General features: G+C 32.3%; 1 protein-coding gene across 1 annotated transcript; it reads left to right on the forward strand.

Moving 5' to 3' along the window:
• The first annotated feature begins 14,941 nt into the window (after positions 1-14,941).
• On the forward strand, positions 14,942-37,114 carry LOC127721899 (D-aspartate oxidase-like). The gene is made up of 11 exons (XM_052228715.1): positions 14,942-15,094; positions 22,069-22,263; positions 24,524-24,638; positions 24,918-25,003; positions 25,546-25,611; positions 25,840-25,894; positions 29,461-29,562; positions 31,906-31,967; positions 32,945-33,062; positions 36,200-36,298; positions 36,917-37,114. Exons 2-11 carry the CDS (start codon positions 22,070-22,072, stop codon positions 37,025-37,027), a joined length of 1,008 nt encoding a protein of 335 aa, XP_052084675.1. The 5' UTR covers positions 14,942-15,094; position 22,069; the 3' UTR covers positions 37,028-37,114.
• The last annotated feature ends 17,886 nt before the right edge of the window (positions 37,115-55,000 follow it).

Consider the following 55,000-nt stretch of genomic DNA (forward strand, 5'->3'; position numbering starts at 1 on the left):
GTTTCTAGTTTACATTTACTGCAAGAAATATGAAGCCCTATACATGCTATAGCCAATATGCGATCTACAATGCAACAATGTATAAATACTGATGACTGACAAACTAATTTCCTCTGAAAAGCTGAATGGCGTTATATATTTGATAGATTTATAATACTTTTTTACATTTTAAAACGACCTGATGGTATTATGGTTCTGTATATTCATCGTAATGACATTAACGGTACAAATGTACCAGCATCAGATTCGCATTTCGACATTTAATGTCTCTTCAGTGATTGAGATCTTCTAAGTTAACATTAGATATCATTGATAATTTTTCTGTAGAACTGTTTATAAAATGCTAAATAATTCGGAAAACTAAGGATTTTCTATTCTAAGGAACAGCTAACTGCTTTAGCTGTAATTGACACCACCTTTTTGCAAAATCATATACGGGGTAAGGACTCGATTCAGTTGTAGATACTCATAGAATAAATCAAAATGCGGTCAGTTTGACAGTTACTATTTCACACTGAGTGCAAGAAATTTCAAGCCATATAGCCATGCGATCCACAATGCAAAAACATAAATATTGATATCTGACATACTAATTACCACTGAAAAGCTGAACGGCGTTTTTTGATAGATTTATTATACTTTTTACATACTACAATGACCTGATGGTATTCTTGTTCTGTAAATTCGCGGTAAATAATGAATTGTTCTTTTACTAATCACATTTCGAAGTATCAGAAAAAACAATTTCTGAAAATATATATATATTCATGATATAAGTCAAGACTTTATGACACAATCGGACTTTGAAGTCATTAAACATGTTAAATTTGTGTCCAAGTAGATAATTCAAAGGTTTATTTGCAAATAAACAAGCTTATTTACAAAACATCCTGTCTAAATAAATGTAGAACACGAACGTCGTCTAAATATTTTACCAGTAAATATATTAACACGAAGTACTTTCGGTCGACGTTCAACAAATTATGTACTTTTACTGTGTTACTGAATTAATTTCATTTCAGGGCTTTATTTCCCATGAAAAAGTGAATACTTTAAGTCAAAACGTAATATAAATTTTGATTGAAGATTTCGAGATATCTGAATATGGGTCAAATCAGTTGCATAGCATTCTTTCTCCTTTATTGATCATTAGTTCATGACCACATCGGCACACCAGGTTTTGATTTCCCAGGTTTTTGTTATCTTGTTTAATATAAGTTTTGAAAATTGATTTACTACTGTTACCTCTAAGTCAATGACAATGATTGAAAGATATTGACACAAGTATATGGCATCATATCACTTAAATCGAAACACATTTCTAAGTTAAGTTATTACAGAAAAAAATTATTCACAACTATCATGAAATAAATAATATAATCAGTACTTCAAAACAATTCCTTTTTATTAATAAAAATTCATTGTCGAGTACATGGAAACACTTTTTAGATTTAACCATACATTCTTTACAAACATTTTACCATAATTTTTCGCCTAAAACCCTGAACAAAAAATGATCAGAATACATTACAAAAAGATAATACAAACAGTAACTGTATCTTTTCCTACACATATTTGGTCATGATTGTTATTGTTAATGGTAGCAAACTAGCTACTTAAATGTTTTCATTGATTACGGAATCAGAATTTCACACAGATATTTTTTTTTAAGCCGCAGGTTACAGCTTTCGTCTTTCAATGAAATTTGAGCTTTGTACCGAAGTAATCCACAATGTTGCTCAGAGTCAGAGATGTACCCCTTGTCATAGTTGTTTAATTGTGTGGTAGTTCCGTATAGGTTAGAAAAGGGTTCACCTGTTAGCCACTTTCTTGCCTTTAAACCTATCCACATTTCCCACACACCTAAAAAAAAATCTACAAAAAAATATCGTTTGCTTAAATACACAAGTGAAACTGCGAGCTACTGCTCACTGATGGTACTCCCGCCCAAATATTTCGGTAAACAGGAAGTTGTTGAGTAATGAATCTGAAAACGCATCACACGGTATAGCTGAATTATATAAACCCTGAAACCAAATTTCAGTAATCCTTATGATATAGTTCCTGAGAAAGCTGCGACAAAAAATATTCATGCGACGGATGGAAGGACTGACGGATGGACGGATGGACGGATGGATGGACAGACAGACAGAGGTAAAACAGTATATCCCACTTTTTTAAAGCGGGGGTATAATTATACAGGACCATACTTCTGGTTTACAGGTTATTTGGTTCGTGTGTCCTGTTCTAAATTGATTGATCAGTGAGGTCAAAATGACAAGAATCATGTGTCATTTTGGTCCCTAAAAATGCAATGTTTAAATCATTTAAACCCATATTCATTTTATTGTTTATATTAATTAAAGTAGAGTTACAATATCTTTCATACAAAGATTGTCAGTTTTTGTCATTCAGTATTTGTGCATCACATTATTCGGTATTTGGTTTTGGGCGTTTCTGGTGCGGGTGGGCCCAGAGGTTCGATTCGGATGCAAGGAATTTGATTGAGGTTCTTTCAGTGTTGTTTTCATTTTGCTTATCCTTGTATTTATTTTTGACCCATTGTGTACTGAAAACTAGTGCGACATTATGTTTTAATATACCTTTTGTACTTTCAACTTAACATTTTTGGCTGCTGGATCCTAAGTGTTATCCCTTAATCAATTATGTTTATTTGGGTTGCTCACCCAATTTTGTCAACAAAACGGAACTTTAAACAATGGTCGTAGAGGTTGGAGATTTAGCTAGCTATAAAACAAGGTTTGACCCACCGTTTACTTCTGAAAATGCCTGTACAAAGTAAGGAATATGTCATTCTTTTTCTATTCGTTCCGTTTGTTGATATAGTCTTACTGATTATGTAAGTTTTAGTGGACTTCCTCCTTTTCTAATTACCCTTTAGGGTCGGTATTTTTGTTAATACTTTTTGTCGGTACATATTGGCCACCAATCATTTCAAGAAAGTAATATGAAAACGAATAAGAGCTACAATCGTACTGACCTCAACTTTTATGTTCCTAATAATTAATATGAATGACACCTTTTGCTTTTAGGGTCCCTTCGTTTTTGTTTATATTCGTTTTGCTCATTCTTTGTATGTTTGTGTAGTGTTCTTAGTATTTTTCCTTTTTTATCGGCAAATTTGCTTTGAATTAGGAATTGTGGATATCAGCAGATTTCAAACCATCTTTATATATTATTTAATTTTAATTCCTTAAAAAGAAATAGTTGCACTTCGCAGAGCTAGCCATACACACATCACCGCGATCGCACCACATAGCCTGTGAAACATTTTGACTGTGCGTGGGGCAGGTGTGTCCGTTTGTAGCAGACAAATCTATTATTCAAAAGGCTTAGTCTCAAGAGATCTCAGTGAGGTGGCTTATCTGCCAAGTATGACAGATTGATCTCTCTAGAATGTAGTATATTGTATTTTGAGATATTAGAATCGGTGATTAAAGCACTTACAGTAGGTAAATTTAACAGTAAAATTCCATTTTGCTTGTGTTGTTATGCTGATTAAATCCCCGCCGTTTTGTTGACAAAGAGTTCTTGCTTCCTTCCATGTTTTCCCAATGTTATCCTCATAAATCTTCAGACATGTATTCGAGGAAGAGTCATAGTAATATCCAAACTCTGTGCAACCTGAAACGAGATGCAAAATTATCAATCACTCCACTCGAGTAGGTTTGAAACAAGAAAACGCATTTCCTAAAATCGCTGCTCGTTTTGACCGTTTATAGTATGGTTACATCCAAATGAATTGTTGATAAATTTGGTGCCTCCGAAGCGCTTTTTACCTTCATCAGGAAACATCAAACTCTCATATGTTTAAACTAAGGATGCTTAACAACTTCATTAGTTGTATAACCAAAAAGGGGTCAAAAAATAATATCCAACTTCATTTAAAGTCAACTTTGTATTAGGGAATTGAAACCTTATTTAAGAAAAAATTGTCAACATAAATGATAAGATCGGAATGTTTCAAATAATATTATTGCGAAGCGCTAATCACAGAGCTGATAATATCATCGGGAATATTATAAAACAATCAGCGGTATCGAAAAAACAAAATTACGCTTTATAAAGATTGTGCGCCCGAAGCGCTTTTGTAAATTTATCTTTATCAGAACGCTTAAAATCAGAAATTAAAAAAAGTAATTGATAGATAACATGGTGATCTATACAACCGAGAGTGGCCTACACATAGAAGATAAAAGCTCCGTTTCTGTTCCATTATATAGAGGAGTGCACTATATACATTTTCTTAGCAATAGAAAATCTTTAATACACAAAAAGTTTTAACAGAAAAAATTATCATAACAAATCAACATACATTTGTGTATTATTTTCACAATTATTGTGTGACCAAACTTGTTAATATATAGTTTTGTCTTCAAAAAATATAAATACCTTCTTTGTAAACATAGTATATCAGAGAGTCAGTTGTCATGGTAACGGAACTTTCTGCTAAACCGTCTGTACCTTGCCCAATAATGCATGTTCTGTTTACATTATTCCAGATGAAAACATCACATGATGAGAGTGAAAAGGATACGCAAAGAAGTGCACATTCTGTACTTGATAAAACATTTAGTTCTTGAGTATTTGAGTTCAGAAGACAAAAAGTCTCAATCTTATAAAACGTCTGTTTGATCAAGGTCACATTTGCTGATAAGTTGTATGCAAGTAATGAATGAAAAAATAAGATCACTATGGCAGGAAAATGCATGTTGATGTTGGTCTGAACTCTGAATGTGATCAACGTTGTTACAGACAATTCTTATTATACTAAACTTTTAACATGATGCTTACGTAATTTTGATTAAAGGTTTAAAATAGGATCTTATTAATCTTCTTTCTTTTTTATGTCTTCGATTTTAATTAGTTTCTTTGAAAAATCTGAATTTTTTCGAGAGAGTTCGTATTTAATTAAGAAAATTCAATACTAACATAGTCGATCAAAAAGTTCGAATCGGAAAGATATTGGGTATTCGTAAAATTCAATATGATTGAATATAATTATTTCCAGTGTAATAACAAATTGTATCGTAATTACCTATCATCTTAAAGTGAAATATTTATTTTCTCGGTAAAGAAATGTTCAGACATGGCTAATACCGTACAATTCTTTTCAAACTCAAAACAGTTATTTAATCTTTTATATGCATATCATTATTGGTAAGTCTTAACAAATCAAATTGAAATCGTACAAATCATAGAAATGTGAGAGTACCACTTATATACTTTTACATTGATCACGACAGATGAGATTTTAGAAAATTCACAAATATTTTGTCTTCGTATTAACATCAAGACGCACTACAAAATATGTCTTCTTTATACCCGATACCCAAATTTTAAAAAGAAACCATACATCACAGTGATATTCAGCTGCTTTACTAAAAAGTAAAATAACAAAAATACCGAACTCCAAGAATATTCAAACGGAAAGTCCCTTATCTTACTTAACGTCTTCTACGGTTCGTCCAACCATTTTTCATCTTTAAAAGCTCTTCTTCATATCTATTTTGAACTTTTTTATTCAGCCAGCTGTGTAAATAAGACGTTGTACATTTTGGGGGCTTCGGTAGTCTTAGTAGTCGAACACTACTGTATCACTAGCCTGTCAACACTGAGGTTTTGAGTTCGAATCCCGCACTCGACTCCAAACCTAATTGACTAGGATTGTCAATTTTCCGACTGAATGTCGGTAGTTCTCCCCGGGCACTCCGGCTTCCTCTACCAACAAAACCCGAAAGCCACAAAATATCATAATAGTGCTGATAGTGGCGTGAAAAATACAATCAATCAATCTTGTAAATGTAAATGATTAACTCTCGCATATTCCATCACAATCATTATTTCAACAATATTAAAGCTTTTGGTTTCTCGAGAATCTACATTTTTATTCCCTGTGCTCAATTGAAAGATAGAAGGATTTCTCTCTTTTAAGACTGGTTGTTTCTATAAGCATGGGAATCATTGATATAAAATTCCACTAGAATGTCGCGTAAAAAACTTATTTTATAAAGGGCCACATTGTTTCTTAAAATATAAACACAACCGAATATGCCATCAAAATATAAAAACTTTGATCGACAGCATATTAGATGAGTTCAAGAGATTTATGAGACCATGAGCTCGGAGGGCGAATTGATCGTTTTTCATGAATCAACGCTTATCGGTTGTGTCTCTAACTTAAACTATTGTGTTGATGTCTTTTCAAAATTAAAGCCTTTACTTAATTAGAAGGTATTGTAAGTGAGTTTAGATAACCATGTTATCACGTTTAACGATCCATTGATAAATCAAACTAAACAAATTTAAGCATACAAAGGAAACATTTCAATATAATTCGGTGAGTCAATTTCAGCGACAGATTTAGGAGCGTTGATTCTAGAAAAAGAAAAAAAACGGTAAATGAATAGGCTGACGTCACGGCACTGGTTTAACGATTGTTTACATCTCATATGTCCCTGTGCATGGAATGGAATATCCACCATAAGGATACATTTCTTAATTTGTAAAATGTAATTTCTTAATTTGTAAAAAAATAATTTCTTAATTTGTAACATGTATTTTTTCCACCGGTTACATGAATTTCTACATTTCTTGATATGTGAAATATAACTTCTTAACGTGTAAATGCAATTTCTTAATTAAAAAGTTACAAATCAAAAATGTAATGGGTTTCACAATATTCCGCATGAGGTCGTTTAATGTTTCCTCGATAAGGAAAAATTTAGTTTCCCCTATATAGTTTTCCATGATAGAAACAATATAAAATAACCTAAATTTCGTTAATTTCAATGTATTATTACGAAAAAAACAAGGTCCGTGAGCTCCAGTTTTTATATTGAAGCTTGCAATTTCATTGACCCAAAAGTCTTTTACAGAAGTTGAAGAAAAATCTATCGTCGAACATTTAACACCCCAGGTGGATGTATGCAATTATTATAGGCAACTATACGGCCTTCAATAATGAGAACAATCCATACCGCATAGTCGGCTATAAAAGGCCCCGACATTGTAAACATTTTTTCCTCACTCCCCCCCCCCTTCTTCCGCTACCGTATACTCTTATACTCTATTCCATTATAATCTTCAATTGAGACTTGAGAAGAAAACATTGACTTCAAAATTGTATTCACTACTTCTGAATGACACAAAAGCACAACAAAAGAAAAGAAATTTCGTTATCCCTTCGAAATTGGAATTTGATAAAGAAAAAAAATAACACGTTCTATTTTCATCATATGTTTAATTTCATTTTCAACCATGGTTCTAAATTTAGATTATACTTCCCCAAAAATTGCGGACGGAATAGAAGACACTTTTTTATTTACTGCACCTTGAAAACAAAGATTTGGCTGACATAGATTTTACTCATTCTGAGATACATGTTATAGTGCTCAATTCTTAGTTTCTGTGTAATGTTTTGTGGACGGAATTTGATGTATTTGTTTTGCTGTTGGCTTTGTTCTTCGACTTATAAATTTTGCACTAGTGGTCAATTACCCCTAAATATCTTTTATACTTTTTACATTAATATAAATCATGTCCTAAAATTTTTAATTGCATAAAAAACGGACATGCTAACGTCTTTCTACTTCAACACACAAATTCACATGTTTTACGCTACACTGTGAATTTCATTCAAAACTATGGTTTTTCAAAAAATATTGTGGGGTCAATTCTGGTTTAAAAGCAGAATTTTCACTGGTTTATTTGTTTATTGGTTATAATTTTGCTGTTAAGCGTTTGTTAACTTTCTGTTGAAATAAACACGAGTCGTATTGTGTACCTGCTCCTGCGTGTCTAAACAAATCACAGTGGTAATAGAGTCAGACTAACTCGCAATAGAATACTCAGATTTCTAATTGGAGTCATTCTGATAATTTCTTTGAAGTTTTGAGATAGCACAAGAATACTTGTTTGAATTCGTGATAGACCGCACAAAATCATTTCTCTTTCATGTCCCCATTTTTCCTTTCTTGGAGTATGGGAGATAACTCGCGTAACAAACGACGCACGTTTTTTTATCCCAATTCCGCTAGAGGCGTGCAATTACGTATACTTCGCCTAAAAATGTTATTTAATTATTCGATCATGTTTCACTTTGCAATGTTTAACTCTGATTTCTTAAGTGTCCACCACAATGTAAGGTAATGAAGATTGAACCTGCAATGATTAAAAAGTTAATATCATTTATGAATATATAAGGAACAAATATATAAATTCCTGATGTTTACTTACAATCATACACGTTGCAATTCTATAAATATAGACAATGCAATTCCCCAAAGGAATCCTTTTACGGCTAAAACTGTGTCACTTTTACTATGAAGTTTCGTAAATAATTATATCCTAGAATGGAAAGTTCATATATATGCACTCCTTTTTTTTAAAGGTCAAAACATAGGGATGTGCGGCATATTTTCAACAGTTACATGCCTCTCGAACTTAAGAGTTTAAACGTATACTTAAATTCTGTACTAACCATCCTTTCACTTTTGGTATTCTTCAGTAGTCAATTTGGCCGCTATCCATGTTTCTTTATACTGGTAAAATTCCAAAGCTTTGTGTCTATTGGATGAAACAAAGAGTTCATATCTGGGAACCAGTAGGTAAACAAAACAAAATATCTATGAATATTATATATTTCCCTAAAAGAGGCGTGGTTTGTGAAACAACTGTATCTACAAAGTGCAACCTACAATACGGATATCTATTAAAACGGTTGAAATTGAATGTTTATAGATGATGTTGATATTTTGCAATAGTGTATATTTTCTTGATTAACTGAGCTAAGACCACTGTAATCCGGACTTTCTCTGAGTCAAATACATGCATCCTAGTTTGAATTTATACAGTGAAGAAAAACTATCATGTACCTGTAGACATGGTAGATAGTATCTGACAATTCTTCCAATTTGAAAATCATTTGTATTCTGAATTTGCATGTGGCCGTTTAATGTGTACATCCATTATTTTTTTCAGTTCTTGCTGACGGCAAAGGTAGTGAAGACAGCAATAACAATTATGATACTTCATGTCAAAATGCCAGATTATGATTGGTTAATACGAGGGAGACAATTTACTCTATCCTATGGTAAATACTCTATTACCCTTCACGGAGATCAAGTGTTCGCTTTATCAAATACGGATGGTTGTTATGTACAAGACTTCATAGTTTATTACTTTGAATTTGAAATTTAATAGAAAGTAATAACAGAACATTCGTATAATAAATTAAAAAACACATACCTGAGAGGGTGATAGAGCAGATTGTTACCCCTCGAAAAGACATTGTCAACCTTGGCTTCGCCTCAGTTGACAATATTTTCTCGGGGTAACAATCTGCTCTATCACCCTCTCAGCTATGTGTTATTTATATAATAACATCGATTTGCTTAGTACCAATCAAATTCCCGAACAATGGCGACGTCGATACGTTTTTTTTTTTTATGAAGTTAATTTGAAGATAAGTTTCGATTGTAATGTTTGCAACTTGTTTCTTCACAAAAGAGCTTTTATATGTGTAAAAGTCCATGATTCCAGTCCGTATTTTACTCCGTAATTAGATATTCATTAATATGAGTTGTTAACCATAGGAGTGACATATATTTTTATTAACCACATAGAGCTAACGGAAAGAGCAAAGTAATCTCGTAATTGTTTCAACTCATTTAAAAACATTTCATCTTTTGTTTAGCCATCAACTTTTAATATCAATAGTTTTTTTTATTAAATATTGTTTTAATCGCCGATATATCACTTTCAACTTATCCTGTTTACAATTAGGCAACAACTTATGTTAAAGGTGAGTAATCACAAAATCAAGTTAGTAATTGACAACTGTTCTATTTTAGTTAGATGCTTTATATTTGACAATAAATAGTATGTTAACAAATACTTCGTATTTGATTTGCATTTCAATCCACAGGTAATAGGCAAAAGTAGGTCACTTTGGCCATTATTTCATGCTACACTTGCTTTGGTCATATCTTACATACTGTGACGTACACCAGTGCTATCACATTGGAATCAATTATTCATTAATTGTTCTCCACTCTGAAGATTTGAGTAAATTGTTTTTAATATTAGTTAAAATGTCACGGTGTGAAGTTCTTATAATTGGAGATGTAAAACATACCTCCCAAACTACAAATGCAAAAAAAAAAAGTAAATTGTTATCTTTATATCTGTACATAAGCCTTTTATTCATCATGTTCAGAGACCCTTTGAAATATTGAAAACTAGTAATTTCTATTACATAAAATAGTTAAAAGTTGTATAATCAATCTATATCCTGTATATCAAGACAAATACATTTCATATATTTAAGTTTAGACTTGTAATAAGGGATTTCTAAAGTCCCTACCAATTGTTTCATTGATTATTTAACAAAGACTTAACATTTTAATGGATTTTTACTAAAACTGTTAAAGATTTCACAAATTCACTGTAAAATATGAATATATATGTGTCAAAAAATCAAATTGTAGAAAAAATGAAAAAAAAAAACAAAAAACAAAAACATATTAATAAAATAACAGAAAAGAAACAAATGATAAAATACACGTAGTTCTATCAATAGTGGTTTTATGTCATAAGTATGGTACTGTTTGACAGGTCACAGGTTATTGTAGATTACTTGAGCAAAGTAAATCATGTACATGATGACACAGGTAATTGCTGTGATTACCTGAGCAGAGTAAATCGTGTGTATGATGAAGATATGCAATACAAGTTCCTTGGAGCGTACAGTGTTATACATGAATCGGTCTAGGTATCCACCTTATCGATATTTATTCCAATTTGGAAAAGTTTTTAAATTACACAAATCTTTCAAACCAGTTGAAGCTATCTGGGGCCCTGTTTAAACAATGTACTGTGCATAAATGTTTTCAAAGAGTTATGTTTAATCAATTGTAAACACTTTAAACAAAGCATTTTCTTACTTTAATTTGTGTTTAAAAAATTGGATCATAAACTATACAAATTTAAAAATGTTCACTTTCTACACCTTTTTCGCCCTCAGCTCATTACTGATGACCTTTATTCTTGCGTCACTTGACTCAAACAAGAATTTGTCTAAGTGACTGTTTTTTTTCCGGATTGGACTAAATAGCGATAATGTGTATTGAGACCATGGGCATTTCAATGGCTAGAGCTGTTCATTCTTCGATAACGATGGAATTATCTCCAGGTTCAATGTATGTTAGTGTTTTCGAGACATGTGCTTATTTTATTTTTATTTTTTCGTTTTTTTCAATTGAATAATTACTATTTAAAACGTGTATAAACCCTTTTTAAGAATTCGAACATTAAAGGAAAATAAATACATAAGACATGTTTTATTAATTTTATCTATATATTCATTAAATAAAACTTGTATTCCCAGCAACATGTTAAAGATGTCGTTAAATCCGTTTTGATACGATGTGACAGTGTCTAAACGCACTAGCTACATTGTTACGCGGTCTTAAATCGTCTGAGGTATAATTTAACCGATTGTGTCCTAACCCGATGGTGACATTTGTAATGAGTGTGATTCACATAGCGTGCAATACATACATAGCAGGATATACTTATCTGTCGACACACCAGGTCCCTCTCCTTGTTCTAGGCGTTTTTGCGATTCCCTCAGTTTTGGTTTGTGACCTTTATTTGTTTCTTCTAGATCGTTTTACTAGATTTGAACATTGGTAAACTACTGTCGCCTGAATTTAGCAAAATTTGAAATTTTACAGGTTTAGGTAAAATTGTCCATCGAAGGATTTCTTTTTTTCAAATTGAGTTATTGTTTATCCGGAAGACAATAATTGTTTATACTAGTTAAGAAAGAAAGACTTTTGTTGTTTTTCAAAATGGCCCTGATTAAAGATAAATACGCGGTTGATGTCTAGAAAGGAGGCTTCGATGATAGAACCGAATGTCAATTCTAAAAACCTTAAATCCGGTGTATGTATTAGATATAGTCATCTTATCAATGAAAGGACTGTATCATATTTAATCAGAAGTAATACATGATTATTTCATCTTTTCTCTTATTCTTAAAGCAGCAAATAGTTTCAATAAAACAAGATCAGTTACACTTTCAGAAGATGTTTTGTAGTTAACTATTTGGAATAAAATCCTAATTATTTCTATTCTTATGTCATCATATGGAATTTTTGACATTTTTTCCTGTTATGTCTGTTTTGTTTGCCCACACATTGTTGTCAATATAATGGAATTATATATGCGACTGTCATACAAGTGAAAGGTTTAGCTAGCTTTAAAATCAGGTTTAATCCACCATTTCCTATATACGGAGATACCTGTACTAAGTTAGGAATATGACAGTTGTTTTCTATTCGTTTGTGTTGTTTGAGCTTATGACGTTGCCATTTGATAAAGGACTTTCCATTTTGAATTTTTTATAGAGTTCGGTATTTTTTTTTATTTTACTTTTTTTCAGATACCTTATCACTGCTTTTGGATGACAATGTAAAAAGCTGTTCTTTCTTGTCTTTTTCTGGTTTAATTGCCCAAGCCAAATTGTTTTTATGTTGAAAGATAAAACTTCTTTGTAAATATCAAAATTCACGCTAGGTTGGTACAAATGCATTGTGAGACAGGTTTATTGTGTCCTTCACAATTTGGTCTACCATTACACAGTAAGCGAATTCGAGATCACTGGAAAACACAAACGTTTCTTAAATGTACTTCTATCGTTCATTTGATGTTTATCACCTCATGTTACCGATGAGTAAAAATAAATTTTTCAAAGGGGAATTACTGGGTTTTTGTCCGGAAGTGGCAGGTAATAATATATTCTACGTACGAGTTCAGATGTCCCTGTTGTCGATTCGATGCTCTCAAATTTGGATTCTATCAAAAGGATTTTGAATGCAGCTGGATATAAAAACAAACCCATCAACTTGATAAAGTTGACAGCATGTATACAAGAGAGTGTAAGTTTGAAAAATAAATGTTGGTTTGTTTGGTAGGTAGCCATGCAGTCCTATCATATAAGTTTTCGTAGGTCCACATCGTTTGCTTTCAACGTTTTTATCGGCTATATTTTTGTTACCATCAATGCTGAACCACGAAGTCTTATTCGAAGTCACTGTTATCTCGACAAAAGTTTCCAACCAATATGTGAGAGAACTTTAAATGACCATTTGTATATGTTTTCAATAAACTTAAGTTTATTTTTGTCATTATTTTTATAGTTTAACATGTAAAATATTACAAAACGTGTTTTACACTATCAGATGGTGGAGTTTGAATACTAAGTGTGAGGTAAACTGCAATGAAACAACAATCCAACGACAAAACTATCGAAAGAGAGTAACATACAATTTGACATTACACAGTAGTTTTGCAAGTTTCAGATCGTACCAAGTCTTACATACAGCTAACAGATATCAACAACGAAACAAAACCATATTCTCTTCTCTAAATAAAGTGACCATTAAGGAGAAAGTCTAAAAATAGTAATGGTAATAATTTATTTATTAACAATCTTTTTGAAAACGGATTTTTTAGTTATCAAAGTGAAATTCCTCACGAGCAATTAAGCATCAGCATAAAATCAATTGCCAGAGCTGGCAAGAAAACAAGTCTTTCAAAAACGAGTCCATATAACGGGGGATTGGGCGAGCCAATCTTCATTTACCCGTAAACACTTTAAATTTTATTGGTGTTTCCATTATTGAAAACACAGATTATAAGATCACCCGAGGGGTTCGTCTTGCTCAGTCTTTGTTTTCAATGTTGTGTTTTGTGAACTTCTGTCTGCTTTGTCGTCGTTTTTCATTCCTTTGCCATGGGTTTGATAGTTTTGTTTTCGACATGCGAGTTTGATTGTCCCATTGGTATCTTTCGCTTCTCAATTGGTTTTATGGATAAAAATAAATTGAAATCATTTTACGAAAACTACATTTATTGTTTTATTGATGGTGTAAATGTTTAAATGTCGGATAGCTTGTGATTTCCTTTACTGTATTCACAAAAGTGACTGCAGAATAGAATTATGGTCACTTTGAACTTTTTCCCACCGGCAGCACAGTCCTTTCCAAAGTGGGGCGTCCGTTTGGCTGGGTTGTATTAGTAAGCAGTCACATCCGTTCAAAATGTGGATTGAATTAAAACCGATGCATTGTGTAGAGATAAGGCTACGCTCTCTGCACGTTCAGAACCTTTGCAACAACTTTTACCATGATCATTACATTTAATTAAAAAATATGAACAATACATAAATTTATAATCCAATATACTACAATAACCAACACATACTGACACAAACAAATAAAAATTTCATTACCATATTTTGACAAATTACTAACAAAATCCTATACTACATTGAACTAGAATTCTATTAACATTTTCTCTTACATATAAAATCATTATACAACATATTATCACTTCACGATCAATTTCTAAAATTGCTTATATAAATATGAAATTTGATTTAAAACAATAAAATTAAAAACGAATTATTACCCTTTCAGCATTAACCAAAGAAACAATATATTTAAAAACTAGATAATTACCTAATGACAAATAGATGAAAAATAATAACCTCAATAAAAGATTATGGAACTCCATGAAATTGTAACACAAGGTACAGTGTAGCGCCAACCGTTATTGTAAATGGTTTTGGCAGATATTATACAAATATCAATTAAAGTCAAAGTAATAAAATTGTTTTGAAGTCCAAACTTTGGATAATCAAGAAATAAGATTTGTTTAAATAAATAAAAGCAGCTTTATTAAAAGCTAATATCATTAACAATAGTTATTAATAAATCAATTAAATAGAATTGCAGTGTGTGCCAAAATACCTGAATAAATAATTCTGGGTCACTGTCTGAAACTCAGCTGTTCGCCAGCGGCTATAATTTGAAACTGACTATACTTTTCTCTAAACGTTTGAAAGATCAAGTTAATCAATACATCTAAAAATAGTACGCGTGTACACAATTGTGAAAGTAAACCAAAATGGCCTTTAACTTGACAAGTATGATTTTGGATAATTCTAACATTATAAAAGGATAACTATGGATAAAATAGGATGCATTAATAACTTCTGAATAAGGTAATTATGTTGTAACTATAGAAAATCATTCTGCATAACAAGCAAGTGTACAAAAGTGAAAATATGTATGACCTAGTTTCGCGGAAAATATACACCGGGAAATACAAATGAAAAGCAATCAATGAAGGTTATTATTAAAAGAATACTGTAAATAATCGTGGCACAACATACAGTACCACAAAAACTGTATAGGAAATGCAAGAAGTAAGAACTAAAAAAGCACCAAAAACAAGCATTATTTTTTTTAATTCAACATAATAACTCGTGTATAAGTGTATGACTCTCTATGAAATTGTACCTGCAGGTAACATACCTGACAGGAAACTTGTGATTGATTCTGGGAGGTATGGGTCGAACCGTTGAAGAATTCAATACCAAAAAGGGTCCCCAAACCCAAAATTTTCTATATTCAAAACAATAAGTTGAGTATAACTCTATAAATCTCTATGAAATTGAATCACAATCATACATAGCATACCAGAAAAGTTGGAATTGATATAGGAAACAAGGACCCAAAACTACACTTTAATAGTAGTTTATATAAATTGCTTATTGTGTTTTATCAAGTGAACCCTTTAAAAACTTAGCTTATTTTATTCATCAATATATAAATTATTTAAATTCTTGATGTACTGTAATATGCTGAATTAAATTCTGTACTTACATGAATATTGGACCATAATAGATAACAAAAATGTCAGTTCTTTTACCACATTCATTCTGTGTCAGAAACCTATGTTGTGACAAATATTTAATCACAGTCCAAATTCAGAGCTGTATCGAGCTTGAATGTAGTGTCCATACTTGCCACCACCGTTCAGAGTTCGACCTCTGCGGTCGTATCAAGCTGCACCCCAGCGGAGCACTTTTTTTAAAATTTACTCTTGTTTCATTATTAAGTACTGGATGATAAAGTTATGACATTCTGTTTAGGCTATTTTTATCAAGAGTATTAAGCACAGACCATTTTGATAAGCTACATGTTTTTTTTTTTTTGTATATTTGATTCAGTGTATTGTATTGTATCGTCTAACTAATAATGTGTACTTTTCTATGTTTTATTGGTGTATAACTTATATCTATTTATGTACCTGCAGGGTTATTGTTTATACTGTCATAATAAAAGTATTGACATGTAATTTAGTCTGCTCTACCGCCTACTTTACCGTACTACATTCATTATACAAAACTGAATGTTATTGTGAAAAGTTTAAGAAATTTATTTGTATACTGGACTTATTTTTCTGGCAAACTTTATAATATGGACTTTCATAAAATGGAAGCTTGAATTTCATTATTCTCTGAGACATTCATTGTCATCATTGTACGAGGGTTAAATAACATTGTGTGATGATTCCTACTCCTACACAAACGGGTGTAAAATAACATTGTGTGATGACTCTTACTCCTACACAAACGAGTATAAAATACCATTGTGTGATGATTCCTACTCCTACACAAACGATTGTAAAATAACATTGTCTGATGACCCCTACTCCTACACAAACGAGTGTAAAATAACATTGTGTGATGACTCCTTCTCCTACACAAACGAGTGTAAAATAACATTGTGTGATGACTCCTACTCCTACACAAACGAGTGTAAAATAGCATCGTGTGATGACTCCTACGCCTACACAAACGAGTGTAAAATAACATTGTGTGATGACTCTTTCTCCTACAAACGAGTGTAAAATAACATTGTGTGATGACTCCCACTCCTACTAAAACGAGTGTAAAATAACATTGTGTGATGACTCCTACTCCTACACTAACGAGTGTAAAATAACATTGTGTGATGACCCCTACTCCTACACTAACGAGTGTAAAATAACATTGTGTGATGACTCCTACTCCTACACAAACGAGTGTAAAATAATATTGTGTGATGACTCCTTCTCCTACACAAACGAGTGTAAAATAATATTGTGTAATGACTCCTACACCTACACTAACTAGTGTAAAGTAATATTGTGTGATGACTCCTACTCCTTCACAAACAAGTTAAAAATAACATTTTGTGATGACTCCTACTCCTACACAAACGAGTGTAAAGTAACATTGTGTAATGACTCCTACTCCTACACAAAAGAGTGAAAAATAACATTGTGTGATGACTCCTACTCTTACACAAACGAGTGTAAAATAACATTGTGTAATGACTCCTACGCCTACACAAACGAGTGTAAAGTAACATTGTGTGATGACTCCTACTCCTACACAAAAGAGTGTAAAATAACATTGTGTGATGACTCCTACTACTTCACAAATGAGTTTAAAATAACCGCCTACTTTACCGTACTACATTCATTATACAAAACTGAATGTTATTGTGAAAAGTTTAAGAAATTTATTTGTATACTGGACTTATTTTTCTGGCAAACTTTATAATATGGACTTTCATAAAATGGAAGCTTGAATTTCATTATTCTCTGAGACATTCATTGTCATCATTGTACGAGGGTTAAATAACATTGTGTGATGATTCCTACTCCTACACAAACGAGTGTAAAATAACATTGTGTGATGACTCCTACTCCTACACAAACGAGTATAAAATAACATTGTGTGATGATTCCTACTCCTACACAAACGATTGTAAAATAACATTGTGTGATGACCCCTACTCCTACACAAACGAGTGTAAAATAACATTGTGTGATGACTCCTACTCCTACACGAACGAGTGTAAAATAACATTGTGTGATGACTCCTACTCCTACACAAACGAGTGTATAAAAGCATCGTGTGATGACTCCTACGCCTACACAAACGAGTGTAAAATAACATTGTGCGATGACTCTTTCTCCTACAAACGAGTGTAAAATAACATTGTGTGATGACTCCCACTCCTACTGAAACGAGTGTAAAATAACATTGTGTGATGACTCCTACTCCTACACTAACGAGTGTAAAATAACATTGTGTGATGACTCCTACTCCTACACAAACGAGTGTAAAATAATATTGTGTAATGACTCCTACGCCTACACAAACTAGTGTAAAGTAATATTGTGTGATGACTCCTACTCCTTCACAAACGAGTTTAAAATAACATTTTGTGATGACTCCTACTCCTACACAAACAAGTGTAAAGTAACATTGTGTAATGACTCCTACTCCTACACAAAAGAGTGAAAAATAGCATTGTGTGATGACACCTACTCTTACACAAACGAGTGTAAAATAACATTGTGTAATGACTCCTACGCCTACACCAACGAGTGTAAAGTAACATTGTGTGATGACTCCTACTCCTACACAAAAGAGTGTAAAATAACAGTGTGTGATGACTCCTACTACTTCACAAATGAGTTTAAAATAACATTGTGTATTGACTCCTACTCCTATTGATTGTCAGATTTCTTTTGCCAAGAAAATATTTTACACCGATTGATATTTGTAGCTACAAAATTTGAATTCCATTTCTGTTGCAATTTATTTGATTTTTTTTTCCATTTTCAGCAAAAATCTCCGAAAATGATCCATATTCTATATTTAAGAAGAAAAGTAAATATCTGAAAAACAATTTCCTAGACATTTCAAACTTTGGGCTCATTTTCCATTTTTTTCTATTAATACTCCTTAAAAGTAAAACAACAAAAATACCGAACTCCAAGGAAATTCAAAACAGAAAGTCCCTTAACAATTGGCAAAATAAAAAGCTCAAACACATCAAACGTATGGAAAACATCTGTCATATTCCTGACTTGGTACAGGCATTTTCTAAAGTAGAAAATCGTAGATTCAAAACTGGTTTCAAAGCTAGCTTAACCTCTCACTTGTATGACAGCCTAACAAAGACTTAAATACTTACGAAAGGATGTAGTTATGTCAGGTGTAGGAAGTTTTATCAGACGTTCGGACTCCTTGGTTTTTTTCCTACGTCAAATGCTGAAATATTTTGCCCCATATCGACCACTTTTCTCTTCATAAAAGACTTCACTTGCTCATAAAAGCTCATTTAGCAAATTTTTTGCAGACTCTAAATCTCTTTTTCTTACAATTTGATAAGGCATATAGGGTAAAAGTCCGAGTCAGCCTTTTTCCGCCATTTTTAAAGAATTAAATATCTCGAAAAAGAGTTCTATAAACTATCAATCTTTTTAGCTTATTTTGTTCCTCAAATAATGCTCTTCTGATTTATAGTATCAATTTCAAATTCAATATTTCTTAAATTTTACCTAACTACATCCTTAAGAAAGAAAAGACCTGGCTAAATATTGTACTATCCAACCAGATTGACTGTTCCAAATTTGCAACTTGGACTCATGCCAATACTTTTATTGGGTACAAGCTCGTATATATATTTTACTTAATGTGTACTCGGGACATTTGTAGTTGTTTTTGCTTGTTAGATGTAATGGTTTGTTTGATTTTTTTTTTGTTGTTGTTGTTTCTATAAGTTATGTCGGGTGATTTCTTTTTCATTAAAAAATGTATGTTCACTTAAATTTGGTTGCTGGATCCAAATGATTGTTACGTTAACCAAATATGTTTGTTTCGGTTAATAACACATTTTTGTCAATATAACAGAACTATATACAACTGTTTTCAAAAAACGTGTACCAAGTCAGGATATGACAGTTGTTTTCCTGTCGTTCTGATGGTCGATATATTCGATCTTTTTTTTTTGTCAGTTTTCATTGACTTCGATTTTTTTGATTTTTGCTAAATTTCAATTTTAACCTGCTGAAACCCTATATGTCCGAAGTATTTCAAATAATAACTTTATGTACTTGCAATTTAGACACTTGTACAATTGTTTTCTCCAGATTTTTTAAACTGTCCGAGTCTTCCTTATCATGGTCAATGCCCACACTTTATTACGACAAAAGTGTATGACGTAAGGTGATAAAGAAACACCATGTTCTACCACTGGAAAAGCAGTTAAGTATATAAATAAGAAGATTAGATATGATTGCCGATGAGACAACAACCCACCAGAGGCAAAATGACTAAGGTGTACTTTGAGACATTTTGCATTCTTGTGACAATTGTTTTGATTTATAGAACAGCGTTATTGAATTTTAGCCATATGATTTTCTGTAGAACTTGGCCAGATTTGGATGTCTGAATTTTGTCTCGTTTATAAGTACGCTATTAAAAAGAATCGAATTCAAATATAACAAAATCTATAAAAAACCAAAATACAAAGACAGAATGCTGGTATATATACTCATAATGTCCGTTGTGTTTTAGCTTAATGACGCCTTTTTATTTGTGCGAGCTGAACTAAAAGGTGCCTCTCATCAAAACAAAACAAAAATAAATTCCTTGTTAATTAGCGATTACAAACATGTGTTTAACCTTAATCCATAAAACATTGACAAAACCTTTTCATGCATACTAAAATTCGTAAAATTGGAATCAACTAGAAATCAGTTAAAAGTGAGTTTGCGGTATTGAGTATTAAATGATATACTAAAAGGAATTATTAGAACAAGAGTTTTACTCCTTTAAATCTTAACATTTTAGGATGCATTAATGAAAGAGTCCAAAAATGAATACCCCCTCTCTATTCTTAAACATAAAAGTAATGCCATAACGAGAGGCACACATTTTCATCTATAAATTATCCACACAAGTTTATACACAACCATGAAGTCAAAGTAAGTTATCAATCAGAAAATATGTTCATCTGTTATATAGATAATATCTAGGTTATAACTGGAACAACATTATACATCAGAAAGATGTAAATGTCCTGTCCTTATATGCTTATGTTTAACAGTTTTAAAATTCTAATTGTTAACCTTTTAAATTAATACAGTCAAACCTGTTATAAATGTCACCTGTATCATCATGATATCATTTCTATTAAGCGGAATCAGTTCTTATCGGGTCACTCTCAGTCAATATAAATTATGTTAATTCAAAAAGTCATCTCCCTTATAAGGTTCTCATGTTCCGAAATTAACTATTATATACAGGTCTGACTGTTATAACATGTATAACAAAAGGATTGAACTGAAGTCATTAAGTTGCAGGCTAAATGCAACATAAGTTTTAATACTGGGGAAGAGAAATTGTTGGGTGTTTAACTTTTTCTTGCAAATATTAAATTATTATTCATGGCGATAACCTACATGTATAAGTAAACATGTGTCATTCGGGATCTTCAGACGTGATAAAGTTCATATTTCCTTTCAGTGTTTTGAGCAGTCAGTAATAGATTGTCAGATTTATCGTTTCTCTGATTTACACTTTGTAAAGAACCTTCAGTAATAAATAAATAAAAGATTTTCTTGTGAAAAATAGAAAGACACTATCACCAAATTAAGATTAAAAAAGGACAGGAAACAATCATGATAAAAGAATTACAAACAAATAGCAGTAAAAAAATACAATAACACCGAAGACTTAAAGTTAATCCACGCAAATCACTTTTAAAACTGGATGTAACTCATGTACTCCAGAACATAAGAAGTTCCTGTTTAACTGGTGGCATTTTCAGATGATCTTTAATATCCTGCAAATACGTTACAAAGATGTCTAGTTCATTTGTCTTTTATTTGATGTTGATACTGTTAAAATTTAATTTTGTACAAATTCATCTACCCCCTTTTCGTAACAACATAAAAATAAAACATTCCATTCCATTTATGTAAAATCGAAATTTAATTTTTAGCACAGCAAATCGTCCGTCTAAAAAGAAAGAAACTCCTAAATGTATGATGTTGTCTTTTTCTTTACACATTGTATAAACTTATTTTGTTTCATACATGAATTGATTTCTTTACTTGTAACAAATGTAAAACCACAGGATAAACAGATAATATATTTCGTAATATACATAAAATATTTATTCTTCTATGTAGATTGTACACTACATTACATGTTAATGAATTTATCTATACACGACATTAATGTTGTGAGTAGAATAAGGTAAAAAGTATTCACTGGCTAGGTTCATGTGATACGACTGTTGCCAAACCATTTTTCTCAATTCTTTAATTTTAATAATTTGGTAGCATGCCACGGATTGCAGTACTTGGTGCTGGCGTAATTGGATTATCGACTGCAGTTTCTATTAGAAAATCCTTGCCAAGTGCCTCGATTGTAATTATCGCAGACAAGTTTGGCAGCGAAACAACAAGCTATGGTGCAGGGGGACTTTCCATTCCTACAGTTGACAAAGTTCCTGGTGTGCCTAAAGATCTTGTTAGGTAAATATTATATTGTACTCTACATACTTGATTGTAACTCTGTTTATTTGACTTGGGGACAAGTCTGATAAAAACAGACCTGCCATCAGGACACATCCGCCTGACCAAACCAGACCCGAAGACAGGTCAATTTGACCAGACCAGACTTGAAGACAGGTTAGTTTGACCAGACAAGACCTGTGAACATGACTCTGTTAACCTGTTCTGCGGGTCATCGGGACAGGTCTGCTTTTTAATCGGTCCTATGTGCTATACTCTGATCGGAAGTCGATACTCATATTATGTTCGTAAATCAAAGCGGTTCTGTTTACTACTTAAATTTGGATCATGTAAACTTTCTATTGGAGCAGACCAGACCAAAGTTAACTTTTATAACTCAGGTCTGGTTCGGACAGAGCAGTCCAGATCAATGACTGATTTTAAGAGCAGATCTGATATCAAGTTAACTTTTGTGTAGGATTGGTTTTGATAAAGTTAACCTTGTCTAGAGTTAACTTCAATATTGGACCTGTCATATAGTTTACTTTTCAGGCAATTCTAGGACCAAGTCTGTTTTTAAGTTAACGTGAATTCTGTCTTAGGACTGGTCGGAGCAGTCATATATCCCGTCCAAAGTTAACTTTCACCAGTCATATTGTCTGGTCATTAAGTGAACTAGCTGAAGAGGTTAGGACTGTACTCATCTGTAATTGTGCTTTCGCTGTGTTGAAGACCCATTGGTGGCCATGAGCTGTTTTCTTCTCTTTGGTCAGGTTATTGTCTCTTTGACACATTCCCTGTTTCCAATCTCAATTTCATCATTTATTCACATTTCACTGTCTTAACTGTTGCAAAGTTCGTTGAATGTAACGAAAAATTGGAAATTCAAACCAAAGTCGAAATTGGACTCCCCGTAATAATGGAATTAACTCCCCAAATGAAATATGTTGCACGTTTAACCTTTTTTTAAGGGCCGGGAGAGCTTCGCTGTATCATAATAACGTTAGTTTTTGTGTTTGAAGGATTTTTTCGGGGAAAGAGGCAGTTTTTTTCAATTTTGTTATTTAGTTGCTTTTTTCATATTCGAATAAATTTACATAATAACAAGTATAGGTCACAACTGAGACCTTACATAGAACCTATGCTTGTAAAGTAAAGATAAGCATCCTACGTTCTGAGGGTCACTTTAAGACTCGATCTGAAAAGAAATTTTAGCATACCAGGGTAAAATACAAAAATAAAACCTTATGCATCAGAGGAAGTTGGTTATATTCGGATCTCTCGGGCATACAATATTGTTCATTCTGAAATATTTTTACTTTCTCTAAAGAATTAGTTTGTTTCAAGTAAAATAAACTCATGAAAGATACCAGGCTTGAAATTGTGTACGCTAGACGCGCGTTTCGTCTAAAAAAAAGATTCATCAGCGACATTCGAATAAAAAAAGTTAAAAAGGCAAAATATAAAAAAATCAGTCAAAGTAAAAGTGATACTTTCGACTTAATCGATGATGCTTTAAACAAACTGTATTCCAAGGATAACAAAACATTGTCAACGTTATATATATGCGAGTTGTTTTGTTGCACTCACTTCTAAAGTGCACGTTCGAGGCCCATACATTTCTTAAATATAAGCCATGATATACTAACAAATTACTTAATTATAGCATAGAAATATCTATAGCTATATATATATCATCACTGAGTAAATAAATCAGTAAAAAGAGGGATGGAGAATAGTCTAATTGACAATTACATCACATCTTTTTATTTTAATACAGTTATGTATAAATCATTTCGAAAATATGTAATTACTGGCGATATTTTATACATCATATATTAGGAATTAGAAATAATAGGGATCAAATACAAATAGTTAACACATTGCAGACTAACCAAAGGGAGTGCGTATGGATAAAAGTATTGATTTAGACTATGGACTCTTATTTAACAGTGTGTATCAGCTAGCAATACAAATCATCGATCGTGTCTCGAATATTTATACTCTTCCTGGATTCTACTCTTCCGTGTGTTACTTCTTCCTCAGTCCGTTATGTGTTTCCAGCGCTATTATTCAATTAAGGCAATATAATATAAGCATGATAAGCACAATTTTCAAGAAACCAATCAAAACTTACTTTGCTATGTGATAATGTCAAGATGACGTATATATCCTATAAAGCCATTACCTTATGCTGTAATAAGAGTCGAAATGCCTCTTTCGAACTTTTGAATACACCTTAATATTTTCTATAGTTCCATTGTTTCAAATTTTTTTTCAGGAGATGGGTTTCAGATTCCTGGAAATGGTTTTCTGATTTGACCTTGTCCGATTTAGCATCTACTACCGGTAATCAACTGGCACCGGGTTACTTTTTATGCAATACGCCACTTATTGTAAGTTAAGACACCGATACTAATACTAATAACCTTCAGATGATCAATCAATTAAAAATGAAAGTTAATATGTTGAGGCTAAATAAAAAATAGACAAAGATCATGATTAAAACAAAACGGAAGACAAAAAACACATTTGAAGTACTGTACTAGTTTCAATAAATCTAGGATGATGCTAGATGCGTTAGAACCAGGACATCATGATGGGAAAGCATCAAAGTAATTTTAAAGTGAAATGCTATTTTACATGTGCTTTTCTTCTTTTTCTTATATTCACAGGATCCATTGTTTGCGGAATATGTATATTCATACGAAAGAATGAGCGATGAAGAATTAAAAAAAATAAATATGCAAGCGAAATACAAGTAAGAAAATAAAACACTAAGTGTTGCTTAAGTTCACTTAAATGATTTGACGCCAATTTCCAAATCAAATATCGACAGTAACTTTATTTTAAGAGCCGTAACAACACAATAGTAGGCAGGTTTTTTTTACGGTTGTTGATTTGATCAATCATGTTCTATTTCGCCCTTCATATCAACAACATTCCTTTGTACAAACTGTTTCCACATTTCATGTGATCTCGAAATAAGCTGATGATTTTTGTACTGTCTAAAACAGGCCTTTTAAGTCAAAATTGGTGACGTTGTAATTTTTGAAAATGTATTAAATAATTACACAAAAGCACTAATAAAATTTGACAATCCAAAACCAGCTTTATGAAGTATCTTAAAGAACCACTTTAATAAACCACCTTAATAAACCACCGGTTATTGCTGTTCTTTGTCTTACAATTAAAGTGAGGCATTCAACATTGCAATGCATTCGTAAACTGGTCTCCTTGTTCATTTAGGTTTTATTTGGCGTTTTATAACAACTAATATAACCTCTGTTCTCATTCATTTAGATATGGTTACCGTGTAACGAGTATAATTACATGTCTGAAGAAATACCTACCATGGTTGACCAAACTGTAAGTTTATTCTGGTCGTAGTATTTTTTTTCGAATTTTTTATTATTATTTTTTACAATAAAAACAAGTATTATGTTTATAATCGATTTACGGAGAAACAAAGTTGCATGTTCGTTTTTCGAAAAATAACCAAACCAATTAAATCTCGGCCGAATATTTAAATATACGAAAGTCTTACTTTACGAGACTTGTATGTGTTTATTATGTCAACTTTTTCTGTATTTGTAGTCATCTAGATGGTGGAGGGATAATAGAAGGGAGGAAGATTGAAAATTTAAATGAGGTAAAGAATACCACTATTTCTTTCGTAATGATTAATCTGTAAGGATTAAAAAATATACAAATATGTGATTAGATGAAGAACATGCAAGACCTGTATTCACATAAATATAACTTAAGGATGTTCGCTCTTCTTGTTTTTTATTTTGTTGGCAGATATTCGGAATCCTCTGGTTTTATCCATGTAATGCCAATAAAATTTTCGCCCGCTAAACCCTACTTTTTTCTTTTGATGATTTTATTACATAAAGTTTAAAAAGTCATATTTGAAAATTTTATAAAATCCTTGTTATTTTATTATTTTTTTTAAAGAAAACAGGTGCCAATGTTAGATGTATGAAAAATCTAAAGAGAATCAGTTCCCGCCAAATTTTCAATAGCTTATATCTCGAAAACAAGCACACGGACCATTCATTTTGTTCTGCTTTTTTAGTTCCTTTATTTATATACTATCAATTTATAACAGTCTTCTAAAAAGCTTGTTATTTTGAAACAGAGTAGCGAACATCCTTAGGGAGAATGTCGTTTATCATATTTATCATGAGTTCTATTAGGAGAATATTATAATTTGCGTTAAAAAGTTTGTGGATCACATTTTGAGAAATATTTTTCACTATTTAAGGGCATACGATACAGTTTTGTTCCCACAGTTATTTTTTAACAAAAATTTGCATACAAGCTTTTTTTAACCTAGTCAATTCAAATATGTAATAAAAAATTTACCGTCATGTGCTAGTTTTAGAGATAAATGGGATCGAAATTTTAGACATTTACTCAAATTTCGGTTTCTTGGACATTTCTATCTTTTGAACCGACATACCTATGTTTTTTGTTTCAAAAGATAATCACAAGCGGAGCTTTGTAAAAAAAACATTTAGAATATCGTCTTTACATTAGTATTCTCTAAGTTTGTGTAACAATTCTTTCGTAATAATTTATTTTTATCTATTTTTTTTAGAAAAAAACGGCATTTTTTGCTGTATATTCATTCAATTTAAAAAAAATCATCGGTGATGTCTTCATAAAAAATTGGTACAAATAATCGTCATACATAATCAAGCCAAATGTTATTTTTTAAAAGAAGGGTCCATGTGCTTGTTCTCAAGCTAATGATTAAAATAAGTCGAAAAATACATCTTTTCCCGATATTTTACAGTTTGACGTAGCAAAACATGATTTTAGTAAACATTGGAATATCGATCGGTTGATGTGGCAAAAGCACAAACCCGTCTAGTATGTGTCAAAGTCGACTGCTCCTGAAAAGTCTAGACGATCGTCCCCATAGTTTTCCGTCATAAGTTATTGGTAATATTGACATAAAAATTCCGTGAGAAACAACATACGAGTGGATTTCAGATGCAGTCTTGGCATACTTGTAACATTTTCAAAATTTTTTCATAAACATTTCTCTCTGGAGAAATTTTTTGAATAATGGTTTAAGGAGGATAACTCTAGTCCCTGTAATTTCGTCTATTTAGTGATACAATTAGACTATATGCTTAAAGTACATTGATATCCTCGTCAGTTGGTGGAAAGTTGTCTTATTTTAAAATCATACCACACCCTGTAATTCAGTGATTGCATTCGGTTGTTGTTATATTTGTTTGTCGTTTATTGTTTTGTTATAAGTTGGTTTTCTCATTAGAATTGTTTCACAATTTGGAATGTCGATGACCTTTATAGCTGACTTTATGTTTACGCCTATAGTTGCTTACACACTCTGTTTGATAGTTATCTTACTTACAATCATACCACATTTCCTTTTTCTATACTTAAGGTCAAAAAGGTAAAAAAACAAATGCTGATACACTTTGATACTAGTCAAGGGGTTACTCTTTACGGCATTTCTGTTTGCACATTACTCTCAAGTGCAGCCACGGATATAACTGAGTAAACGGCATGGATTTGTTTGAGCAGGTTAAGTACTTATAACTGGTTTTCAGTAATTACAATTTTTTTACATACACTGTATTTGTGGTCCTGTTATTGATCATACGGTAATCTGAGTAGGATGCAAAATAAAACTGAGGGAGGCAAACAATTGGTTATGAAAAACGCATTAAAGTAATTTTATAGGAAATTTCTATTTTGGTTGGCGCAGTAAACAGAAAAGGTTCGATAAAGTCCCCAATACGGCCCCAATTTCTAGATTAAAGTTCAAATGATGGTTAAATGTTTATTATCACAATGTATCATATTTGAAACAATAACTAGATACAAGTAAATAAGAAATGTGTCTTCTTGTGAAAACTAATGAATAAACTTTCCATCTCTAACGTCAAAATTAACGTTTTAAAAAAAATAAATGAAAATATTTTTTGTTTAGGACCGGAAATATATAGCACACGCATAAACAAAAGATCTTTTAACATTTATGCGATTTATGATTTAATCAATTTATGACTATTGAACAGCGGTATACTACTGTTGTCTTTATTTATGGTTGTTATTACAAAAAACTTATTTGACATGATTATATGATGTGATCTCTATGATTTGCAGGTTAAAATCTGCATGAATATTCCAATTTTTACAAATTTCACAAGAAGGGGGATATATCATCGAATTAAAAAAGAGTCTTCTGATTTACAAAAACCGATTTCATTTGTATACGCCAAAGTTCGTCAGTCCGTCCGTCGACGCTTTATATGATAACTCAAATTTGCCTAAACTAATTTCGTATTATTTTAACATAACATTTGGATGGACGGAAGAAAGCAGCCTTTAGCTTTTGAAAGTTTTTGGTTTTTTCGTTCTAAAGTCACGGGACTTTAACCATAAGATTTTAGACAATTTTGCACACATTGCTCGGAAACTCCACAATAAATAGATCGATTTCTTCAAAACTTTACATTATAGTTTGAATTCATCATAGAAACCTCCTTTTTGGTTAGTTCTCTTCATTTTTCTTGTTTTGTCGTAACAGAGTAAAAATACTTTAATTTGCAGATTTAAATAAATTTTTCGTATGTTGCACCATAACTTGAGTTTGCTTGGATATTTAAATGCCATGCACTAGCTGTAGTATGCTTGAATCAGAATCCTACAAAGTAAAAACTGATGTTTCGATTTGTTAATATAGACTCACTTTTTGATCTTGAAAATTTCCTGGTTTGCAATGACGAGTTATGGGACTAAGTATCCCATTTAATTCTTGCAATAAGTTCAAGATGCGCAATTAGGTTGCATTATGCGCACTTGGCGCAGCTGCTTATTTGAGTTGTACCACCAACTTAATGAAGTGAAACCATACTATTGCAGCAGTTTATTCTACCATGCATCATCTTATTATTGACCTGAATTGATTTTTAGAGTCATGTTTACTAAATGAACAGGAATTTTTGGTAATCTTCATTTTTGTTATTGCTTTTAAACAACATTTTACTGGTGATGTATAAATTATTTGTACTAAGTTAATCATGCGCATTTGATGTCCGTCTACTGTTCGTGTGATTTAAAAATGTTTTATTTCATTGTCGTCGTGTCTGTCTGAGATCAGTAGTAATAGAAGTACTCAGATTCAAAATGTTCATAATGTTAGCAGCAAAGTAGTTTTTTTTTAATTTTTAGCTTGTAGGTACATATGACGTTGTAGTAAACTGTACGGGACTTGGTAGTAGAAAACTTTTGAATGATGGAAAGATTCACTCAAACAGGGGACAGATCATTGAGGTAACTCTACGAGTAAACTTATTCAACTTCAACTTCCATGGGCTGTATTATATGCAATCTATACGTATTAATAAAAATCATAAATCTAATAAGAATTCAATATATTTGATTGATTTACTGAATGTTAGGTTTTTAACGTATTTTTAGACCCATTGGCTATATCGTGGCGGCCAGTTTTTATTAGTTGAGGAAGCTAGCGTGCCCGGCGGAAATTACCGGCCTTCGGCAGGAAAACTGACAATCCGTGCCAGTTACGATTGGGGTCTAACGCATCTGCCACATGCTGGGTTCAAACTCGCAACCTCAGTGTTGACAGGATCGACGCTGAAGTTGACAAAAAAGACTTAAATGTGGGTTTCGTTTCAAAACACAAAAGTGATTTAAAGTTGTCAATAGCAAATGTGCATGTATATCAACTAAAACTTGTGTTAACACTGTTTTTGATATAGAACTGATATCAGCCTTTCTTATGGCAGATGTCCCGTAAGAAACATTATTATAAAACAGTTTCATAATAAATATTCCGTATGGATAGGATATTCCATAACATCTGTTCAATGAACGTGGGGATTTAGTATTATAAATTCAATAATATATATTCCATTTGAAACACTGATAGAGGGCAAGGTCATTGCAGAAAGGAAATGGATTAAGAAATGAGAGAAGGGAAGCTGATAGAAAGGAGTTGGGAATGAGCGAAACTTAACCCCAGCCCAACCTTATGATTTAAAGCTATACATACTTGGTATCCTTAATGTTTGCGTTTTAAAAATCATTTACCCAAGCCCTTTATACTAAAAAGAAGGGGTTACTTGTGGTCAGAACTTTTGAACGGGTTGCACGCAATGCTAAACCATCTTATTATATAATATGATGGAAACCGGGCTTGCTAATAAATTCCTTTCAGTTTTTGAAATAAGACCTTTCATATTTGACACAATGTATGTTTATACATTGAACATGTGCACCTCCTTTTATGAATTCATTTTGGATCTTTCGGAGGCTGAAACTCCGTGAATTTTCGGCATCATTGTATATATGACTAATGTGACACTTTAAGGGCCCTTAATAGAGCTTGAAGATGATTTAAAGTATAATAATATAACTATAACGTACCCAGGAACTGTTAGACATGTGTGCATCTTTTTTAAACTTTAAAATGTTACAATGTAGTTTAAGAGAAGATCTGAGAAGGTTTGCTCAAGTTTTGATGTTGTCCCTGGTCGGTAATTCTCATTTGTGTGTTGCTTCAATGTTGAGTTGTGCATCGATAGTGTAGTTTTTTTAAGATGCATATTTTTTTTTAATTCGGTCACATAGGAAATAGTCATTCAATAAACACCAAGTTCATGACGTTTGTTTTTTCATATCTTAAAACCGTTATCACTTTCAAGAGAAAATAGTAAAGTAGAAATATAATTTCTCTTTGTAGGATGAAAGTTGCAATTATGTTCATGTTCTTATTTGCCAAGCTTAACTAACATAGATTATTTAGTCTATAAAACTCATCAAGTTATAATATAGGAATGAGCTCTTCTAGTGTGTAGCACACTTTAATATTTTATTCAACCAGACAATATACTTAAAAACATCATCGAATAGCATATCAGCATTTTCTTTAAAATGTTCTTTCTCATGCAAATATATCACTTTGTCAATCGTTTTATTTTGATATCAACTATAAGCATCTAAACAATAAGAACGGATTCGTAACAAAGTAAAATAACAAAAATACCGAACTCCAAGGGAAATTCAAAACGGAAAGTCCTTTAAAAAACGGCAAAATCAAAAGCTAAAACACATCTAACGAATGGAAAACAACTGTCATATTCCTGACATGGTACAAGCATTTCCTTATGTAGAAAATGGTGGATTAAACCTGGTTTTATAGTTTTATAGCTAGCTTAAACTCTCTCTTGTATAACAGTTGCTTAGAATTCCTTTATACTGACAACAATGTGCGAGTAAAACAAACAGGCATAATAGGTAAAAACGTCAAAAATTGGGGTACAGCAGTCAACATTGTAATATAATCTTAATCACCATAAAAACAAATAACTCTTTCAACAAAGAAACAAAACAAACCAAATCGTGCATTAACAAATGGTAGATTAACTGAATAAGATTAAAAAACGAATGAATGTAATTATTTATTTGTGTTTTAAGCTGCATGATGATTGGATGATTATGTGTGTTAATAGCAACATGCTGATTGGATGTTTATTTATGTTAATAACTTTCAGCTGATTAAATGGTTATTTGTGTTAATACGTTTAATGTTGTTTTTGGTATTTATTTGTGTTATCGGCTTCATGTTGATTGGATATTTATTTATAACATTAGCTTCATGCTGATTGGATAAAGTATTGGATTTACACGGACGATGGAGCTTATTTATTACCTTAGTAAGTATGTTAATATAGGATGCAGTTTCCCACTGAGAAGACGCCGTCGAATCACCAACGGCCATTAATGCAAAAATAAAGACGGCGATACTAATTTGACAATCAACACTATTTTCTTTAGAGAAACTACATAGAAAGCGAAACACAGAGCAAAACAAACCTAATCAAATAATTATGGATAATTTAAGGCGCTCCGAAAAGGTTAGCAAAAACTCCTCAACTAGTGACACATTGCCTCATCCGGTGATTTTGCAAGTACTACATGCTTTATACTTATATCAATTTTTTAAAACACGCAGTACATAAACGAATTTTGCAGAAGGTGTTTTTTTTAAATAATGAATTTAATTTTTTTTTAAATGTGAAAAAACAAGACAATTCAATATTTAAGAAGGAGTTATGATATGACTGGCAATGGGACTCCTTTAAAAGAAAGACCAAATTAAGATGATGTGAATATCGACGGGTAACCCCGTAGTCCTTACGATGTGCAACTGAATCAACCTGGTAGACACAACACAGACACACATAATGTATACATGTAACAATCGAAAGTACAACAATGAGTATGATGTATCATGGATGTTATATGACCAGATGTTGGTTATACGAACATACAACAGCACAACTACACAATTAAACAAGAGTATTCCGGAGGTCATCATGACGTCTTCAATAAAAGATAAACCCAAAAATTAAAAAGCTCAGGCGATAAAATAACATAAACAGGTGAGGAGAGTTATGTTCAAAAGGGACACAAATGGAATAACTAAATCCTTCTAAAGTCACCCTTTACGTGAGGGAACTATAATGTCTTAATAATATCTAAATTTGTTAACAGAAAACTTATTAATGTTTATTTACGAATCATTTGAACTCAGTATATAATACTGTAAATTTGAAGGACAATTAAGATACATATATGTGATAAACAAGACACGATTCTTAATATCCTGTGTTTTTTTCCTCCTCAATAGCGATGATATTGTAAAAATTGGTGGCGTTCGACAAATGCATAATTACAACATTGAAGTCGATGAAAATGATCAACGAGAAATAAAAGAAAAATGCTACAGGTTATGGCCTCCTCTTCAGGTATGTGTATATTAATATAGTTTATAGATTTTTTTGGGGTAGCCAGATGAATAATAAATTATCTTCTTCAGTATTTCTTTATTATGTTTTTCCTTTGTTGGATTTATTGATTGATTGGTATTTACCTTTACACAGTAATTATCGAATTCCCAATCAGAATGTCACATGATTATTTGGTGCTTTTTACTGGTGATATTATTATCAACGTGCTACCTCATAAAGTAACAGTCTTTCCTTAAAAATGAAAGCAAAGGACTAGGATATATACATTTCATCTTTAAAGTTATTTTAGGCGACAAGGTTTAATTGAGAATTAAAAAAAAAACAATTTAATAACATTGTCGTCAAATATAAGTTTTGATAGGAACTCAACGTGTCTCGTTTTTTCGTTTCTCAATATAAATAATCTATAAATTTTCCGGCAGGGTTAACAGACTTGTGACGAGATAGAGCTTAATATGTTGTATAGATACCCATCCATTTCTATGTAGCAACATTCCAGCAGCGCCTGCATACGGAGTATATATCTCCCAATTGATACGATATTCCCGGGCTTGTATTTCCTATCATGATTTCCTTGATATAGGATTGTTGCTCACAAGGAAGCTATTAAACAAAGGTTCCAAATAGTGGAGTTGAAATCATCCCTTCGTAAATTTTACGGACGCCATCACCAGTTGGTTGACCGGTATGGAATAACCGTTTCACAGATGATTTCGGATATGTTCCTTATGTCGTAACTACAATACCCTTCCTTTTTCACGAATGTGACCTACCGAATTAGTCTATATACCAGATTTGTAATAACATAAGCAACACGACGGGTGCCACATGTGGAGCAGGATATGCTTACCCTTCCAGAGCACCTGAGATCACCCCCAGTTTTTGGTGGGGTTCGTGTTGCCTAGTCTTTAGTTTTCTATGTTGTGTCATCTGTACTATTATTTCTCTGTTTGTCTTTTTATTTTTGGCCATGGCGTTGTCAGTTTGTTTTCGATTTATGAGTTTGACTGTCCCTCTGGTATCTTTCGTCCCTCTTCTATCTATTGTTGAAGACTGCATAATTCTTCCTAGATATATTTTGGTTATTTCTGTCAATTAGTATGAGTTGTCATAATTTGAGGATAGAGTCATGTATTTACAACTTTGGAAAACAGAACCTGTGAGTAAAGTAACATGAATAAAATCAAAGATGCAATCCTCATTTTTGTCCAATATTAAATGAATATGACTAGATGGTATAATAAGATAAATCAGAAAAACAAGAATTTTGTTAACTTGTCATTCTTTTATAATAAACCCTGTAATGATGTCTTGGTCTGAAAAATTATGACTTGCTTTATGATATAAGTAGTTTCATACTACAATGTTATCTGATGCAATATTACTGCCCATAAATATTATTTGCCATACATATACATGCGTTTTGAATTAATCCGGTAATTATGTTCTAACTAGGATTTACCCTTTCAAGGCTTATATGCAAGAACATACTTATGTGTTGGTCAAACTCTCAGTTTTTGTTCTACCTTTCAGTATCTTTAATGTATATGCACATGTAAAATTGTATTGTATCTCAAACATTACTGTTGTATTAGTCTTTAGTTCCCTTCATTGACACTTGCTGGACACTTGTAATCTATAAACTATAATGGGAGATTGCATGGTAGATTGAAGGCAAGATCTGAATTTGCACTTGTAAACTTATTGGGAATGTAAATTTGTGTAATTTTTGGTATAAAAAAGTAATTGAAAATAGATAACAGTAATGCATTCTCAGTAATAGATTCAATAACTAGTCGTATGCCATGTTAAACCAGACGTTGACCTATCACAAGTGGGTGGTGCCCCGGGATGGTATCGAAAGCAAAATATTGTTTTTAAACCTCCGCTGATGTAACTCAAAAAGACAAATGAGACAGCGTAGTTCATCGGGTTAGATGCATTTGAGTGAATTTTTGCCAAACAAGCTTCATACCAATATTGTTGATGCCTTCAATGCGTGGGCGTCTAAACCAAGACAGAAACTAAATAAAAATAGGAATAAAAGAAGATAAGAGTAATACGTAAAATAAACACAACAAACTGCCATTAACAATAAGCTTATGTACCAATTATCCCGGGTCTATACAAGTTGTATCTTTCTTACTGATCTAAACCATATTCAGAATAGAGAATGATATTCTTGTATTTAATTTGTATTGTTATGAATGTCGATAATCAATGACAAACAAGAATCTGTTTTGATTCAAATATTTACAAAGCAATAACATAAGCTGTTACCAATTTTGTTATTGAAATGCAAATTAATATTACAAAGTCGCATAATGCACAACGGGATCGTGTGTTCTTCTCTGTATGTATTGCTTGGTACACACTTTACATTTACATCAATACTACCAGTAGATGAATTTAATAAGGACTGATAAAAACATTTTACTTACAGAACGTTTTTACTGTAAAAAAATCAAAAACATAAGAAGAACACAATGATTCGGGTAAAGGAAATATAAAAATTCCGAACAAATCATGCTCACGATAATATTACAACATGACAATATGCAACTAAAATGAGTGAAAACATGTTGCCTACCACGTAGGCCACACTAATTAAGCTATTCGAAATAAATGCACCTTAAGAAAGCTTAATTGTACTGTACGAATCGAAACATACATGTAGTACTCCACAGTAATGTAGTGTACTTGTACATTACCGACACATATATATCTTTGATTCATTTCAATGCCAAATTAATTATTTTTTTATGTATCGTAAACAAAAGTGTCGACCAGATCTGCGTCCTCTGCGATAAACTGAATTTAGAAAGAGTAACTTAAATTCTTTTTTTGTTGTTGGAATTGCTTGTATATCCCTCTTGTATTCATATCCATAGTAAAAATATATGCCGCATCATAAAATTAATATTTTGAATCATTAAGCATTTTTCATACATGTCATAAAGCTATACTTTCAAAGGGGAAAATATCTATATCATACGATATCTAGGGAATTAAAAGATTTCCAGCCCCATTATCGACTTCGTAATTTTTCTATCAATGCTCATCGAAGAAAATATTTACAAAATTTACAGAAAATTTTGCATACTAGTAATTCCTATAATCAAACATATTACCAGGGAGCCGATATAGTAAAAGAATGGGTAGGACTTCGCCCAACTAGAACACCTCTACGGTTAGAAGCAGAGTTGATAAAGTTCCCAACGGGAAAACTAAAGGTAACAAATAAAAAGGTTCCGTTATGATTTCACATTTTTTCGTTAAATATGTTTTCAAGTGTGTACATCAACATAAGATAAAAAAGAAATTTTATGTGAGAGTATTTGCTAACAGCAATTGTCTACCTAAAGTGATTCAGGTATATGAATATATATTTTGTAAATGAGGAGCAGAAAAGATTTAATATGTATTTACGTGATTGCCTGCATGACAACAATATAAACGTCACCTTTAATGGTATTGATTTATTTAAGTGTTCATTTGATTTCAAATGTTGATGGCGCAATATTTTTTACGAAACTTACTAATAACATTGTAAAGGTACTTGGAAGGAACCTGGTATTTACGCATTTATATTCTGACTCCTATTTTTTTTTTACTGTTCAAAAAATGGCAATTGCCAAAAAACAAAAATATCAGTTCTTTTAGGTCTTTCAAAGTCTCTCAGAAAATGTATGAACAACTTTTCTAGGATCAGATCGATTCATTACCACTTACTTTTAATTGAAAATTACTCTTGATGCCTTGTGTGCTCCATTTGGTTGCCATTATATGAACTTTTTTTTCAATAATAGGGATATTCATGTATATTGAGTATTTTGTAATCACTATTGCAGGTAGTCCATAACTATGGTCATGGTGGTGTTGGAATTGCAATAAGCTGGGGGACAAGTCTACATGCAGCAAAATTAGTAAAGGATATATTGCAATCTGAAAGTCGATTGTAATCTGCAATCCTAATTATAAATACTTCCTTCAAATATTTTATAAACTTGTTATTAGTTAATGATTTAAAGAAGGTTTGATTTAATTAATTTATGTATTTATTTTTTTTTTGCTATTACAACCGCCATATGAAAAGATCAGATGAATTCACAACACAAATGCGTGTGTACTTCTGTAAACTTGACCATGAACAAATACAATGTATTTGTACGTTAAACTACATAGTAATATAACCAAAATAAAGAGTAACAAAAACACCGTACTTCAAAAAAAAAATACATAAAGAGAGAAGTCTACGTTAGACTTTATCAACCAACGGAACGAACAGAAAACAACTGTCTTATCCCTGACTTGGTATAGGCATTTGCCGGTCTACAAATAAGTCACATGACTGAAATTGTTACTGAAAATTCAAACAGCAAAACAGTCAGCAAGACGAGATTTACAAAATCATTAGTTGATTTCTTCTAGCAATAAATGCTTGAAAGAAAAGATTTTGCCTTTATGAAAACTACAATAGATAAAGAGAATTCGAAACAGCAAATACCGGCATAATCACTTATACATGATCTGCAAAACACGTGACTGAGATCGCAATTCGTTTCGATAAAAAAAGCCATTACGTCTTAATGACGATTTCTTTTCGGTTCTACTCCTCTTGTTTTAATTTGTGAATTTGCTGGATTAGATACAATGGAGGTTCAGGTAATACCCTAGGTAGTACTTCAATAATTCGAAAACACACTTAACATATATTATGGTCAATAAACGGGCTTCGATGATAGTAAATTGTCAATATGTATTATTCAATGAGTATGTAGACTACTTGCAAATGAATTTAAAAATGATTGTTGTACAAAAAAAAATTATTAGATTGTTAAGTCATATATGCAGCAGATTGAGTCATATGTAGAATTGTAAACTACATTATCAAAAAAAAGAAAAAAAGGAAACAAATGGAAAAGACAAATGGGGGACTAGGGAAAAGCTGAAGTTTATGCTTAATCATGTTAATTAGAAGAATGATAAACGATTAAATGATGATCTTATTACTGGGTTTCAAATATCAGATAATAAATCAATCATATTTTCTGTCACTGGACGCAATTTAACCCTTCCACATTTGCATTTTAGAATTTGTACAATTGAAAATACGAAACAAAGTTGTATGTCATATTTAGCTGAATGTAATATGACCATCAGAAACCCTTAATTTCAGATTACATCAAATCGGTCGTTTTGAATTAAATTACATACATTATTCTTATTACTCCGGCAGATCGGTGCAAAATTGGATTTGATGGTAAAAGCGCCAAATTTGGCATGGTAGTAGCTCTGGGAATTTCAAACAATATTAGCTATGAACCAATCTTGCAATTTTAATATGGCGGATTTTTCCAAGATGGCTGCCATAAATTATCAAAAAGAACATATATCACATATATAAGGTCAAATTCAAGGCCAAACCGGAACAGTAGAACTGGGAAAACAGATTTTAGCACAACAAAGAGTAGTTTTGCTTAAGGTATTCATATGGGAATGACATCGTTGAGAACCTCATGTGATTGGTTATTGAACGAGTGTTCAATCAGGAAAACATAGTATTTCATGAACAGCAGATTATTTTTAGAGGCTCTCATGCATCATGAACAAGACATTTCCATGAGATTACAATAGGTGTACTTCTCATTCTTATACAAAGATCCTAACATAATTTTTACGGAAGAAAGAGACCCTGGTGAGAACCATTTAACATTCAAAGAATGAAGTTATATGGGGAAATTGAGTCCACTTAACCACAACTGGTCTGTAACACTAAAGACTGAACTGATGTGCGATCATTAAGGGAATGTTTCTTCTGTCTGTATATAGGTGTCATTGTACTACCTAATCAATGATTCTTTGCATTTTTTAAACCTAATTATGGCTCCTAGTACACGTGTGCGATTTAACTATACAGTTCAAGTGGTGCAAACGTAATAAAAATGGTAAATGTAAAACAAGCCAAGAGTACAATTACACACTTGTAAACAGGGAAGGGTGGGCACAAATACAGCGTATAAATCTGGTGTCTTGTCTAGAAATTGCTATAGTAATTAACAAGTTTCAGTCCACCTTATAAGCATATGAAAGCTTTAGATTGGGGAATGTTTCGGCCTTTTTCCCAGAGTGCTAATTCGACTAGATGGGGTTGGCATATACCCTATTGGACATGTATTACAAAAGTATCACCATTTTGGAATGAGCTAATATAATGTGGTTGAAAGATATTAAAACGAAAGATTAAAAGTGCGAGGACAATGATGATATGTGCATTGCTGTTTAAAATATGGTGAGGAGTTGTGCAAAGACAAAATGGGCTGTTCTTAATAAACATTTGGAAAACTGCTGTGAAAATGTGTTGTTGTTTAGATGAGAATAAAGATGAAGAAGAAGCTTAGGAATTCAAAAATCATTATAGAAACAAAACCAGATATCAGCATGGATAAATAAAACGCAAAACGACTAATAACAGTCAATACATCTCTACACAAAAATCTAACAATTGAGCAACACCAACCCCTCATAAAACAGAGGATGATCTCAGATGCCCAAGAATAGCTTGATGAGTTATATCCAGTATCACCAAATTAACAACATGCTGGTTTATGTAAAATACCTAAAAGTTGACCAAATGTGAAAGTTTGAAATGAAACAAGGTTTTCCATGCCTGTACGATGGATAAACACGACTTTCACTGGTTGACAACACAGACATTGAAAAATAAAGAACAAATAACACAACATTGCCAGCATAAACAACACGAGTCTCTTTTCATCAAAACTAAGGGTCAACGCAGGTGTTCCAGAAGGGTGTCTAGTTTCTGGCCAACTAAAAACGTTCGAATGTTTCCATTTATGAAATATTTGATTGAATTGTCTTGCAGGCAGCATCGATGTATCATGAAAACACAATCCTCAGAATATCGTATGAACTGCAAAGTGCTATTCGATCGAAGGAATTAATATCAGCAGAATCTTGTCTAAGTTTATTTCACTTTCACTTTTTGACGAGACGACCATTTTGAAATATTCCGCCATTTAAAAAACGTTTTAAAGTCTAATATACCGCCACGACTTACTAGAAACGTTGGATTACATTTTATATGCTTTTACATAATTTAATTTGAATATTATTTGCTCTGATTTATACATGGTGGTGAAATTTTGACTGATTGGCAGCCATCTTGAAAATGGCAGCCATATTGAATTTTTCAAAGTGAGCCCATAGCTTACATTGACTACCATATATATATATCTACAAAGTTTCATGCTATTATCATCAAACCCACAATTCTTATATAAAATATGCACGAATCAGCTGGGCTATTAAGGCATATTCAAATTCAAAATATTTAATAGTAGGTCAACTTCTTGAGTCAACTACCCATTAAAGAATAAAACTATGAAGGTCACTGAATAAAGTTGAATTATTGATTGCCCCTTAAACGTCCTGTAATTCATATTTAGGACGAAATGGAAAGTGTATCGACCGAGAACTAATGTTAAAAAGATTAGACTGACTGCTATTGAATATCTGTTTCACAGATGACGACGGATATGTTTTTATGACGAAAGTGATGACTTCAGCTTCCCATTGTGAACTTTCCATTTCTATGTAGCAAATTTTTCCAGCAGCGCCTGCATACGGAGTATATGTATCCCAGTTGATACGATACTCCAGGGCTTGTATTTCCTATCATGATTTCCTTGATAGAGGGTTGTTTGTTTTCTACTCATAAGTTTGAATATCCCGTTGGTATCTTTCGCCTCCATTTTTGATTAAGATAGCACGTTGGTAAGAGGCATGAAATAAGCCTTAAAAGAATAAAGTCGTATCCTGACCTATATCGCAAAGCTAGCTTTTCATTGTTTTGAAATTGCACATGCTTCCCCTTCCGGAGCATCTGCCATCACCCCCGGTTTTTGGTGGGGCACAAAAACATTGTGGCTGGGTTAAACCAGTTTGTGAGCGGTCAAACCAACCCTAACCGGGGAAAGTGGTGTTACAGCACAGCATAAGAACAAAATATCAAAATCAGATGAGAAGAGGTTAATTCATCAGATCGATACAAAGCAGAAAAACATCGAACAAAAACATAGACAGGACGTGGCAAGGTATTTATTCATCCCTATAACAACAAAAAAGACACGAAGTACAGATCTGAGAGTACTCGCAGTTACAGATAGCTAATTCAAAGCCAGTAACAACTAATAAACAAAATCATGTATTTAAGACTAAAATATTAATCATTTCACATCCAACATCCAATGGATTTAGTGTAAAGACGTCATGAACAGTTAGAAAAAAAACATGACCTTGTGCAATGCTAAAACATAGGTATCGACAGATTGTCCGCTATAATCTATTCTATCCCATTAATTTATTTAATATTCGATATTCTTTATTTTTTTCGTCTTGTTTCTTTATATTTTATTATTGGCCCTCCACTTTATGCCTGTCTTCTCTGTTCTTTAAAAATTACCTTAATATATAGATATTAACCAAACGACAATAATATAGGGATTTAATTTACTCATTTATAAGATAAAAAATCGTTATTTTGAAAAGATGGAATTTAAAAATATAAATTTACCCCTGAATTTTATAAAACTATATTAAAATGTATGATGTAATTAAAATCCAACACATGTGTAATATTTGAATAATTAAATGATGTACTGCCATTTAACCGGTCCGTTTTCGATGCAATTAGGTCACTGTGTCTAAGGTCCGGTACGGTGACGGACCATCAACAGACAGAGAAAAGGTTGGTATCTGCTTATTTTTTAGTTATTTCTATGAGGTTTGAAGAAAATAAATACACATATAACTATTTTCAATTGTTAGATTTAATATTTTCTACAACCGTTCTAGATTGACGGAGAAATAAGAAAAAAGGCACATCAAAATGGTGAATTGAGTGAACCTTGCTTCGAATTCTTGAATTTCTCCTTAAATTGTGCACTTTGTTCGGAAAGAAAGGTACAGAAAGAAAGATATCAACATGGAGATTGCAAGACTAGTCTCAATGTTGGTATTTATGTGCATGGAACGAAAGAAATGGATCATGTCAAAATGGAATGACCCGATTTTTTCAATGCTGTTTACTACATAAGGACCCGGTTTTGTCTTTGTATAGGGCACGTTTTTTTTCGTTTCGAAACAATTCAAACGAGAAAACTATCGACAAGATTGATGTACAATACAAAAAATGGAAAGCAAATATGATATAAAGCAACAAAAGACAACCATTGAATTACAGGCTCCTGGATTCGGGACTGGCACATATAGAATGGCGGGGTTAAACGTGTTGGCGCCAATCCTCCCCCACAGTGGTGTAAAACAACTATCATATTCCTGACTTGATACAGACATTTCCTTATGTAGAAAATGCTCGATTGGTGCTTAAACCTATATCTTCGTTTTGATTAACTATAACTATAATATATACATGTATGTAAGGTGAGAAAATTTGAATTTATTTTTTTTTTTGGGGGGGGTTGGTCTTAAACTTTACTTGGTTATAATATTACGATTCCCCAAAATTCAAAATTGTACACATGTTTCATATTGTTAAACATTTCTCATACCAAAATACTCTATTTTAAATAACTTCAGATGACAGAAATTATAACAATTGAGAGAGCAAATGAGTCATTTCATGAGCTTATTCATGAAAACTCATCTGTTGTTACAGCTGCTTTTAACAACACCAACGATAGTCTGGGTTTATTTGCTGTTTTATATATATAGTTCAAGCCGCCACAATTTTAGATTCCTTGGTCTCGCATTCCGACCAGACCAAAATACCAACATGATAATCCTATTCGCATGCATCCAATTTGGCGGATGTCTCTGTTTTCCCGTTTCTTATTAAACCTTAAGATGGCATACGATATAGTTATACTATACTAGTATCAGTGGCGGATCCAGGGGGGGGGGGCGTAGAGGGCGTACATTTCCTGTACTGGCCAAACAAGATTATTATATCATGTTTTGCACGATTTATAAATGCCTTTTTTTAGCATAAAATCAAAAAAATGTGTTCCCTCGCTACGCTCAGCTCCTAGTTCCGCCCTTGTATATTGACAGTTGTAAACTTGACCGACGTCACTAAAATGTAAACATTTGTCAATGTACGATAATCATTACACACTGGAGAGATAAAAGAACCTTTTATTTATAAAATTATCAATAAATTAATCATTATTATATTGATGGTCTGAGACTATTTTACTAATTTATGCTTAATATAATAGTTACAAGGAGGGGTAACCAGAGCTTTATAATGCACATTTAGTGTACAGAATATTTTTTTTTCAGACGATCATAGGACAGATTACCCCCCCCCCCCCCCCTCCCCAAAAAACAAAATAACAAATCAAATGCGCGTCCTTCAATTTTTAAGGCCGTACATATGCATGTACACTATCCAAGTTCGAACACTTAAATTTACATAATTCATATAAAAAAAACGCATTGAGAGCTTAAACCTCAAATTGCGTTACAACCTTCATTTCTTTTGCATTTCGCCGTAAAAATTATCGTTTTCATACAAAGCAAAATTAGAATTATTTTTTCCAATAAAGCAGGAATTCGAGTGTTTACAGATTCAAATAAATGACAAGTTGGCCTCTGAATGTCCCCGTTTTCCAAAGGGCCATCAAACTCCTGTTGAACGACAGATTTTGATTTACTGTATGCGAGTATGGATTATTTTCTATGACAAAGCCGTTTCCTGCTTTTTTAAAATTGTAGGACAAAACCGGGTCGTACACATTGACAAAACCGGGTCCTTCAATTTTGTCCTGACCCATTTCTTTCGTTCCATGCATATTACTACAAATATCGAGGTGCTCAAAGGGACTAGTCGTGCAATCTCCATGATAATATCTTTCTTTCCGTAACTTTGTTTCCGAGCAATGTGCACAATGTATCGAGAAATTAAACAAATTCGAGACAATGTTTAGTCAACTTACCATTTTTCTTATTTCTCCTTTGATCTAGAATGGTTGTAGAAAATATTACATCTCACAATCGAAAATAGTTATATGTGTATCTATATTTTTCAATATCATGAACATAACAAATAGATAAACAGAAATCCTACCATTTCTCTGTCTGTTGATGGTCCGTCACCGTACCGGATATTATATACTATTGAGCCCAAACAGTTTTAGACACAGTGTAGGTAACGATTATATTTGTATATATCAGTCTGAGTACTGTTTAACGATCATTCAGATTTAATATATCTAGACTATTCCATTTCAGCTTCTGCAAGTGCTTTTTCTGTACTTTTCTTACGTTTTTGACAGTTTGTAAATCAGTAAAAGTTTAATGACAAGTTAATATTGACATTAAAAAACTCCTCACAAAAAGGGCTGTTCAAATTCCCTTGCCCTTCGGGCCCGGTGATCTTAACATCCCTTTTTGTTCGAAGGTCTTTTAATATCAATATTAACTTATCATTGAACTTTTACTATTACAAAATATCTTTGCTTAATTAGTTATAGATATTTCATATCTTTTGAATAGTTTTGTGGTGTTTCGTAAATTATACCATAGCTTTTGTTGAAACCCCCGGCAATAACCTCACGAGACGAAGTCGAGTGAGGTTGCCGAGGGGTTTCAACAAAAAACTATGGTATAATTTACGAAACACCACAAAACTAACCAAAATATATGAAATATCTGTTTTAACCTATTGCATATGTTGTTGTTTAAAAATGTGTATTTCGTATATTTTTGTTTATTAACTTTAAAAATAATTTTGATAAGAATCGGTCAAATTACCCTTTTAGGACCTTACACATTAAGCTCCGCCTACTTTCTAAAATACGCACGGACTTCTGAAACAGCGGGAAAATCAGTTGGACAGGATTTTTCGACAGCGATGGATGCATATCTACATTGGTGACGGGTAACGTTACCGACTAAAAACTGTTGAAGGAATTATATGTTCTCAGCGCCATATGGACGCAAGATATAGTTTGAAAGATTTCTGGAACCCAGATTTAAAGTTGAACTGCAAAGGGTTAGTTTTTTTTTATTTTATCAAAATATTTTAAATGTTTTTAAGTTTTTGATATTAATTTATAATTCTGTGGAAATTTGATTCACAAGAATTTTTCTGAGAGTTTGGGTGAATCATTCCATGTTTTAATTTGTACCAGAAGCCCAAGTTATACATTTAATTTAATTTAATTAAAAGGATTTCAAAATGATCACGATTAAAGATCATTAAAAATCACATGTAGACTATAGATAATTTAAACAAAAAGTTCACCTTTATTTAGAGTAACCAGACGCTTTCTATTCTTAACGGCCCAACATTATAGTTATTACTTAAGCAAATCGTTAAATTAAGATGTATATAAAATCGGATACGGATCCAGGATTTTGAAAAGGAGAGGAGGGGGGTATAGCCATCCAACATTTGGAGTAATAATACGAATTATCTATGCATTTACCATGTATAAAGCTTCTTTAAAGGGGCATGGCTTCTCCCTCCCTCCCCCTTAAAAAAGCCACCACGGCAAATTTCAACCTTTACATGTAGCTATACAGTTGAGCCGAAGGGACTACAATCCAAGTATACATCTCAATAACCGAAAATCGAATTATATTTTCAAGTATGATATATTTATATATCATACTTGAAAATATCATACTTTAAAACCTAAATTTTTTAAATTTGTTCTTGAATCGAATTTTCATTCATTTAAAAATATAGGACAACGGAGTTGGTGTATGTGGGTTCGATTCCCACCCTAGGCATTCATTTATATCGGCTGGTGCAAAGCGGGCAGTTTAGCTTAGTGGCCCCACACTGACTCTGTTGTTCCTATTTCAAAAAATTCAGGCGGCCTCGGATAGGCCTTGCTATCTTTCTTTTTTTCTTTTCGAATACCAAATACAACAAAACCATGGTATAATTGTGAAAATTATACCATAGATAGCTATGGTATAATTTTCGGTTATTGAGATTTATACTCTTGTTGCATTCCCATAGGTTACATAGTACAGCTATAGGTTAATAATCAATTATTACATTGGTAGCAATGAATTACATTGATTTCCCAGTCAAATAAAAACCGATAATTTCACATGTGAAATAAACGTGGTTATTTCACTCTCTGACGTCATACAACAATATGTGTTGTCAAGATGTCGATAACGTCGGATCAAAACAAATTGTGAATGCGTAGAAAAAAGATATAGTTACTTACATTTTCTACATTAATTTCATTAAAAAAAGCCATTTGCCAATGTAATAAAAAGAATAACTAATCAAAGAGTTCAAATATCGAAAAATATTCAACTCGTGACCGAACAACACTGATAATTAACTCATGCGCTACGCGCATTCGTGAATTAATGTGTTGTTCGGTCACTCGTTGAATATTTTTCTCTATTTGAATAAACGTATTTACACTTTTGGTATTTAGCTATATTTTGCCTCCGAATGACCTTAGATCTACTCCGAATAACCTTTTGACGTCAGGCAACAATCACTTTTTAATTGTGACGTCAAATGTTTTGAATTATGATGTCAAAGTTTACGGGAACCTGTGTGATTTTACGTAATGGCGGACAAATTTGCATACAAGTGTAAATACGTCTATTCTTCGATTAGTTATTCTATAAATAATAAACGCCAGAAGAAACGCCCAACATAGCAATTTTCAGAAATGTTTTTAGTATTTTCCCAAAAAAGTAACTTTAGGTAAACTTATAATAAATGAATAATAATGAGTGTGTGTAATAAATAATAATGAGTGTGATGTGTAAGAAATAATGAGTGTGTGTAATAGATAATAATGAGTGTGTGTAATAAATAATAATGAGTGTGTGTAATAAATAATAATCTTGTAGTTGTACTTTATTTATTTACTTTCACCAATTTTTTTTTTTTTATGACAATGATTTACACAATTATTATCATTATTATCATTGTTATTATTATTATTATGATAAAAATAATTATTGTACATGTTCTGCTCGTAAAAAGTTGAACCATTCGGAACACTAAGATGTTGTCTACCCTCAGTTTATTTTGGAGAAACATTGATAGGCTGGCTCTCTCCCTTGCAATATACGGGTATCTGAGACACCCTTGGTGTCATCTGTCAGAGCCAAACAGATCAAGAACAGGGAACCAGTCTAAAACATTGAGTGCAGTATATGATGATATTTTATTAATTGAATTTACGGGTAATTCAATATTTTTGTTCATTAGCAGTGTTTGCATGCTTTTTTTTCTTAATTATTTTTAAAGAAGAAAAATACGGACCATTCTTATTTCTGACGTTTGATTTTGGTTTCCAAATCAATATATTCTGGGGGAAAATGAATATTTATACAGTTCTGATATGCTTTGTCACTTTCCTTTTGACAGAATGCAACATTGATTGTCATGGAATATGTTATTACAGAAAGACAGTTTCAACTGACAGCTATTTGGTTAACAAACAATGATTGCGACATGTTGATGGTCGAATGTGACAGTGTATAAATAAACGCTAGCTAAATAAACATGATTTCAATTCTACGAATTGTATCAGCATGTTCTAAGAATTTCTTTAGTAAAGTATTTACAACCTGAAGAATATTTTTTTAATTGAAAATAAACCTCTATTATCAAGCAATCAGTTTCGATTCTCTTCATTTTTGAGCAGCATAATATATATATATATATGTCGGAGAGGAAGAAAGATATTCCAATATTCCTCTTAAAACAAATACTTCAAATCTGTTTTAAATTAATGAAGTTACTCCGAAAGCCAATAGCAGATGGCTTAATAAAAGAGAATAGTAGCTGTAGAGAAATACAAAAATATATGATAACTATTTATGAAGTGATATCATATATGCTCTTATAATAAAAAGTTAAAAGGCCAAATATACGAAGTTGAAGAACATTGCAGATCCGAAATTCCAAAAGATTTTTGACAATTACAGATAAGGTAATATATTCCGGTGTTAGAAAATCCTCGAACATTTCAAACAGTTAAATTTATAGCTATGACCATATCAATAATAATTCATGTCAATACAGAAAAGCTAACTATTGCGGCTGGTGAAGTAAATCAGCATTTAAGTGATTGCGTTACATAATGTGATGTAATGTTGAATCTATTGCATATTCTATTTGCAACAAATCAAATTCACTTAGAACAATCTTTGAACGTGTTTGTATTACATAATGCGAATATTTGCTATTTATTCAAACACTTGCGGGAAATTTCGTTTCGTTAATTATTCATTAAAATTGTGGTTTTCAAAGGTGTTTGTTTCTCTTCCCTTCAGTTGATAACATATTGTTTAAACAAGGCAATCTTACATCAGACATTTATCAAGAGAAATCATTTAATTATGATGTACACGCGTTTAAAGGTCTTGTTATTAAGAGTTCTTTCAATTCTGTTGACATCAAAACGAATGAGGGTATGAATGGGGTTTACAGAAAAGAGAATAATGGGTCAATACTACAGAAAAGTGAGCAGAAAGTGAAGAATATAGAAATATAGGCCAAATTAGAAAAGAATAGAGAATAATTGGGTGCTACCATATATAAAAGAGAGAATGATGGGCAAAAAATAAAGGATAGAAAAAAGTGATATAACAAAACTAAGAATACAAAAGGGGCGCCTTTATCCGGACCCTCATTAAAGAATAGATGCATTTCCGTCAATGTACTTTAACATACACTAGAAGGCACTTGTTTTGCAAAGAAATATCATTAAATTGATTTGTTGGGTCTGTGGATAATGTTTTGCGTTGTCAAATGTTAAAAGTACACAAATTTCAAATGTTGACGAACTCAGTTATCGCGGGATATCCAAACGTTTTGTTCTACTTTATTTCCATAATAACCGGAACTTAATTATTATATAGTAGTATAACACAAAAGACTTTTCAATAATATCACTTTTACTGCAGTTATACTGCTTCACTCTTACTGCAGTTATACTGCTTCACAGTTATACTGCTTCACTCTTACTGCAGTTATACTGCTTTACTAAATCTTAAAGTAGGAAAACTGGCATGTTAAATAGGGGTAGTATCATGGATATGAAAACTGGCATGTTAAATAGAGGTAGTATCATGGATATGAAAACCGGCATGTTAAAAGGGGTAGTATCATGGATATGAAAACTGGCATGTCAAATAAGGGTAGTATCATGGATATGAAAACTGGCATAGTATCATGAATATTCGATCAAGACTTATATATACTTAAACATATCTTTTTCAATAAATTAGACACTAATGGATAACATGGCGACGAGTTTCAGATGTTGAGCAGGATCTGAGATCACTCCCGGTTTTCGGTTTTGTTCGTGTTGCTAATTTTTTAGTTGTTTGTGTTGTGTTTTGTGGACTTCAGTGTATGTTCACTGGTGTTAATATGTCTTTTGATTGAGTTAAGCCATTTCAATAAATATTTTATAGTAAGTCTTTCTATGTTGTGATGTTACACTATTGTTTCAGATAAGGGTGAAGGTTTGGTATCATTAAAACGTTTAAACCCGCTGCAATTGTTTGCAAATGTCCAAATTCAGGAATCTGATGTTCAGTAGTTGTCGTTTGTTGATGTGGTTCATAAATGTTTCTCGTTTCTCGTTTTTTATATAGATTAGACCGTTCGTTTTCCCGTTTGAATGGTTTTACACTAGTAATTTTTGGGGCCCTTTATGGCTTGCTGTTCTAGTGAGCCAAAGCTCCGTGTTGAAGACCGTACTTTAACCTATATTGGTTTACTTTTATAAATTTTGACTTGGATGGAGAGTTGTCTCATTGGCACTCATACCACATCTTCTTATATCTATTGTTTGTCGTTTCGTAAATTTTTTGTCATGGCGTTGTCACTTTGTATTCGCTTATATGAGTTTATATACCCATTTGGTATATTCTTACTATCTCACTCATTGACTCTGACTTAACCGATAAACTGGTAGATTAATTGCTCTGAAGAAAATATGGATTCAATAAATTCATACAAATTTTCTTGGCTAGATTATACTTTTTCAGAAGTGATTTATTATTTTTAAATCTACTTTTACAGGATGCATACACGTTTAATATGTTCTGATGGATGAATATTGATGAGTAGTTTCAGAAAAACGGGTGTGTGTGTGTGTGGGGGGGGGGGGGGGGGGGTTACAAAAAGTCAACCAAAAACCATATGCCAATGTTAAACAGGTAACACAAGGACTAAGCAACAACGCGGAAAAGACAAATTTCCACTATGCAAAACACTTCGGATCAACATGAACCCTAACCTAAAATCTGGGTTACATTCATATGCCCCGGAAGAGTGAGCAGTGCATGGCCTACAATGTACTACAGACATTAGTAATGTTACTCATGAAAACAAACGCTTATAAGTCGTATCAGGTAGATAATGCACATGCATATTTCTGTAGCAGAGGTTTTCTGACATGAATATACGTTAATGTGATATTTATGTTGGATTTTGTTAACATAGCCATCATTAAAATAGCGATTAATCTATTGATTTTAATTGCATTGGAAAATTTGCCTATTTCATGCTATATTTCAATTAACCTGCATTAATCGAACATCTAAAATATAATGTTGCCATTTAGTGATTACAGGAAGATCAGTGTTATAGCAGCAATACAATACTTCTATATATGATATGAATGGCAGTAGCTTTATTTGGAGTATATGAAGAATGTATCTTTTATCCACTCGTGGAAAACGTTAATTAAAAATATCCTTCTTCTTTTACTTTAACGCCTCGGTGGTCTGGTGGTTGTGTGCTGGTCTAGAGTTCGGTAGGGGATGGGTAAGATCTCAGACCAAAAACTTAGAAAATGATATTACTACTTTCATTCCTAGAACTCGACGCGTGTTAGTAAAGACTGGGCAACTCAGAGTCAAAAAACGTGTTCAAGTAGGATGGATTTTATCAACAGAAGGTCGGTGGATCTCCCCGGGCACTCTGGTGTCTTCTGGCCGCCACGATGTGGTCTATTGTGTTGTATGGTGAATTTGTTTTTCTCTTTTTATGTATAAGAGAGGCGAACGATACCTAAGGGACATTCAAACTCAGAAGTTGAAAATAAACAGACTAAGCCATGGCTAACAAAGAAAGAGACCAACAGACAATCAACAGTACACAAAACATAACATAGAAAACTAAAGACTGAGTAACACGAACCCCACCAAAAAATGATGTTACGTGAATTGTATAACGTAATAAACAATGCAGAAAGCACCTGCCATTCTCTTCGGACATCCATTACTCTATTGTATGGTATGAGATAATAAATATTGGTAAAGTGAGATTAAAATATTCAAAATAAGCCTATCCCTTTATTATGGTATAGATATTTGAAAGAATACAAATATATTCACCATTGAGACAGCACGCGATTAAACAAATACAAAACAATTCAGAAATTAGTTTTCCAAATCAATGTTTATACTATATGTTATACTTTAACAAATCACCCCAAGTTTGCAAAATTAATATTTTACCATAGACCACATCATTTCTGCCGAACAACACAAAGTTTTGTTAACACAATCATGCATAAGTTCTTTTTGGAACTGATGTCATTTTTGACTTGGGCAGGCCCACTTAAAATGTCTAAGATGTGACGATACACTTATTCTTAAAATCCTCTTTTTTAGATTATTAGTATTTGGCTTGTAAACTAATCATACTTGCTGATCCTTTTTTTTTCATTTCAGAATACTAATTTGTATTACATGCCTTACAGACAAAGACATATTATAGATTAAGGAGTGTGGTATGATTGCCTAAAGAGACAACTATCCAATAGATCCAAATGAAGCGGATTAAAGCAATTATAGGTCACCGTATATTACCACCTACAACAAAGAGCAATACCCATAAAGTATAGGAAACCATAAGCTATATACGATTTTAAACCAGTCAACGATATACATCATATATTCAATAGTCTTCTCATCAATTTTTGTTTAAGTTCCAATTAATAATTCTTAACTGGCTGTGAAATACTATTTCTATGTGTTTAATCCGTGCTTTGAATACAAATTCTTAGATACCACGGTGTTACTTAAATCGTTTTCCGATAAACCTTATGATAAAAATTGCTATTAAAAATTCTATCATTTTCATTTTAACAACATGATGTGACATTTCTAAAAAGTTCTTTTTACAAACCAGTTTAATTGACCCACAGATTGGTCAGAAAATGATAGCATGTCTATGTTATTGTCAACTTCAAACTCGGTTAGTATGATGATGTCGTGTGGGCAATTGGATGTGGACGGAATGAGAAAAAAGGGGGGAGGTGGGGTCAGGGATGAGTATAAGCGGTCATGCGGTCTGAAAAGGGAAAGGGAAAGGGAAACACTTCAGAACTAAGTAATTGTTCAGCTGTTATTCAATGAAAGAACGTAATTGTTCAGCTATTATTCAATGAAAATACCAATTTTGTGTAATGAACGCATCTTATAATTATCGACTCAGAAACTTGAAACTTCATAGACAGATTTTATTTCACACAGTACATTATATAACTACAAATATTGCTGATTATTAAAGGTTTGATTATGAGTGCGAATTTAATATCGCTTGATATCAACTCAGTTAAATAATTTCAAAATAATATTAAGCGAGCCTTTGGCGAATTCGTTATTACTTTTTAAATTAAATAGCGCGAGTTGATATCAAGCGATATCCAATTTTCACGAGCTGTTAACTTATTTCTCTTATGATAAACTTTCTCTTCGTGTTAAATAGAAAAATCCGCTTCTCGTTGATCTAGTCTTTTGCACATACCAATATGAATTCATATGTCTTGTTACGGTGGTATAACCATGAGGGAATAATACACCATCAAATGCCTTCAGTGAAATAAGACAAGTAGTTAGAACACTTGAAGAAGATATTATTGCATTAATTGATTTTTTTCTCTCAATCAGATGAAAGTAGCCATGAATAAATTTCAAGCGTTGGATATTGGGCAACAATCTTTGAATATTAATATCATTTGAAATTAGATGTGAAAAAGAACTTATGTTAGAAATTTATGCACAGGGTCATGCTTTTCTCAGAATGCCTATGACGTCTTTACTAAATCCGGATGTGTACTGATTGATACTTTAGTCTGGGAGAACATGATTTATTTATTAATTATAATTGGCTTTGAACTAGCTTTCAGTTATTGAGAGTACTCTTATTTCGGTGTTTTGTGTCTATTGTATTTATGTTAGCTGTTTTTGTGCCTCGTACCGATCTTTGAGTTAAGCCAATTGCAACTGATTTTTACAGTTTGTTCTTATGTGGAACTGTTACACCACTGCCTCAGGTTAGGAGAGGGTTTAGCGCTCACAACCATGTTGAACCCCTCCTCATACTTTATGTGCCTGTCCAAAGTCAGGAGCCTGTCATTGGTTCATATCTGTCATATTTATTCTTCGTAAATTGGATGGTTATAAATTAGACCGTAAGTTTTCTCCTTTGTATTGTTTCACATTTTTCATGTCGGGACCTTTTATAGCCGACCATACGGTATGTTTTTTTTTCATTGTTGAAGGCCGTACAGTGGCCTATACTTGCTTACATACACTTCATTTGAACTCTGGTGGATAGTTCTCTTATTGACAATCATACCACATCACTTTTTTTCAAATTAAAGTAATAGGTGATTATCTATAAAGTAATGTGGAAACAGCATTTTTTTTTCATTTTCTTTTTTACCAAACCAAGAAAACTCTTAATTAGTTTAAAAAAATACTTTCTTTCCAGTTAAATTTACATTTCAAGTCCAGAGAAGCTACAGTCTCATAATATCAATTGATATAATTTGCACCGGTTTTTTTTAAACTTATTATTTTTGCTTCATCGAACAGAAAACAAATTGCACTTCTGCAAAAGACTATAATTCCAATTGAGGAAATCTTGAATCTCCTTCATTGTTAGAACAAATAGGTTTTATATCAATAATATAAATTGATGATTTGTCATAAATTCGAACCTACAAGCTACATTCTTGTAAAAATTAATTTTTGTGACATAATAGAAAAACAAAGGATATGGGGTATCAATCCATGACACAAAATAAGTACATGTACAGCAAAAAAAAAAAAAAAAACACACACAAAAAGCAAAGGAACAGTGCTTTTATTGCTGTTCTTCATCTCAAAGTCACATAAGTCATTATTACCCCGCATTATGTATTGATTTGATAATTTTGTTAGAACAACGACATCAAACATTTAAAACAAAGACATATGATAGATATATGTTGAACCAATTAGTTTAGAGATTCTTAGTCGTATTCTGATTAAAATTGTCATGTCTTCGCGAACATTTTAAAGTAACTTGTAGACTTTGCAACGCCCATATTCTAAAGATCGAATTAGCATAAATTTCATTGAAACTTGACCTGAAATATCATTAATGGAGAAGGGTATGATAAGTCGACATTTTCCCCTTTTAATTTGATAATTTGGAATTATGAATCTGTCAAATAACATCCTGAAGGTTTCGCTTTGATACATTATTTTATCAGTACGCAACGTTTCAAATTGTCATTTTACATGTATGGTTTAGTCAAAAGAGCCTTTTGTGAAGATTGTATACATTTTCCTATGTATTTACTTGTCAACATGTACCTGTTCTTTTTTTTTTAAGTGAGAGACAAATTTAAACCATTTTTCAACCTGCTATTATCATTCATTTGATTTTTAAATATGGTCAAGATAAAAAAGAAAAAAAAAAAAGAAAAGAAGATGATGAAGAAGAAATGTTACGTGACTATAAGTAACGGTTATCCCGTTTAAATAATCTTTTACATGAACATTATTAAACTGAATTTAATGAATGTGTAATACTTAACGCCTTTTGACCCTTTCAACAATGAGCAAAACCCAAACCGTTAAGCAAGCTATAAATGTAGTTT

Source organism: Mytilus californianus, unplaced genomic scaffold (assembly GCF_021869535.1).
Source record: "Mytilus californianus isolate M0D057914Y unplaced genomic scaffold, xbMytCali1.0.p SCAF_12, whole genome shotgun sequence".
Classification (NCBI taxonomy): Eukaryota; Metazoa; Mollusca; class Bivalvia; order Mytilida; family Mytilidae; genus Mytilus; species Mytilus californianus.

Excerpts from the sequence above, each read along its gene's own strand:
- LOC127721899 (XM_052228715.1), top strand. The coding sequence starts at position 22,070 with ATGCCACGGATTGCAGTACTTGGTGCTGGCGTAATTGGATTATCGACT. Across the intron at positions 25,004-25,545 it reads AATATGCAAGCGAAATACAA|ATATGGTTACCGTGTAACGA; the intron begins GTAAGAAAATAA and ends TCATTCATTTAG. Across the intron at positions 25,612-25,839 it reads CTACCATGGTTGACCAAACT|TCATCTAGATGGTGGAGGGA; the intron begins GTAAGTTTATTC and ends CTGTATTTGTAG.